Source organism: Electrona antarctica (assembly GCF_951216825.1).
Source record: "Electrona antarctica genome assembly, chromosome: 12".
Lineage (NCBI taxonomy): Eukaryota > Metazoa > Chordata > Actinopteri > Myctophiformes > Myctophidae > Electrona > Electrona antarctica.
Genome location: NC_136793.1, coordinates 41,355,495 through 41,415,117, shown reverse-complemented (window position 1 = coordinate 41,415,117; position 59,623 = coordinate 41,355,495). Strand labels below are relative to the sequence as shown.

Here is a 59,623-nt window from a genome sequence, read left to right as displayed (position 1 = left end):
TTGCCTTGTATGGCAATTGGATGATTTGAGGCATTTTGTTCCAATCAACCTGTTTTGCAAAAATCAACCTGTTGGTGGCGCTATAACAGGCCAATGTGAAAAGGGTGGGATATATTCCTCAGCCTAGTAAGAAAATGTGTGAAAGATTTCACGTAAATTGCATGCTGTGTTCATGATTTGAGGCTTTTGTTCAAAACGGGGCAATCTTGCAAACTGTGAAAGGCAATTATAGCCAATTAGGGTGGAATATGAAATATCGGACAGATCCGACTTGAGCACATGACCATAGAGATGCTGTGTAACGATTTGTGAGATTTTTGGACAGAATCTGGAGGAGTAATATCCAAAAATGTGTTTTACAAAAGTCGGCCTCCTGGTGGCGCTATAAAAGGCAGATGCGGAAAATGCAGGTCAAAGGTTTGTCCTTGGCCTCTAGGGAGTGTGCATGCAACGTTTCACGCAGATCGGTGCAGTTTTAGGTAACAAATGTGAAAAGCTGCCTCATGGTGGCGCTATAACAGGCCGTTCTGGAAAATGTGGGGCAGAGGTTCATCGTTGGCATCTAGGGAGTGTGTGTGCAAAGTTTGGCATCGACCGGGTTAACGGTGCCGGAGATTAGCTGGTAACGGACGGACGGAAGGACACACGGACGGACACACACACGGACGGAGTGGAAAACATACTCTCTCACCATGCCTTCGGCCTGGTGGAGACAATAAATACTGAAGCCATAATCATTAGGGAAGGTGTATGCATGTACTATGTGTACTATATGTAACCACTTTACAGCCATTCAGTTGCAAAAAAAACAAAAACATTTTTTATTTTTTATTTTTTAATAATTTGGGGACCCCCCAAAATAATTTGGCGACCCCTCGAGGGGTCGCGACCCACGGGTTGAGAACCCCTGGTATAGGCCTAGCTACTGTGGGAGACCGTACACCCTGCAGGCTTCGCAGTGTAATATATACTGTAAGAGCAAAATGACCCTCATCTGAGTAAGGTAAACAAGATTTATTCATTTTTGATAAAGCGGAAGATTACATTTTGTTCCACCCTTCTATAGCTAAGTATATGGCTAACCTTGACATTAGCAGCAATGCAATACAGGGAGTATGGCATGCACGCAGACCTTGCAGTTAGCTACAGTATGTAATCTAGGGCAGTAGACCACCCTTGTCATTCCACACAACACGTGTTGTGTGGAATGACTAGGGTGCGTGTGTCTGTCCGTTACCAGCTAATCTCCGGCACCGTTAACCCGGTCGATGCCAAACACTCCTAGGATGCCAACGACGAATCTCTGCCCAAAATTCTGTTATAGCACCACCATGAGGCAGATTTTCACATTTTTACTTATAATTGCACAAATCGTTATACAGTATCTCTATAGTCATGTGCTCAAGATGGATCTGTCCGATATTTCATATTCTATCCTAATTTGCTATTATTGGCTTCAAAAGTTTGCTGGATTTGGCCGTTTTGAACAAAAACCCTCAAATCATGCAATTTATGTAATTTCTTTCACGCACTTTCAAAGAGCGGTTAGATACCGCTCTTTGATGTGGAAACATTGGTATGAGTGCCTCTTATAGATTTTTTTTTTTTTAATGTGAGAGTTTTTTAGAGTTTTATGAACCCCTGTATTTATTTATACCTGTTTTGTATGTTTTTAATTGTTGTTTGTCTTCTATTGGCTACGGCTGTCAATAAAGTTTGATTGATATAGGAATAAATCCCACCCTTTTCACATTGGCCTATTATAGCGCCACCAGGAGGCCACAATAACCTTACCTAACCTGGAGGATACCTGTGCCCCGAGGGGCACTTTTTCTAGTCTGTACTCTGTGCATAAAACTGTGTACAGACTCAATGGTGTTACCAAATACGATTAGATCACAAGGATCCCCTGTTGCATTTATGAGTAATAATTATTTTAGAAAATTATCATCCACAACTCATTCTCTTAAAAGTATTTTTGTATTAATTTGTTCTAATTTATTTATGTGAGCCAGCGTGACAGACCAGCGTTCAAATGATAGTTCAGTGACAGGCCAGTGGTTATACACCACTGGTTTGAAGTCGTGGGAACTGGTAATACACTTTTTTTCATCATATCAAATATTTTGGCAAAAGCCATTATTGTCATCAGTGTGGTAAAGATGTGGTTATTTTCAGATTTTTTCGGCTGGGTGGGCCACGTACTGTACGAAGGCTCTCAAGATTTTCAAGTGGGCCCTGATCCAGAAAAAGTTGGGAGCCATGGTATAAGGCTATTATTTCAATTGGGCCATTTTCATGGTCCTCACAAGAAAATTAGCATTTGTATTTGTTTGTGTCGCACACCTAAAACAACCGCAGCGCAATGCGCTGTGAGCTTGTTAGTTATTTCTTATGTTTAAAAATGTTTTTAGATTTAGGTTTTTCATTTAGACCTACATTTGTTTGTGTCGCACACTCAAAACAGTGAGCTTGTAGATTGGCTATTTTTCTGCACACAATTAAAAGTCAGGCTTTTAGGGATAAAGAAAAAAATGCCAGAAAGTTTTTTTTTTAGAAATGGCATTTATAAAATGGCCGTTGTAAAACGTGTACGTGCATGAGTGCATACTGTGTGTGTGCGTGCGTGCGTGCGTGTGACATGTCCTCTGTGCTGTTTGTCTCGCAGACATCTGGTTGAGAGCATCATAAGGATTCCATGGACAGACAGCTTGCTACGAGGGGAAAACCCCATGCAGTTGAAAACAGCAGCCTCAGCACTGATCTGGAGCCAGCTCATGTCAGCTCCACCACACTCCCCATTAGTGGCCTATAGGGGGCGGTGGTTCCCAAAGGTTTCAGATTGACACCCAAAAGATAAAATAATTGGTGTCTCCCCGGCAGGGACTCTAGCCTCGCGGACCCAGGCGAATTGTTTTAAAAACACCGGTACTCAAACCTACAGAAATACATTAACCCTTTATAGCTGGATTTGGTTCAAGTTTCAAGTTTTTGAATTTTGGCGTGGTGATAGGCACTGTTCACACCTGAGAGACAGCTGTTTGCTCGGTGTCTCCTGTCTCTTCTGTGTGTCGCACGACTCGCAATGCATTTTCAATGGGAGTCACATGGTTTGACGAGACAAGCTTGCTCCCTGGCTGTCTTCTGCCCTCCTCCCCCCATGGAACAAGGTTGTCTCGTCAAACCACGTGACTTCCATTGAAAATGCATTGCGAGCCGTGCGACACACAGAGGAGACAGGAGACACCGAGGAGACAGCTGTCTCCCATCAGGTGCGACTGTGAACGGTACCTTAGGCCCAATCCCAATCGCCTCCCTCAAGCCCTGGGCCCTGAACCCTCATTGACTTTAGTGACGTCAGCTGTTAGTGCTTGAGGGTGAGAGGCTGCAAGGGCTCCACATTGTTGTGAAACAGTGAAAGAAATGGGACAGCCCTCAAGCCCTCGCAGACTTCACATGAACGCACAGCTAAGTCAGTGAGGGCTCATTGAGCCAGCAAGGGAGCGGATTGGGATTGGGCCTTAGGTATGCGCATAAGGTTAGATGGGTATTAGATAGATATTAGATGGGTATTAGATGGGTATTATATGGGTATGGGTATTAGATGGGTATTAGATGGGTATGGATGGGTATGGCTGGGTATTAGATGGGTATTAGATGGGTATTGTATGGGTATTGTATGGGTATTGTATGGGTATTAGTTGGGTATATATTAGATGGGTATCAGATGGGCATTAGATGGGCATTAGATGGGTATTAGATGGGAATTAGATGGGTATTATATGGGCATTAGATGGGAATTAGATGGGAATTAGATGGGTATTAGATGGGTATTAGATGGGTATTAGATGGGAATTAGATGGGTATTAGATGGGCATTAGATGGGTATTAGTTGGGTATATATTAGATGGGTATTATATGGGTATTATATGGGTATTAGATGGGTATTATATGGGTATTATATGGGTATTAGATGGGTATTATATGGGTATTAGTTGGGTATATATTAGATGGGTATTATATGGGTATTATATGGGTATTATATGGGTATTATATGGGCATTAGATGGGTATTAGATGGGCATTAGATGGGTATTAGATGGGTATTAGTTGGGTATATATTAGATGGGTATTAGATGGGTATTATATGGGTATTAGATGGGCATTAGATGGGTATTAGATGGGCATTAGATGGGTATTAGATGGGTATATATTAGATGGGTATTAGATGGGTATTAGATGGGTATTAGTTGGGTATATATTCGATGGGTATTAGATGGGTATTAGTTGGGTATATATTAGATGGGTATTAGTTGGGTATATATTAGATGGGTATTAGATGGGTATTAGATGGGTATATATTAGATGGGTATTAGATGGGTATATATTAGATGGGTATTAGATGGGTATTAGATGGGTGTTAGATGGGTATTAGTTGGGTATTAGATGGGTATCGGTATGGTTGAAAACCAAAATAATTGATGAGATTTGTCAATGGATTCTGTTGCTATTGGGTGTGATAAATAACATTAGCTATTAAGACCTGAGGCTGATTCTACACATGTCTTCTGAACCAGTAGGCCTAGTTCTCATACTTTCACGATTTCTTAAAAATGGTCATAAATAGCAGATGTGCTGGCCACGTGCGAGCTTGTACATCTGCAATTTTTTAATAGCCAACGCCAACGCCAATACAAGATGCTTTCCCGATTTTTAATGGGTTGAGAATTCGTCTTCCTAAAATAGTGAAAATAGTAGATCTACAAGCTCACAGTGTGTTGCAATGCAACGCATGTGTATATCAGGATATTTAAATGTATGAATTTGTTTGGGTTTTTTCATATTAGTTATTTGTTTTTTCTGCAAAAAATCTTGAAAGTTTAACATTTAAAAAGGGGGCGATAGTTACTCATGCGTATGACCCATTCTATGAATTTCGGTTCTCGGTAATTGTTTGGGAAACAATGCATTAGAGTTTCTACTCTGAAATGAAAATCTCGTCTCCTCTCAGGAGGAGGAATATGGGGCAGGGAGGAGGGGTCTGCCCAGTCCTCTCCCAGTTAGTGTGGATGGGGTCATTGGTGCAAGGGAGGGGCTGTGTATGTGTGTGCGTGCGTGTCTGGGAGCTCCAGTTCCAGCTGTTCTTCTTCTCTTAAGGCAATTAGCTGTAATCAGGTATCTGAGCTCCCTGGGTGTTCTGGGACGCCACTTTCACACGCTGGCACTCCACCGGATATCCCTCAGCGCCACATCACTCAGATCACACACACACACACACACACACACACACACACACACACACACACACACACACACACACACACACACACACACACACACACACACACACACACACACACACACACACACACACACACACACACACAACTTTAAAGTTGCAATTTGTTACAATATTTCTCCAATTAAGAGTTTTTATGTACTGCTATGTCACTGTGATTTATTCATTACTTTTGAGTAACTAATTATTAATGACTTTGGATCTTCTAAACACCCACATGCACATGATGCCGTTCAGGATCTGGATGTATTTTTGGGGGTCATGTCCTATCTGTTGTGGCTATATGCTAACTGTAACCATACGTTGTGTTTGTTTGTATTCGTGTCTTTGTACTAGCTAGCATTTTGCACAACATCGCGGGCTGTGTAGTGGTGTGTGTGTGTGTGTGTGTGATCTCTGTTGGTTGGTGGTTGCAGCCAGGTCTCTGTGGACCTGCAGCCTGTAGCTCTCATCTCATTCTCTCTCTGTGTGTGTGTGTGTGTGTGTGTGTGTGTGTGTGTGTGTGTGTGTGTGTGTGTGTGTGTGTGTGTGTGTGTGTGCGTGCGTGCGTGCGTGCGTGCGTGCGTGCGTGCGTGCGTGCGTGCGTGCGTGCGTGCGTGCGGCCATGTGTTGTGCACATGTTCCCCCAGCCTCGTGAATCGCTCTTTGTACAGAGCGGCATCCTTCATGGCAGTTACTGTATTTCCCCTTGTTACAAACGGTGACCTCGTCTCCCCGTTTCCCCCTGATTGAAATCACCTTCACCACTGGATACGGGACAAAGCTATCGTGCACGTGCACCGCTGTGAAGCACTGTGATGACCATCATGTATACAGTACGCATTTCAGATGTGCATTCCTGCAAACATAGACACACACACCACACGCACACGCACATGCATGCCCTCACACTCACACAAACACACTCACATGGACATACACGTACACAATACACATGAGGATATGCTCACCTATCACAGATCTACTATGACTGATCCCTGGAACCAAAAGTGGATTTCATGCAGGACAGTCCATTGAGACAGCCCCCTCCCCACCCCCACCATTCACTCGTATACCCCCACAGCAGTGTGAGGGCTGACTTGGCCCACAGGCACGACACAGGCAGGCAGAGGAGCACTGCTACACTGGGCCACAGGCAGGCAGAGGAGCACTGCTACACTGGGCCACAGGCAGGCAGAGGAGCACTGCTACACTGGGCCACAGGCAGGCAGAGGAGCACTGCTACACTGGGCAACAGGCAGGCAGAGGAGCACTGCTACACTGGGCCACAGGCAGGCAGAGGAGCACTGCTACACTGGGCAACAGGCAGGCAGAGGAGCACTGCTACACTGGGCAACAGGCAGGCAGAGGAGCACTGCTACACTGGGCAACAGCTGCTGAACAAAATGGAGCTCAAAATTCCATTCCCAGTACCCATAAACAACACGGTTCATAATGTAATGGCTTAGACCTGCATTATCACTGTTCAAATTCCAAAGAAATGTCTGATAGAGGTTGCATATTATCTACAAAACACTGAATTATAATATGTCCAATGCATACAGTATATGGCAGTCTTCTCTAGCATTATTTACAGAGTTCAAGACTTCCAAATGAATCTGCATGCCAACATGCATGCATGCACAAAGGACATCCATCGGTCATCCTAACTGGAATTGCTGTAATGCTTCCGTGTTGCAGCTCCACTTTTATAAACTTCAACTATTCTTGCATTATTTTGTATTTGGCCGTGTCTGGATATTTTCTATGCTTGCGTATATAGAAGAGGCTTATGTTATACTGTATCACCTTGTCTCTGTGTTACTGACTGTACTGTATATGGCCACATGTCCTCCTACAGTGTCAAATCCCCTCCAACTCTCCCTGTGTACAAATACGAGTTGACTCCCTCCCCAACCACACACTCACACACGCACGCCAGCATGCATCACATGCAGGCGCAGCCACATATACAACCATATGGACAAACAGACACGCACGCGCGCGCGCACGCACGCACGCGCGCGCGCGCGCGCGCGCACGCACGCACGCACGCACGCACGCACGCACGCACGCACGCACGCACGCACGCACGCACGCACGCACGCACGCACGCACGCACGCACGCACGCACGCACGCACGCACGCACGCACGCACGCACGCACGCACGCACGCACGCACGCACGCACGCACGCACGCACGCACGCACGCACGCACGCACGCACGCACGCACGCACGCACGCACGCACGCACGCACGCACACACACACACACACACACACACACACACACACACACACACACACACACACACACACACACACACACACACACACACACACACACACACACACACACACACACACACACACACACACACACACACACACGTACACGCGTAGATAGGCTGTTACTGACCCATGGCCAGAATGGAGCTCAGCACATTCCCACGGGGCATGTTGACACCCTGGCAGGATCTATGAGGAGCTTCTGGCATCAGGGGCATTTTGTTATTCCAAAGTTTCTTCTCTTGTGAGTACACACTCTCCCCCGTCTCATGCCCACGCAGCCCACCACAGACCAAATAAGAACTCAGCCAAGACTTTTTCGCTCACAGGATTTGGAGAAGTGAATAAATTGGCCAACAATATAACTCCTTCAGCCCAAATTCACCCCTCACAGTAGATTTATGCATACCCAAATATATCTGTCTGTTGTGCCAATTTCCTCCTGTGAACAGCCGAGTCTGACAAGTGACTCTTCATTACTACAGACAGAAGGACAGATGAGAGACAGGCCAGCAGTGGGCACTAGAGCTCGTTACTGTCTTCAACGTGATGCCAAAGCCCATAAATCCACCCGATGGCAAGGCCAGTGAATTCAGCCAAGTCTTGGAGGTACTCAAGGGGACATTCATCTGTACCTGCTGTACAGCAACTTGAGTCAATTTGGCTCAAGCATGCTTGCCATGTCGACCTTTACAACTGAACAACAAAGCATGTTTCAAAGTCAACATGTTAATGAGTGAGTGTGAACACTTCAAATTGCATCCCCGGTATATTTAAATCCTACTCAACATAATATTATTGATATTATTAAAGCTCCGAAGCCACGTTTCAACTCTATGAGTGTTTTCTCTCCGCCCGTGCTGTTTTGCCGCTTCCCAGCTCCATAATAAACCTGGCTAATTAGTGGCAGCTTGTTGTGACCCCGGATCTATAAATAGAGCTCCTTGCGCCTGGGGCCGGCCGTCTTCAAGCCAGGCCCTCTCCAAGGTCTTAGCATGACTTCGCCAAAGCGGGGCACAGGAAAGCTAATGTCAAACACATGTGGACTGTGGAGGGGGGGTGGGGGGTTACAGTGAAGGCGAAGCAAAGATGTTTCATCTTTTAAAGTGATAATTACTTGATTCCTACTCTGCCTCCCTCATGCCTTACCCTTTGATCTACCATATTAGTGAATGAGACAAGCAAGGAATTAGTGGAGAGTAATGAGGCTCTGTGCTTCAGTTACTGTATTTGTGGAATTGGGTAACTTTTGCCTCTGATTTCTGTTCTCTTTTTCTGTCTTCTCGTCTTTTTCTTGCTGGACCCTCTGTCTCTCGTTCATCTGTTATTTCTTTGTTTCTCTCTATCCTCTGTCACTCTCTCTGTTCTCTTTGCTCCCCTTTGTAAGTGACTTGTATGTATGAACGTGTGTGTAGGGCTGTGAATCTTCTGCTATCTCACGATTCGATTCCGATTCCGATTCTTGGGGTTAAATCGATTCAAAACTATTTAAAAAAAAAACAGTTTATTGCGACCGCACGTTGCACTTACTATAGAACGTGCAGGAAGCATGTAATGCTTGCATCCGTCACATCACGCTCTTCAAGTAATGCTGCTGCTGCACACACAACACACGGGGGCACACGCCACACACAACACACGGGGGCACACGCCACACACAAGGGCACACGCCACACACAACACACGGGGGCACACGCCACACACAACACACGGGGGCACACGCCACACACAACACACGGGGGCACACGCCACACACAACACACGGGGGCACACGCCACACACAACACACGGGGGCACACGCCACACACAACACACGGGGGCACACGCCACACACAACACACGGGGGCACACGCCACACACAACACACGGGGGCACACGCCACACACAACACACGGGGGCACACGCCACACACAACACACGGGGGCACACGCCATACACAACACACGGGGGCACACGCCACACACAACACACGGGGGCACACGCCACACACAACACACAGGTGACACGAGTTTTGCCGCACGCACGCACACACGCACACACACACACACACACACACACACGAACGAAAAATATGGTGTAAAAATGAACGCATTTAATCGCACCTTTGTTTTAACCGCAGAACGTTTCTCACTGGGCGTGCTTTGTGGAAAGGTTCCATAATCCATATGACCAACGTTAGCTTCCATGCTAGCTGCTTCAGCTTAACATGTCTCGCAGAGGACACCGGAGGCTCGCGGTGATTTCACCACAGAACGAAACTGTCAAGCTGTCCACGATGCGAAGCAGCAAGCGTGGAAGTCCGTGGTCAGACAATGGTCTGCCCCAACCCCATGTGAAATGCACTAGTTCATTCATTTTATTCCTTTGTCTTAGTGTTTTACTAGTTGTCTAGTTGTTTTATTTATTTTCTCATGCCCCCATGTAAAGCACATTTGAGTATTCCTATAGACACTGAAGACACTTCATATAGGCACTTGCTGCACTTGTTTATCTGTTGGATTTGGATATTAACTATTAAGTAGCCTTTGATTTAAAAAAAAACATAATGAAGTGACATTATTCTCAGCCCTGTGGTCGCTACTCGCCTTTAAGGCGTCTCACTGGTCTAAATTATTTCAGTCATATTGTTCTGGACTTTAACAACCAAGTCTAGCCCAGTAAAAATTATATAATACCAGAGAGGGTCGTCACGGTTGTGTAAAAAGTCTTGGCTTTGATGGTATGTTAGATTAGGTGTAGTTCTATTTGATGCAGAAACACAACATAATTTCCTTGATGCAAGCAATATTAACGAGTGTCAACTATAGGTTCAGCTGGACAGTGACACACACACCTGAAGTGACTGGAGTCACTTGAATATGACTGAAGAAGATAATGATAATGTTTACTGTAATTATAAGCTTAGCCTACATTTCATATCACAAACACGAAACACCATATAGTAAAAACTCCTGTAACTGATTTCGGATAGTTTATAATGCGAATCACGATTCTAATTTGATGTAATTTTTACACCCCTAGGTGTGCACGCGCACGCGTGCATGCATGCATTAGACATTTTCGTCTGTGTGCATGTACACATGCATACACCAACATGCACACGCATGGATACACTGACATGCAGGCTCTTGACTATGGATGCCAGTGGAGCAGGCCGAGTCTCCCTGTGCCAACTGCACATATTTTTGAAGTCAAGATTTGCAAAAAGCCTTTCAGACCGCCCCCTCACTAGTAAACAGAAACAGCGGCTGTGGGAAGGCAGGGAACCCCATTTGAGAACAATGTAGAGAGCTATTAGAATTAGAAACACTCAATAGAGCATTGTAGTTTTTCCACTATTCCTAAAGCCGGACTGGTGTGGCCAAAACCCTCTGACTTATGTCCTCCTCAAATGAAGTGGAACAAAAGCATAACATCTCTGTCCAAAAAGAAAGTGCTCAGACAGTCGCTGATGTGTGCATACTACTGTACCTTCATGAAGAGAGTACTGTGCTCTTATTGAGTTCATAGCAGAAGCGTAATTATTTCATAAAAAAAACTAGAGGTTGGCAAAATGTGACCACATATAGAAAAATAAATACAAATTCACCTGTAATGACATACCCAAAATATGGAGGCCAGTTTTAAAGTGATGAATGAATATATGGCTGGTGAAAGAAAACAAGTGCCGATCTAAAAATCTGATTAATTTGCAACATTCAGAGGTGGGGCAAATAAAATTGTAAGGGGTGGCAATTACCATCCCCTGGAACCCCAAATGACGCCCTGCAGAGGAGTCCATTCACTTCTGGGTGTATAGGGGTTAGCCTCTCTCATTCTGCCCTGGCGTGCCTCCTCCTCCCCCTTGGCCTGCCCACTGCACTCATCCCCTGACCACTTCCTTCTGCCTTTGAAGCTGGGCGCCCCTCTCTCTCCTGCCGCCAGACAGGATACCCCACATCCTGTGAGAGACAGGAAGGAGCCCCACTCTTCTTAGCCCCAGACACAAATCTGCACACCAGCAGCCTCCAGCACCATTTCAGCCTTCCCTGTGCGTTTACCGCTCCAAAAGTCCAAAACACTACCGAAGCATGAAGCAGACAATCGACAAGGCGTCTACTCTTATCATTCTATGACAACTGAGGCCCAAGCAACATGTAAAACAAAAAATCTGGAATCAGTGCACAGAGCAAGGCTTCTACTTCTTTTCTTCTTTACTTAGTTTTTTACGACTCTCTATCGGTCTGTGCGGAGGTGCACCTCCCACTCATGAGGATCTCAACAGCTGACACCAATTTGCCTGAGACTCCCTTTGGATGGGTTCTCCCATGCTTCAGTGAACGCTGGCCAGACCTCCATCTGATGCGGAGCCAGCGGTGGTTTTGGTTGCTGCATTGATAACCACATGCAGATCAGGAATTTCGGTTAGCAGCATTCACAGCTTTTCCCCAACTCATACGAAATGCACAGCGGAGGTCTGGCAGAGGGTCAGCTCAGAGTAGGAGTATGCATGCCTGTCACAATGTACTGATGGCCTGCGATAGTACTTCATCAGTCTCCCCCCTGTGTGTGCACAGAGAGGGGTTCTGTGAAGAGTAGAGCAAATTGAGTACAGTTCCACTGCAGAGGAAAAACCTATGGCAAAGGAAGATGTGAAGACTTTTCTTCCAAGATACAATATTTACGGTTTGATAGACATGAAACCCACTGCTATAAAATCACTAATACTAAAAAGGGTTTTAAGTTGTTTTTTAACCTTATCATCTCAAATTCTACTGTCTGGATTGCCATGGTTGTACTACTGTACTACTGCACTACTGTAGGATGTAGGATGAACCCTACAGATGTTGGTGACCCCATGCCATGGCCTTTCCCTTAGGCCAGTTGCACACAATTTCAAAATCAAATGGGTGGATTGCCATGAAACTTGGAGCAGCATGACCTCTACAGGTTGCTAACGGGACTTCTTTTATTATTATTATTTTTTTAAATTAACGGTATCGTAAGATCTACTGTACTTCCATAAGTTCTATTCATGCCTTCCATAAGTTCTATTCATGCTTCGACGCTGGGTCATGTCCGATGCTGATGCCTAGTACGCCGATCCGCACCCTATTGGTATGCAACCCAGATGGTGCAAACCTCAGTCACCTCGCAGGCACCCGCTCTGCTTACAGCCTCGCTTGAGGCTCAGGCCTATACTCTTATTTTCTAGGTTTTTTGCTTGTTCTCAATCGTGTCCACACTGCATTGTCAGTTTAACGTGACATCACTTGCCTGATCTGAAATAAATGTCTTGCGAGTTCGGACTACGCTGCGTGTTGAATAATGACGCTAAAGGGGTCTTAAAAAGTGACGTCAAGGGGTCCTGTCCTGACTCCTGACCAAGTGTCCATATGTGACGAGTTGGGAGTGAGAATATGTTGTTAGGAAGAAAATCATAATGCTTGACTTGATTGATTCCTTTTGCAATTAAAAAAAAGGAATGTTTTTCTTCTTCATTCTTTATTTAATTTTTTCCAGCGAAACACTAATGCATTGTCTAGCCAAGGGGCAGGGCTGTTTTGAGCACAAGCTGCATTAAGAAGAGATTTGTTTTCAAGTGTTTACGTTCATTTACATTTTTTACCACTAAACTTGATATACTGCAACCATTCTCCTCACCACAATGTCACAACCACTTGGTTAAGCTGTCCATTTAGTCCCTGATGTGGAACTCTGTGCCTGATTTCCCATCCCTCTGCAGTTTGAGGTCAATGGGAGTTAACCTCAAAACTCAGCCCCGCCAAACCTCCCTGACGTTCATATGTCACTTGTTTTTGGGACAGGCTATGTCGATTTGTCGGAATACGGCTTCTCGGTGCTATGAAAACAGCACACACACACCCAAAGGCTTGGCCTCCTCCCTTTAAAAAGGCTAGGGGGAAAGACAGACACAGAGACAGACAGACAGAACAGAATAGTTGCACTGCTTCCACATTAAAGGCCAATGAGTGTTCCCTATCCAGCAGCAGAAACCTAATGTTTGCCAACAGCAATCAGCCTCCCTGCCCTGTCTGCTTTCAGGTGTGGGAACCCCTCTCTGCCAGGCAGCCATCAAATGCAGAGCTGTAATTTAGACCATTTAAGATGTAATACAGAGAGAGATCTGAGAGTACGGGAAACTGGCACAGAGACAGGTTCACACAAACACACACCACTCCCATGCAGTCCCAGTCCCTGCATGCGCTAAACAGCCCAGTTGGGGAGATAGACGAAGGCATGAAGGTGGTGGGTAGCACTGGGCTAACAGAATGTCCGGGCCTGTAGTCAGACTTCATTCATCTATTGCAGCGGGCTGTGCTGCAAGAGGAGGTGTTTGCCAGAAGTGGCTCTGTCTGACTGGCTTTGTGGCCTAAGGCTCATAAAGCCTGCTCATAGGCCTTGAAACAGTACTCCTCCAGCCTCACAGATACACTGTAAAGTCCTGAGCGTTCATTTAATTTTGAGAGTGTACATATGTAACCAAATGGACCTGTAAGGGTCCATTTGGTTGCAGCATGTGTACATACATGTGTACAGAGAGATGGAGGGAGTGGAACAAAGGTTTGATAATTTACTATGAAAACGTGCAATTCCCTTTTGTGTATCACTCAAAATCCCCGTACATGGGAAAGCCAGAGTTCTCGCCCAGCTAGAGTTCTCGCCCAGCAGTCTGCCATCAACGAGGCGGATGTGTGCAGGCGATGCGTGCTTGCTTCACATGTATGTAGGCCCAGGGCATTAACGACTTGAGATTTTTCCAAGTCGACTTCTCAGACAGTAAAGTCGAAGTTGAGTCGATGTTTTATGACGGGGGGGAGGGGCCTTAACAGGGGCGGGTGGAGGTGCGCGCGCTCAAATACAGAGCCAGTCAAACAAAGCACTGCGCACACAGTGGCCTCTCCAATATGGCAGTGTATGTATCATCTATATGGCAAAGCGCTGATTATCAAAACATAAAACTATAATAGTAAATACTAAACAGTGTGTGCGTCGCACACTGGTACACAGACCAGAAAAGAGAACACAACAGGAGAGGCCAGGGGGCATCCTTGGCACACAGCGCCAGCAGCAGCGCGCAGCACAGCGGCCCGAGAACACAATACAAAATATAACATTAACACTAGTGGCAGTCAATATAATCAATATAGACATAGGTCTATATATTATCATCACAGCAGCCAGCAGCTGTTTGGCACATCATCAGAATACAATCTGCATTACCTTCCACGTGAACCTTCTCCTCCTCCTCCTCCTCCTCCTCCAACAACAACTCGATAACGTTCTCATGTTAGTTTGTTACTTATTTTCTGAGCCATGCAAATAAACAACAACCCGCACTGACCGGAGACGGAGAGGTTCATGTGCCCCGCGCGTAAAGCTAAACCAGAAACAGTCATCATTGCGTTAGCCTTGGAAACCCAGACATTTTATTTCCAGCACGGAGGCGAGGGGGATATCGTTTGGGGATAAAGTTTGCGCGCTTCTATCTGTTACTTCTCTGACACAGCACAGTTCAAACTTCAAATTCAGCCAGTCAATAGTGGGACACCGCGCGCTGAGAGCCACATACACAGCTGCAGTTGGTTTTTAATTAAGGGTGCGTTCTGAATGCAATGCAAACTAATAGGCGAGTGCGCTCCGGTGCATATATGCAAAGGGAAATAATGACTTCTGTCCGTGACAATAATCAATGCTACAGTTTGAATTCTGTACACACGCACACATAGAGCAAAAAATATGATATGGGGAAAAACATTTTTTTTTAACCCTAACCATTTTCTTTCAACTTTCGACTTCTCCTAATCTGAATCGATTTGTGTTAATTAAATCGATAAATCGATTTTTTTTTAGTGAATGCCTGGCCTACACATGTGGCTTTTATGTACAGTACACATGTGTACACATGGAACAGAGGCATCTTACTGGTATACAGAATTGAAATACAGTTACAGGATAAACAAATAATGTATGGAGCATGTCAGGGTCACTAGGGGAACCAAACATTTGCAACATAATGGCAAATTATTGACAATTGTCTTTCTCTTTATAGGGCACATGCAGCCCTGTTCAATTTAATTTCACGGTTCACTCATGCAGGTTCTCTACAATGATTGTGTGATGGTTTTAGACTAGAGGCTAGTGGGAGGCAATCCCATCCCTCAACTATATGTGTCCCTTTTATTTCCCATGCTCCTCCAGTTAAATATACATGCGCTGTGGGCAGGAGGGGCCTCTGAGATCTAAGCCAACCCTCAGTTGAATATCTGCTGCGTGGGAAGTGCTGTGCAGTACTGTACATGCGGTGCAGCTCTTGGTATGTGCTTCTGATATACTGTAGGCCTACTCTAGTGTGGTAACAATGTGAAACACTGGAGTGCTGTGGGAGTGTCATTGTGTATTTCTATAATGCTAAATACAGAGCAATTCCTGAAGTTCTGTGAGTGTGAATGTGTGTGTGTGTGTGTGTGTGTGTGTGTGTGTGTGTGTGTGTGTGTGTGTGTGTGTGTGTGTGTGTGTGTGTGTGTGCGTGCGTGCATGCGTGTGTGCGTGCGTGCGTGTGTGCGTGTGTATAAGCAGTGACAGGAGACATCTAGTGGCCAGCAGGATCTCAACACTGAGATGGATTTTCACTTTGGCTTTTGAAGCTTGATTTTCTTTCTCCTGTCCAAACAGACATATTAAAGGACACAGTAAAATTCTTTCACATTCCCCTACATTTTTTAGATTGACATCGCCTGCATGGTTAGCCGCAAGGCCTCCGGTTGTTGAAATGAGTGACATAAAAATGACATGTTTCTTGTACAGGCATAGGGTTGTATATTATTCCTTACATCAAGTCAAGTTATTTATCCTGGCTAGTGAATAGACAGACAGCTCTTCTAGTGTCTCCTTCTTCTCCTCCCTGTTCTGATTTAATCCTGGTATAGCCTATGCAGCTCCGCATGACGAATGACTGTATACTTCATATATGATGATGTATAGCCTATACCAGTAAGATGCCTAAGACGTCTGAGGGCGAGAAGCTACCTCGCACTAAAGGGCGAGGTCGCGTGCACGCATCCGCCTGGGTGACAGCAGACTGCTGGGCGAGCGCTGGTGCTTTGGAATGGGGGGTCAGATCAACATATGGAATGAATTCTGTACTGGCCATATATGGAGCGTGTCTTGAGTGTACAGGGTCTGATGAGGTCAGATCAACATTATGGAATGTCAGAACAGGTCAGCTCCATATATGGAGATCTAAGGGTGGCAGCGGGGGAAGTGTCTTGAGTGTAGGCCCAGGTAGGGCCGGGTCTTAAGTTTCAGGCCTGTTGAGAACTCTAGTTTTCGCCGGCTGCCGGGCCCTATAATAACTTTGGGGCAGGGCGGTCTAGAGTTTAAATGGGCAGGTATCAGTCAAAAGGGAGACATCGAAGAGGAAGGATAGATGGGGAAGGATCAATATATGGAATGTCAGAACATGTCAGCTCCATATACATATGGAGATCTAAGGGTTTGAAGTCAGATGTAGAGTTGCTTGCCAATATTGATGACATCAGGGATCTACATATACGGGCTTAGTATTGATGACATAAGGTGATGTCACAAGGCATGACCATATATGGTCATGCCTGGGGTGACTAACTAATTAACTAACTAACTAACTGATGGGAAATGCACGTTTTCATAGTAAATGCGACCTGCCGTCGCAATAAATCAGGCTTTAAACTTTATCGCAGTATACAGGGTCAGGGATGCAACGAGATCTGCTTTTTTCTGAGTGAGTGTGACACAGTCATTATGATGAAGTATTTAAATCAGGCTTTATGGAGCCAAGGATCCAGGAGCCAGGAGGTGGGGCTTATAATACACTGTATATGTCCACCATTAGGAAGGAGGTCTGCTCTCCCTCAACCAACTGCAGACCCAACCAATCAATCCCCATATTGCTGGCCTAGTTGCTATATATGTTGACATCACAGAATATTAATAATCATGTTGTATTCATTTAGATTTGTGTCAATGCCGTACGGGGGCCTCTACACTCAGACCTCCAAACGCAGTATAGCACCGAGGAGGGAAGAGGCATTGTAAGGTAGCAACACTCTGAAGAATGGAAGTGCATGGTCCCAAATGGGGACATGCCTGACTGTTGACACTCAAGCTTTTAATATGTTTGAATTGGCACATGAATTGAAGTTAGGTAAACCCCATAGTTTACATTCCTGTCAGACTATGCAGTATGCACCCCCACCTCCTCCAGGTCCACTGCCATGCCGATTGTTCCTGCCACCCATTACTCTAGCAGTGTTTTGACATTCCCCATGTCGTTAAATGCTTGGTTGGAGGTGGTGGTAGGTCACAGGTAGAGTTGGGGAATGAATTTCAACAGCAATGATTAGCACTTGCCAGTCGATAATGGCCATGACACAGTATGGAATTCATGTGCTTCCCATAAGAAGACTCTTGGTGATATATGCATTTCTGGCCTCTGTTTACGTGGATTCACGCTAGCGCATTAACAATGTGCAGTTCCAGTACATTATTTGTTTAATGTTACATAGGCGCTACTAACATCTGCACTGAGTGGTGAGCTCAGAAATGTGTGATAAGTGGTGAAAATTCAATTAATCAAAGAGCCCATAGCGAGAGGAGGGTCATTAAGACTCAGCGTGGGTCTGACTGTGACAGAGGGCCGTTTGTTAGCAGGGTCTCATGGTCTCTGTGCTCAGGACAGAGGTTGCAGTGCCACCATGCCAAACTCTGGAAGTGGGTCAGTGCTCAGTCACACAGTGGCTGAAACACATACATCACACTGTGCACCTGTACAAACACAAGGAGGGAGGGGAGAGCAGAGCTGGCATGGCGTCACCTTCCAAACCTGGATGCAAATAGTAAAGGCCACTTTTCATCCACAAAACAAAAGTGGGGAAAAAAAGCTCAGCAGCAACCAGGTTTTTGGTCTCTCAATGGTGGGTTCTGTCTCCTGCGTGGCTAGATTGGATATCACCGGGATATAAATATTCTTAAACAATAACTTATATGTCCTTTCTTCTGTGTAAAACGTGATATAATTTGGCAGGAGTGAACTTCCTGCAGTCTGCAGCAAATTGCTATTCTGATGGTTTGACTTGGAAGCAGCGCTGCCTGAAAGAACAAGGGATCTCGCCTGTAACAAAGCCAAGACCGCAGAGGCAATACATTTTTACAACCTTATTTGCATCCAAGGGTTTATGCTTTTAAGTATACCCCTTTATAGTTCCGAGCCTATAGATCTGAATGACTCAGCATTCTAACCACGCATGTAGCAGAATGCAGACAAGGGACTGAGCCAGAGGCAGTGTGGTTTTGTGTGTGTTTAGGCATGTCTAGAAGGAGCAGAGGCTTGATTCATGTCAAAGGTCACTGAGTCCAAAGAGGCCACTATTACCCCCTAATAAGTAGGAGAAACAGACTATGTTTATATATCTTCCTCCCAAAAAGGAGTGTATTACTAGAAATTTACCAGGGGAACCGGCATACGCTTGAAATGCTTAAAATGCAGAAGTACATATTATTTACCCTGCCAGCAGAAATGTGTGGCAGACAGGCATGGTATTTATTAGTCTGGCCAATATCACTGCGTAGATATTAGTGCGTATATCACTGCATACTGTAGATATTAGTCTGCATGGAACCTCTGTGTGGAAGATGTATTTCCAAGGGGCGGTTACAAAGAGATTCCAACGTCACAGTTCTTAGAACGATGCGGGAGCGCATCGTTCCACCAACGAACTGGCCAGATGTATGGAGAACCTGGATGACTGGAAGCGACGATGGAGGGCTCGTCTGAGGACGACCGAGCAAGAAAGGTCTCACTTTGAATAGTGGGCTCTGATTGGTCACCCACAACTCTGGGGTGAGCGAAATAGAATTCAAAATGAGGAGTGCCAGACCAATCTCCCCAGGGATATTTTTTCCCTGTGGCAGATTCGTCTGGTTTCAACTTTCCAGGATAGGTATTTGTAAAAGGTCCTGTCTGTCTGTTTGTGTGTATGATTGTTAGCAAGATGACTTGATTATTATTATTTTTAGCTAATTATTTTACAGCTTTTTTCTCAGATTGATTTAGTCATTATGACAATTAATTCCTCCCACTTCTAGCCACTGCTGTTCTACTAAGCCTACCTGCTAGTGAGGAGACCCCACCACCTCCATCCTACTCCTCCCGTTTAACACCCCCTGCTGACACTGTCACAGGTTCCGCCCCAGCTTGTAGGAGTACAAAGATCCAGTTAACCTCCCCTGAACAACATGGCCAATTGTGTTCGTGTAGACGCTCGGGACGTTTTGTTTTTATCACACTTGGTTGGAATAAAGGGCACGGTGGCGCAGTTGGTAGCACTGTCGGTAGCGCTGTCGCCTGCACAGCTAGAAGGACCCGGAGTTGATTCCCGCCAGGTGCGCTGTGGGTGCTAGGGAAGTGTTCTCTCCTCCACGTCATTAGCGCCAATACCCTAGGTGGGTTGTCGAAAGGGCCTTTCTGTGTGGAGTTAGCATGTTCTAGGTACCCTCGCAAAAAACATGCAGTAATCCTGGTCTATATACTCCCCCCGGTCAGCCGTGGCGCCTGATGCTGTTTATTCTCTCTTTCTCTCATTCAAAGGAGCTCTATTGGCATGAGAAAACATATGTTTACATTGCCAAAGCAAAAGTGAAACAATCAAAATAATTTATGTATACAAATAAATATTGATTGTAAAACTCTCTCTCTCTCTCTCTCTCTCTCTCTCTCTCTCTCTCTCTCTCTGCTTGTTTGCATAATGATAAATGACACAGACAAGTAGAGATGAGACAGAGAACCTGATAAATGCCAGACACCGTGAAAGAAGCATAACAAACGATGATGGCCAGTGCAGGGTATCACTGTGTCAAGTCTCTGGATCTGGAGAGGATCAAGCCAAAAGGAAGGAAGGTCACATTCATATCTGGGGTCGTTTGAGAACAGCCATCCCTCATTTTCCCTCAGGTATAAATGGAGCCAAACAACAGTGAAGGCTGTTTGTGCAAAACATACTGTCAGCTTTATGCCTGATTTATAATTGGCAGTGAGCTACTGCATGTAGTACACTGGAAAATAACTGATCTACAAGCACACAGAGTGTTGCAATGCAATGCTCCTGTGTAGATCTGCTATAAGCGACACCAGTGCGCAACAAACTAGTGTATACTGAAAATCAGGCTAGGTGGCTGCCAACTCGACACACACGTTGTGAGCACACCCCATGCTACATGATCATGCATTTTATAAAAGGTTACAAGCCGGTTAGAAGTCATAGGATGTCGAGTCTACAGTGACTGAGCTACACACCCCAAAACTGGATTTTTCCAACATGATGATTTTACATAAATCTTCTACATACACTATATAGCATTTATTTGCACCAATACAATCAAGGGCCATTTTCATTTTCTATTGGAAAATAAGGCGTATGAGCATGTCTTCATCCTGCACTTACAGCAAACATGGCAGAAACATCAAATCAATTCACGAGTCGAGTATTATGTGCCAGCTGTCTTGATTGGCATTGGTTTATTGGGGATTTAATGATTTTACCTCTGTGTGTAAATGTTTTAATGAGTGCGTGTACCCACATTGTCTGAACATCTCTGACCTCGAATACCCAAGAGGCTTAAACAGTGGCACAGGGTGTCCCGGTGTCTCCCCTAACACTCCCCTGATCCGCACGACCAGGCTGTCACACACAACCTCAAGTAAACAATCCCAGTTCAAAGTTGCTCTCCGTTTTAATGTATGAATAAATTGCTGCAGCCCTGTAAAGTTTAACAGCTGTTTCGTTGCTCATTTGCACTTTCCTGCGTGGCTGGTGTTTACAGTGGAAAATGTCCCTGACAGCTTGCCTGTTATGAATCTACTTGTTCCCATAAAACATTGCTTTATTTCTGTGGGATCTTTCCAGTGCTTCGGCGTGTACGGCCAGTCTCGACAGTCTTTCTTCTCGTCGAGGGAAGCTCGTAAAGTTCCTGTAAAGTGGTTCATTAAAGCGGTTTATGGCTACAACTTGATTAAATAGCTTTTACTGCAAAAATAGAGATTATTACGTTGCATCACAACAGTCTGGGCACGGTAGATAAAGTAAACCAATCAATACCCACAACACACAAAACAATTAAGGGTTAAATATAGGAAACCGTAGCAATAGAATACAAATTAAAAAAGAGTATAGTAAAGAATATCCTGGCAACAAATGGCAAGCTTAATTTTCTTTTCAATGTTAATTTTAGGTGGTTAAAGCTTTTAACTCTGATTCCCTGTTTTTAAAGGCGGTCAGATTTATAATGTTACCTGTAATTCTTCTGAGTAAGCAGAAAGAAAAGCCTCAATTAGGAGTGGGTCACCTGTCTAAACAGCTGCTGAACAAACAGGTTGGTGTTGGATTGGGGCCTGTTTTCTGGCCTGGTTGCTGAAGGTAGCCTATAGCCCGTACCTTGAAAGCTAAACATCCTACAACTTTCTGGGGAATTTGGCTGAACCTGAAAGGATACGAGATCTCTATACCACACCAGTCTGTCGAGACAGACTGTTGACTCACACAATTTCCAGATGCAAATTCAAAGGAAGTGTTTTTAATTTTGTTTTGCGGATGGGTTCCCAGATTGCTAACACACAAGCCTTGATCTATTCAGAGAGGCGCAGTGAGCAATTCTGTTAAATAAAATTAATGTGAGATGTTTTGCACAACACAGGTGATGGGCACACAAATGCCCATCACCCTTGACCACGACAATTCAGAATAACACACGTTCTGTACACGTCATGTCATGAGTAGTAAGTAGTACAGAGCCAAGCTCCACCATGCACCATTTACAGTAAGTTGAAAACAAAAATGGTGAAAAGTTTGGCCCAATCAATCCCAGAATGCACTCTTCCTACAAGGAAGGAGGAGTGAAATCGCCTCATGCGCTTTTGAGCAACTTAATGCAAGTGGATGGGAGGAGAACTCGGGTGACGTCTCTATTCATATATACTATATACTATACACACGCACACACATACCTGTACCTGTGTTTGTTTACAAAGTGACAGAGAGACGTGCATTAAAGCTCATGGCTTAGTTTAGCCCCAATACGTTCCCTCAGTCCCTACACTCCGAGATGAGGTCACAAATCCAAGCCCTCCCATCGCGTTTCAAGAAAATCCAAGTCTCGGCATGAAACGAGAAAAACAAGGAAGAGGCTGACTAAACAAGCGATTTAAACGCTCGTTTCATGCCAAGACTTGGATTTTGTTGACCGAGAATAAATGAAATTTAGTTTAGCTCGTTCACGGACCTTCACTTTTTGGATACAATCTGCAGAAAAGGGTAAGCAGCGTAAATTGTGGAAACCATGCACCGCAATGGGAGGGCTTGGATTTGTGACCTCATCTCGGAGCTACAGAATGAGCGTCCGGGACTGAGGGAACGTATTGGGGCTAGGCTTAGTTCTACCCTATAATGTTTTCAGATACATATTTTAGCGTGATGATTACGTTTAAAATGAGTAATACACTGTCTGGATGTCATCTTGAATGGGATTTAAAACGGAGTAGTTTGTAATCAAAAGCACCTGTGTTTGGAGGACGATGCAGCAATGGGAATCAAACGGGTGAGCTTCATTTTTATGGACTTTTTATATAAAAATACACAAAAAAAATCCCTTTTTTGGCATCCATTGTTAGGTATGCCCAATTGCCCATATAATGACCACGGATGGTCTAAACGTGCGAAAAACGTATTTTTCATTTCACTAGGTCTTTAAAGGTGTTGAAACCCAGCATGTTATTATAGCATGTTGTGTCTGTTGTTAACCACCACGCCCCCCCCTCATTTCCAGTGTGGTAATAAGCAAGTTTACAGCAATAATCATCCGCTGTGTGTGTCTTCATCCCTGCAGCAGATGTGTTTTATCTGCTTCACACAGTCAAATCCTCAGCTTTTACTCTATGTATGGCTAAGGGGGTTCACTGTGGGAAGCAAGTCTTTATAATAGAATTTTGTATTGGCCCATTTAAAGGTTTGAAGGACTACTTTACAAAATGAGAAAATGAGATAATATCCCTTCCATATTCTGACACAAACAATAAAAACAAAACAAATAAAATGTATAGGCCTACTGCATGTGATCATTTTTTTGCCCCTGTTATTTATTTTTTATTATTATTTTTCTTTTGAGGGGCGCTAGCTTTGAGGGTCCATGTAAACACAAACATAGAAGACAAAAGTGTGTAAACACAAACATTGAAGACAAATTAAAGTGAGGACGCAAATTGTGATTGGCCAGAATGAGATGATGTATGATAAGAGCGCCCCTCACTTCACAGTTCACACAGGTGTGATTTTATCTATCTTGAATGGTATCCATTTTAACATTTAGAATAATAATGTAGTGGTTGAATAAAAATGTGAAAACGTAAATAAGCAAACTTCTGCTTATCAATCTCAGTACAACACCAATAGCAGCAAAATATATATTTTATACAGAAAAAGAGGGGTGGGGGCAGAGGATGCCACACCCACAGGGTTAAAAAATAGATGCCTCATTGGCCGCTGCAGTTCGCTGGAGCGATGTGTGTGCAAAAGGGGGGAAGTGCGCAGGAAGTGCTGAAGGCACGCTGCGTCGCTGCCCGAATGACGTCACTCATGCGACTCCTCCATGTCTCTCGCTGCCACTCAAATGACTACCGGCCAATCACAGAGCGTCTTTTCCGGGACTTCTATGATACTCCGCTCATGCTTCCGCTATGCTTCGCAAGGAATCTCGGGAAAACATTGCCCCCTCTCGAGAACACACGCCCCAGAGCTGGAAGAGGCCTTTATATGTCTATGGACAGAAGACAGGCAGGTGTAGTACTGGACAGCATCCGGTGGTGGAAGAAGTATACTGACATTTTAACTTTTAACAGTAAAAGTATCGATACTACAATGTAGAAATACTCTGTTACTCTGTAAGTCCTGGTGTTCAAAATTTACTTACAAAAATATTGGCATCAAAATATACCAAAAGTACCAAAAGTAAAAGTACTCAACATTATGCAGTATATCACATTTCACAAGTTCGTCATGTATTGAATGAATGAAAATAGCAGATCTACAAGCTCACAACAGTATTTCGCTAATATAGTGGTAGAAAACAGTCCAGTACAAAAGTACAAAATGTGACCAAGTATATTTCCTCTCAGAGCTACAAATGGATGAATTGACACCGATGATTTTGCTGTACACACCATTTAAATTGGTTCACTATACTATTAGACTACAACGTTAGCTTGAAGTCAGCTTGAAGTCAGGCTGTGTGTGACATATCAGATCTCTGTGTGGCTTGGTCTCCACATTGCGGTGTGTAGTTTACACCTACCCTGCCATGGCACAGCCTGGCTGTGGGGTTTCTGTTTATTGATGTATGAAATACTCAGGAAGATATACGGGCTGGATTAGAGACAGAGAGACACCCATGTAGACCCACTCGGAGCCCACCGGCAGCAGGACCAACTTGGCAGCTGAAACCTTCCTTTATGCCACAGCTGTATTTTTAGCCAACATTCTTCAACCTAACAAAGGAGTATTCAAGTTAATCCAAAGCTAAACGTTTCTTGAGTGAGTCCATTGAGGAAATATATCTGAGGTAATTTATTTAGTATTCTAGAGTCAAGAATCAGATCCAGGGTGAGTTTACTCATGGAGTAGCCTACAATAGGCGTACAGGAAATATTTGTTTTGGGGACTTTATTGTGCAGGGACAGATGGGCATTGTACGGTGACGCAACCGTATATTATTGTGACACAATGATGGAGACAACAGGACACTCTCAGTGCTGCATTACTAAAGTCCTACGTTAGACCTGCGCCAATGTGAGGACATCACGTAACTCAAGGTCAAAACCAATATCCTCACATTAGGGCCAGTCATTGTCAATGGAATGAGAAGAAGCGAGGGAGGGAGGGAGGGAGGGGGGTTTGCTGAGCACAGCACCAGCAGTAGCTCTTTTCACTGAGCCCTCCCTGGTATCAGGTGAAAGAAAAACAGCCACGCTGCTCGTTGGATACGGCCGCACCGCTACTTCAACAACATTAGAACATTCTTCAGTGGCATTAGAAAATATTTAGAAAGAGAGGGAGGGAGGGAGGGAGAGGGGGGGCAGAGAGAGAGAGAGAGAGAGACAGAGAGACAGAGAGAGAGAGAGAGAGAGAGAAACCCAAGACATAAACAGTGGACCTGGGAGGGCTAACAGGCACTGCAGGACAACTTGCCAACAGGAGCTGCTTCTGTGGCTTCCAGGAATGTGCACAAGCATGGTCAGCACCACTCCGTTGGCCTCGCAGCCCTCTGTCATTTATTTGCGCTCTTTCTTTCTTTCTTTCTTTCTTTTTCTTTCTCTCTTTTATGCCATCTCCCTCATCTTCTTTCTTCTCTCTGACACACATAGCACATAGTTTAAGTTATATACTGTCTTTGTGGGGACATAAAATTACTTTACCTGCTGCTGGCCCAACCTGATCCTAAACCTCATAATCCATATATGCCTATCCCTAACCCTAATCTAAAACACGCACATGAACCCTATATTAAAGTGCCTATGCCCCAGATTTTAAGCTACTCTGTCCTCCGGCCATGAAGTAGAGTTTAAGTGGTTAACTCCTAACCCTTCTTTTACTAATTGTAACGCCAACTCTACAAATCTTTCTTAACCATAAAAATGACAGTTTCCACATGGGGACCTGAAAAAGGTTGTTTTATTATCCTTGTGGGGATTTTTGGTGCCCACAAAGATAGTATAACATAACACACGCACGCATGCACACACGCACACGCACTCACGCACACGCACACGCACACGCACACACACACACACACACACACACACACGCGTATGCACGCACAAATGCCCACGCACACCAATCTCCTCTGTGTTAAGTAATTGGTATTTATACAGTTAGACAAGAAATGGTAATTGTAATTATATACAACATACTTGATGGTAGTAGCTGTTTCTGCCCTGCAGTTTGACCAGCCCTCTCAGCAGACAGGCAGAGCAAGTCAGTTTTACCACCTTTTTAACTTTTTCCCTCTCTGTCAAGGTGTTAAATTATTTTTTCATGCATCTCCCCTCTATTCAGTAGAACGTCTTCGGGTACACTGGCCCAGTGCACTGTTGGTTACTGATATGCTCTAAAAAGTAAGGTCGATTTTTAAAAAGGATACCCATGGAGAAAATGTGTACCCTGGTAATAAATGCCATGAAACTCCAGAACCAAATACTCAGCATTGAATTTCAATGGATTTGTTTCAGGTTGTAAACAGGACCCCGTGGCTGGGTCCTTTAATTTATAGAGACCAGTGGTTCTCAAATGCTGTCATTTCAAGGACCCCCAGACTGGTGTAGATATTAGACCACCAACTCCCATAACTTTAAGAGTGTACAATTGGTTCCATTTGTATGCTTTCAATGTTACAGACATCTGTAATCCATTCATTCATAATCCATTTGGTAATCCATTTGGTGCCTATAGTAGTCTGTTGCCTCCCACAATTTTCGAACGCTTCCGTCATACTAGTCTGGCGCAACGGAAGCTCAGAAAACAATCAAGCGATAAATCGCATGTGATGCCTCCTCCCCACTTCCATTTTGTCTTTAAGTTATGCAAATGTATCCTAATCTGAATCAAAAGCATAGAAGCATAATAGCTTGCTGTTTAGCAGAAATTGAAATTAAATAATTAAATGTAAAGATATTTTAAGATATATTTTGAATGGAAATGACAAACAGATGACAGCTTCCTGACGTGGATTTCGGGAGGTGTAGTTCCAGACTCTATAGCGTTTGGAGATTGTGGAATAGTTGTCTGGCTACGCAAATTTGTCATTATTCCGACCTCTCAATATTCCGACCTCCCTCAAAAAAGATTTGTTAGACTGGCAACCTTCTCGGTTCGATTCGAACCATCTGCTCCTCTTTTCAAGAAGCTAAATTTTTTTTTTAAGATATCCTTTTGGCAAGTAGACTGACAGGAAACGGGAAGAGAGATGGGGGGAAGACACGCGGCAAAGACCGTCAGGATCAGGAGTCGAACTCGCGGCACGCCGTCAGGCTGGCTCAGCAGCCTATAGGGTATTTTCAGTACCTACATCAGTCTAGTTTTACATCAACCCAAGGTGTTTGGAGAGGCATGTGTCCAGATCACACAGAATCCTGACCATGCTAGAACTGGCATCAGGTCCTTTGTTTCTCACCGTGTCCACGACAACACGTGCCTTTTCATTTCTCATCTTCATCCCGGCGGCCGTCTCCCGCTCGCCGTCCGTTAACACGTCCTCCTCAAACAGTCTGTCCAGGAGGATGTTGAGAGTGGCGTCTGAAATGCTGCTGATGAAGCCGCTTCGTACAGAACACAGTCTGTCTTCTGCTGTGTGAAAACACAGCAGAAGTGTGAAACAAACAAACAAACAAACACACATTGGTAACACATGATTGATAAGTGTAGAAGACATGAGGTCTGATATTGTTCTATGACTGTACATGAATATCACTGTAATGTTTTACGTAGCTTTAGTCATAGTCTTTTGAATAAATACATTTATTTTTTGTCATCTGAATAAACTATTCAATCAATCAATCAATCAATTAGGCTGAATAAACTGCAAATAATAGCCCCAGCGTTTGCACGGACCGGGGCATTTATTTGGAATAATTGCGTATGAATTATGAATACGCAATATGGTGTCAGACCAGTCAGATCCAAGGCTGCTATTAGGTAGTGGGCAGCTATTTGCAGTAGAGCTACTATTTGGAAATACTTAGCTGTTGTGATCAAGTAAAGAGTTTAAGTGGTTTAATGTGTGCGTGCTTTGTGTGTGTGTGTGTTACACAGAGGTGATGACCCATACTGATCCACCACTGAGGTGGGAACCTTACCCTTACTGATCCACCTCTCCTTCTTCAGTTCAGAGAGCTTATCATTCACCAGCTGTTTGTATTCCTCCTGTAATTTAACACACAATGAGAGAGTCAAGTGACAGCCGGCTGTTAACTTCCTGTATTTCCAAAAGAAAATACAGGAAGTTAATTTGGTCACCTTTTGCCACTTCCTCCTGGGAGGTAGTGGCTTCAGATCTCATTTGACACAAACTAGAAGTTTCTATTGAAACTTGTTGGCTAGACCACAGTAACTCTTCCACCACTTGCTGCACCTTTCTCTCCTGAAAAACCGGCTGGCATGCATATTTATGCATATATGGTACTGTCACTGCATATTTTCTGCTTCCTATGCAAAACTAGACAAGGATTACTTGGCAGTGGCACATGTTCAAAGACAAAGTATTCATAAAAAAACACAATTAAAATAGAACTCCGTAGGCTACACATACAGTACTATGTTACTACTGCACAATTATCCCCTTCTAAACCTGTTTCAAAATGAATGCATGATCCAGGTGGCTTCCCCCTCTAAATCTGGTGTTGTGTGTACCAGTGTTACCAAGACCAGCTGAATGGTTTGCTGATGAAACCCAAACCCACATTTAGGGCAATGCATGTCTTTGAGCTGATGGCAGCACATTGATCTGTTCTACTGCTTTGATTGTTGTCCTGTGGCTGATTATAGAAGCCGGATAGGATGGGTGTGAGTGTAGCACCCAGCCAAGACCTGGCCCACAACAGCCCTGCCAATCGGGCTCAGCCCTATTGGCTCGACCGGTTGTGTGTCGGTCTGGAGAGTCCGAGACTGGGGTTTAATCCAGGCTCCTGCGCATCACTACATGAGCATGACCACATGCATTTTAGAAGACAACTGTCTGTGCTTTGTTCGACTATGTAAACCGAGTGTCATAAGGAAGTAGCCTATGGAGCCTACGGGCTGAATAACTTGAATTCCTGACAAAAGATAAGACGCTCCAACCTTCGCTAAAAAGCTTAAAAGCTATCGCCATATAGTATTTATGTATATGTATGTCCATAACTGGAATCATACTTGGTACCTCTGTGGCCATCTCCTTGGATGGAGGCGTCATGATCACTTCAAACTCCACTTCAAAGCTTGCAATGGCCTGGCCTGACACACGGACGATCAGCACCTCGTAGTCCAAGAACTGGATCAGGGCTTTGTCTGGGAGATCCTTCCTCTCCAGGTAGTGCAACACAGACCCATCGATAGTCACCCGTCCCTTCTGGCTCAGGTTCTGGAGGGAGAAGCGCATCTCGTAATCGTTCGGTTTGCGGTAAGCCTGGAAAGCCAGCAGTTTTCGGGATACATATTTGTCATCCAGGGTGAAGGTGCACGCCTGCCCATCACGGCCAATCCTCAGCGGGTCTTCAGCCTGGTGCTTGTGTCTGCAATCCATCGGGAGGAGGCGATAAAGTCCTTTTGAACTCTGCTGGGGGTGGTACAGTTTAATGTGCAGACAAGTTGGGAGATATTCTTCGGTGTCTATTGTCTCAGATGCCATCCTCCACTGAGCAAAAAAAGTGAAACAAATGCATAGTCACATAATATTTAATAATAGGCATTTGGGCCTATTTAATTAATTACCTTAATAATAAAGGTGCTTATGGCGCCCCTGATGTTTAATCGACCAGCCACAAACAAAAGAGGTAGGAGCGCACACCAATAGTAGGGAGGTGCTGACCACGGGAGACAAAACGTGTAAAGGAAGGAGAGGTCTCAGGTCGCACAGCTCGTAGTCACGATGCAAAAAACCTTTATTAAAGATCAACGTTTCGGCACCTGAGTGCCTTCTTCAGGGTATGGCAGTGATGGTAAGACTGCCCACATATATAGAGATAGGGACAAAGGTGCACTCATCAGGGAGTGTCCTCAATCTGGCCAACACCCAAAGTGGGTGATTGGTTGCTGACAAAATCATTATGAGCTTATTTATACAGCAAATATAGAAAGAACATGTAAAAGGACCAACCAAACAGAAACAGGGCCAAATACATAACCAACGAGCAAAGTATGAGAAAGTAACAGTGTGCTGTCCGACCATCACTGTTTAAAAGGCAAAGTAGGAAACTATGCTCTTTCGTAATCAGAGCTCACAAGACAGGAGAGGGTTGGGGAGGGGGAGGGGACGGAACATTTCGGTGCTTTCTCAGATCTGCAAAGTCTAAATACTAGCCTAAATTAGCTCTCAAGGTCAATAGAGCGTCGCAGTCCCGCCTCCTACCCTGGACCAGGAAATGAAACCCAATGCATTATTCTCATAGACATTTCTTAAAGTATTTATTTAAAGACGGTTACGCCGCGGACAAAGCCAACTCAACACAAACAATATTTTGGACCAAACAAATAATTAGAAAGAAGAAGAAAACGGCAGGTTACAACACTTTTTTTGTTGTTTTTCTTCTTTGTAATTATTTGTTTGGTCCAAAATATTGTTTGTGTTGTCATGAGTTGTCACGACTCGAGTTGGCTTTGTCCGCGGCGTAACCGTCTTTAAATAAATACTTTAAGAAATGTCTATGAGAATAATGCATTGGGTTTCATTTCCTGGTCCAGGGTAGGAGGTGGGACTGCGACCCTCTATAACCTTGATAACTTTATGGCACATGTAAATAGCCTTGACAACTAGAGAGCCCCCCCCCCCCACACCAAACAGACACATTAGCTGCCTGTACACAACACAAATAGTATTGTTGTTGTTACTTGTTGATGCATTAGATTAGCCTACTTAATTTACAAATCTACACAATTAGAGAATGTAGAACCATTGTTATTTTGATCGTTTGCCTGTTATCTCTCCTTTAAAAAAAATTGGCTACTGTATTTATTTGGCATTTTGTATAAAAATGAGTACAAATAAAAACACTATATACATGATGAGTGATTAGATAATGGGAATTCAATTCAAAGAGTCAAATTGCTGAAAGAGTATATTAATATTTTGAAATCTCATTTGAAAGCCTCATCTTACGTGTTATGAGCTTTTCTTTTTGTCATAGTGGTGTGTTACATATACAGGTTAGGTTTAGGTTGTACAGGGAAAACCATACTTTTTTCATTCCAGGAGCAGCTAGCTACAGTGCACAGTTACGTCTCTTTCTGATTAATATAAACTGTAAGAGTTTCTGGCATGGTGTCGTTCACAGTAATGAGCGTGAGTGAGTGGCAGATAAAGGCGCTTTTCATTACACTCTCTGGGGCAGTGAGTGTACTGCGCCTGTGTTGCTGCTGCAAGGCAGAGCCGTGCCCTTGCCTGAATGAAAATACAGCATGGAAAGAATTTCCTGAAATGAAACTCAATCTCATTTGCCACTGAACAGCAGAATATACACTGCTGGGATCATCAGCAACGATCTGGTTCTGAGTGGTTTGTAGAGGCAATCCTTAAGTGTTGTTGTATGGTGGGCTTGGTGGCCCAACAATCAAAATCAGACAAAAGAAAGCCATGCCACAGCTGCAATGAAAGGGAAGTTCTGTGGATGGAACAATAACAACATTATGTGTAATTCAAAAAACACCCAGAATATTGGTTAAAGATTTCCCCCCCTGTACAATTCAATTCTTTCCATCTGAGATGTCGAAATGTTTCTGACCATCGCAGGGCCCCTTTGTTGCTGAGGAGCCTTCCTTCAGAAGAGATGACAGGCAGCCAAGGACGACAGTGGCGTCACTGAAGATGGTGTGGCGGTGAGGGCCATAATCCATGGCTTTCCTGTGCCGGCTGGTCTCACAGAGCCCAAGCCGGTGTTGAATTTCCCTGCAGGCAGCTGGGCTAGAGGTTTTTGTGGTCTCGTTCACTCCTCTTTGAAAGAAGATAGCGGAGTTGAGTCCCTCCATGAGGCCCTGTGGACCCTGCCACTGCATATACACTGTGGAGTCCCTGCAGCCAACAGCAAAGGGACAACAGGTCTACAATGCGCAGCTGGAGCGCTCTGGACATTGACGACAGGTGAATACAATGCCAGCCTAAGGAGCCTATCAAGTGACTCAGAAGACATTGAGCCAAAGTGGTAAACCAGAATGTTGATATATACAGTAGGTGAAAGGCGTGGAACCGAGCCAGTGTGTCAAAATTGAAAACAAATAGATTAGAAACATGGTTAGAAAAGGGTTGCACTGACAGGGTGGGGCACACAGCCTGCAGGGACAGGTACAAGACAAGCCCACACTTTTCACTTATTCTGCAGAGGAAGTGGACAACTTTAGGAAAGGCCTTGACAGTGTGTTGACTGGACCTTTTCGTCAATCTCACTGATCTACTGTTTCTCAATCTGGGAAAGCTTCAGGGTTGAAACGGTTTCCTTGTATTTTGCCTGGCCACACAGATGGTGGAAAATACCTCTGAAGCTGGTTTTGCTTGGCCAGGCATTGCTGTTTTACTTGGAGTCCGCTGCTAAAGGATGAGTAGCCCAGTTCAACTGGAGCAGGTCCAAGGCCTTTGGAGATCACACAGGCACTAAAATCCATATGTGAGATGTATAAACAGCAGCCAGTGTTTATTTACAGCATATGATCCTCCGGCATGTACAGTACCTCATGCTTACTTGCTCAATGCTCTGGAAGGGGAGTGGAGCTGTGCTGGGACCTGGCAAGCACTGCAAACTGTGTGGCACATCTGTCCAGTCCAGTCTACCCTACGTAATCCATTTCTAATTGTAGTATGAAAATAATATAAGTTATTTTTAATGATTTATCTAAAAGTATCAATGCTATTCCACAGCAGATGTTACTACGGGGATCAATGAAGCTGCCTTCGGGGGGCTAATAGCCCCTTCCCTACATCAATGTTCCTATAGACTAATACCTACAAATAAACAAATGACATGGTGTGTATGGGGTATGTGGTAACAGGGTCCCCGGTGAGCCTTCAAAACCTTTCTCACCACGTGCTGCGCAAGTGGGAGAGTTTAATGATGTGTGCTTTAGAGGCTTCCATCACTCACAGGGTTAAATTGAGCCTGCTAGGATCTCCAAGAGAAATGGAGCCTAAATATGCCAGACCCAATGACAAAAACTCATTTTCAAGCTAAAAATGTGACATCTTAGCTTGACAATTGAGAATAAAGTGTAAATTACAGAGTTTAAATTAGGGTTAACTCTCAATTGAGTTCTGCAGCATATGCACAGCAGGGGTCCGGAATTGCAGAGAGGGGTTTAAGGGCATTCTCTCTGCCAAGAGCCGCAGTGTGGCATCTCACAAGAGTAGCTGCTCCTGATGCAGTTCTATAGCCTGGTTAACCACCCCCCACTAGCAGTTCTCATGTACAGATCTATATTTTATTTTTAGGACATACATAACCACAAGGACAGATTTAAGCAACTGTGGGTTGTTTTGTCAGAATATTTTATGTTAGATACAGTGGCTAGTTTCATTGGAGCACATTGGTGCATTTATATAATATATAATTGCACCATTTATATAAATATAAATGCACCATTTGGTACATACAGTAGGTGCTCACCTACCGGTATTAAATGTATTTGTTTTAAATAAAAGTAATAACAGACAGTAGTAATAAGTATAATAACACATAGTTACGCATAGGAGTGGCTAGCATCACTCAAAAACATAAGAGGCATTCCAAAAATAATTCAAGATGCTACACTGGACCTTCAAATTAAATGAAATCAAATGAAATCAAATGAAATCAAATGAAATCAAATCAAATCAAATCAAATCAAATCAAATCAAATCAAATCAAATCAAATCAAATCAAATCAAATCAAATCAAACTAGAAAAAGTGCCCTTCTGGGCACAGGTCTCCACCAGGAGGATAGGACTGTGGGAGATGTTTGGCAAAATGTTTAGGAGTAATATAAACATGTTTGTTTGTTTTTTGCAAACAGCCTTAGGCTGAGCTCAGACCTTTACTGCGCTTGTTGGATGAATGTTGTGTAGTGTCATGGCCGCCCCAATGCATTTTCAATGGAGGTCACATGGTTTGACACAACATTGTGTTGTGTGAGGGGGAGGGGGGCAGTCGAAACACCGCTGAAAGCCATACAACAGACCATGTGACCTCCATTGGAAATGCATTGGGACGGCCATGACACTCACAACAGCAATGCAGTGCAGCGACCGTGTGAGTGAGGCCTTACACTTAAGTAACTAGTAACTAAAGTTTTCAAGTAATTGTAGTGTAGAGTAAAAGTACAATATTTACCTCTGAGATGTAGTGGAGTAGAAGTAACAGTATTGGAAAATGGAAACACTCAAGTAAAGTACAAATATCGCAAAATTGTACAGTACAGTATACTCAAGTAAATGTTACTTTCCACCACTGGGAACCAAATGCATCCTTACAGGTTGTGAGTGGCACAAATGCAATGTGAAGAAATTTAAGGGAACTTGGAAAGACAAGTTCATTTCAGATTTATTTTTCCTAGATGAGAAAATGAAAGAAGGAACTGAAACCTCAGCCAATTAGCTGACCATGCATATACGGCCCCAGGAAGAGTAGACTTCACTGCGGCCGTGAGGGCTAAATGGGGAACCACAATAAACCGTAAACGCATGAAACTGGATCACAAGCATGGATGGCATCAATGTTTTACTGTACGTTTTGTCGCATCGACAACTGTGATGGTGGGAAAGTGGAAATTGGACAAAGACACACCACACATGACTGGCAGTGAAGTGGCAAGAAAGACAGAACTGAAATCTTCAGTCATATGACTGAGATTTTGGTTCTTTCTTCCAGTATCGTGTGTGTGTGTGTGTGTGTGTGTGTGTGTGTGTGTGTGTGTGTGTGTGTGTGTGTGTGTGTGTGTGTGTGTGTGTGTGTGTGTGCGTGCGTGCGCGCGCATGTGCGTGCGTGTGATTTATTCATGCCTTTATTCATATTAAACTAGTGTTAGTTTACTGTTAGTTTCAAATTATTTAATTATTCCGTTTGCATTATTCAAATTAGCAGCCTATAAAACATAAAAGTAGCAGTGATTTTCTCTGGTGATTTTATTATGTTTTAATCTATAACTAATTGTGTTGTGGTTTATTTAATTTAACGCTAGTACCGTATGTCCATTGAAACCAAATATCTAGTTTAATCGGTTTAGGTTCAAAACATATATTTTCTACCAGCATTAATGGTATAAGTGTACAATTGTTTTATTACAATTTGTCATATAGCTGTAGCTCCTCATACCCACTTACGCAGGGTCTGTACCCCAAAGATAAAGATTTTATCATAATGTATGTTTTGTAGTGACTTAAAAGTGAGGTTAAAAGCATAAAAGGTTAGTTTATCACACTGATATAAAATAATCTTCTATTACGACCAGTAAGACGCCTGACTGCGAGAAGCCACCTTGGTGGTGAGGTCGCGTGCACGCATCTGCCTGGGTGACGGCTGAATGCCGCTGGTGCTTTGGCATGGGGGGGTCAGATCAACATGGAATGAATTCTGTACTGGCCATATATGGAGCGTGTCTTGAGTGTACAGGGTTTGATGAGGCCAGATCAACATACGGAATGTCAGAACAGGAAGGACTGGTGGGGAAGGGTCAACATATGCAATGTCAGTGCAGGTCAGCATGCAAATATGGAGATCTAAGGGTTTGAGGTCAGATGTAGAGTTGCTGGCCGCAGTGGCCGGCTCCATATAGAGAGATCTAGATCTGATGATCCAGTCATCTCCATGTATGGTTATCCAGGGTTAGATGAGGTCAGTGTCGTGATCTTCATATATGGAGATTGGAGATAGCCATATATGGTGGCGTGATGTTTCACAAGGCGTGAGAGGCGTGACCATATATGGATGTCACAGTGATGTCACGAGGCGTGACCATATATGGATGTCACAGTGATGTCACGAGGCGTGACCATATATGGATGTCACAGTGATGTCACAAGGCGTGACCATATATGGATGTCACAGTGATGTCACGAGGTTTAAAACAGCCTTTTTCAAAGTCAATTACATTCAGTTTGAGTCTCTTTGTACAGTATATTCTCAATGTCTTTTTTTGTATGTCGAACAGTGTCTTACCTGTAAAGCTACTTTTGGTTTCCCAAAAAGACCCAATAGTGTCTGGCTGCAGTCAGTAAAGGTGCTAGTGGCCCTAGTTTTGTGACTATTATTTATATCCAGTTGATAAATGGGTACGCCCTATTTTTTTAAGTAGTTTCACCAACCAGAGAGAAGTTCTTATGTGGCAGCGGTGGCCGAACGGATAGCAGAGCGGTCTTGATACCGGAAGGTCGCCAGTTCGAATCAGCGGTCCTACACGTTAAAATTACCACCGCTGAAGTGCCCTTGAACAAGGCATTGAACCACTACGATGAAATGTGTTCTATGAGCAGGGCCTGGCTGGAAACAAGTTCTTGTTTCCAAGTTCTTGAGCTTAGCCCAAGAACTTAGCCCTGGGTAAATATAGTAATCATTTCATTTCATTTATCTATCTCAAAGCTGGTAAACATTTACTTGATCATTGGCGGGACAGCGAGTGCAGATGCTGCTGCTGCCCGGAAATGCACTTGCTCCTCCTGATAAATATTGTGAATATTTCAGGCATTTAGCTGACCTTATCCATATAGTTATACTATACTACAGCAATACAATAATTCATAGAGACTCTGATGAAAGGTGCTGTATAAATAAAGTTGAACTATTGCCTTACAGTCTGTGATTTGTACACAGGCTTGTATTTTCTGCCTCTTTGGATATTACTTTTTTATTCTTGGTAACACATGATTTATATACAGTACCTCTACTCAGGTTAAAGGCTAGCCGCTTAAAAGGGTTAGTTGTGTTAATTTTGCTTGGATCTGGATTTTGGAACCCCATCAAAGACCCCTGGTGGTCCCCATATTGACCACTTATGTGGACTTAACTTTTAAATAATATAAAGTTGCCTAGGGATTCCCTAATGTGTCTAAATATGAACTGTACAGACTTCTGGAAAGAGGTCAGGGTCATGAATAACTCTAAAACCACTGTCTGTGGCCAAGACAAGATTGCTAAAGTGTGGCGAGAAAATTATATATTTTTAACTGTGTCAAAAGCAATAAAGTGGTAATTGATAATGTGGACCTGTGTGCAAATATGGTAGTCAAATCAGCTGATGTTTCTGCTGCCATCAGGGTGCTTGACAATAGGGTGCTTGTTATTACAAGGCTTGTGGCCTGGACTGTATTACCACGCAGAACACCTAAAGTATGCCAACTATAGGCTCTGCCTACTGCTTGCTATGTGCTTCACAGGTCTCATGGTTCATGGGGTCCTCCCTGAATCCATTATGTCTGTAATGTTGGTACCTGTCCTGAAAGACAAGGCTGGGAAGCTATAAAATAGCCCTATTGCTCTTGCCAGTGTCTTGTCTAAAATAGAAAGAATCCTACTAACTAGACTGGAGCTGTGTATCTTCACAACTGATAATCAGTTTGGGTTTAAAAGAAAGCATATAGCACTGATCTATGTATTTATGCCTATATATTGCCTATGTATTCATTAGGAGATTGTTGACAAATACAAGAACCAGAATACCACTGTATTTGTATGCTTTATTGACGTGTTGAGAGCTTTTGATAGGGTCAGTCATGGCAAGTTATTTATGAAATTGATTGATAGTATACCAAAAATACAAAATACCATGGGCTTCAACAATTATTGAAGATCTGCACTCAGTATGGTAACGATTTTGATAAAATATAATGCCAAAAAAGTAACATTGTGATTGTGAGAAGCAGAGAAGACAGGAATGTATCTTTCAATTGTGTGATTGTCCTCTCATAATATACAAGGAAGTAAAATACCTTGGTCATGTCCTCACTTATGATTGGATGGATGACAGAGATACATTTTTTTTCTTACCATGGCCACTCAGGGGCTCCGTACGATTCACTTGGTCTTGCTCCAAAATAAGATCGTCCAGTGTCCCTCCGTCCTCTGTCTAACATGTCCAGTGTCCCTCCATCCTCTGTCCAACATGTCCAGTGTCCCTCCGTCCTCTGTCTAACATGTCCAGTGTCCCTCCGTCCTCTGTCTAACATGTCCAGTGTCCCTCCGTCCTCTGTCTAACATGTCCAGTGTCCCTCCGCACCGGGTCTACAGTACAGTACACAGGAGGGCTTCTGTTGCGGTACGTGTCTTGGACACACATGTTTTTGGCACTGGCAGAATTGGGGATCAGCCAACAAACCTCCAACTACTACACTGCCTATGGGATGAGCATACCACCCTGCCATCCTGAAGGCGTGGGCAACAGAGCCTTTCTCTCGTCAAAATGTTCACACCACCAAGCTCTCATCTTTTGATACTGTAACTGTGGTTTGAAGTGTGGGTGAAAGCAGGAAGCTGAAATCAAAGGCGTCAGCAGAATTCCCCTCATTATTATGACTAAACACGCGTATAAAATATTTCTATTGAAAACTACATCCAAAATCTAAAGCCAATCTCCTATTTCTCTGGAAAAATAGCGGTTATTTTAGGTCTATCTGTGAGCATGATTATGGTTGTGCAGAGAGGTCGTGGAAATAGGAGACAGTGAGGATTTCTATGGCAGCTCTGAATACAGGAAAGCCATGTCTGCAGAGGCAAGGAAGCAACCAGGTGCTCAACGGAGACGTGCAGGTATACGAAATATAAAAATCACACCTGTGTGAAGTGAGGGGCGCTCTTATCATCTTACATCAATTACAATGTTTGTTTGAGCAAGGGGTGCTAATGCTTGTTTTAGTCCTCAAAACAAACATTACATTTCTCTTTATTGTCTATGACGTTTTCTTAAACAAGCATCGTTGAAAAACAAACATTAAAGCTGTATATAGGAGGGGCCCTCAAAAATAGTAAAAAGGTGCTCCTGGGATCAATCATGGTAAAACATCTATAGGAAAAAGGTGGAGATCCGGGCAAACTTAATAGTTAAAATGGAGGAAAACTTTATTAAACCAACATGTTTCGACCTATACCGGTCTTCATCAGGGCGGGCCTTGCCTTGTCTGCTTTTGCTTCTCTGTTGGTATCGGACCCACTTCTCATGATGTGAAAGGATTGTGTCACAAACAAAAGCTTTTGCATCTTGACCCTCCACATGAGTTACCCTGAGGCAAGGGTAGAATGCTTGTGTTATATAATGCAAATGAAACCATATTTGAGAGACCACTTTATGGTATGTAAAACAATGTGTAGCAATAATAACTTCCCGATGTGGATTGTCTGATCTAAAGCTTAGCAAGTGTATGGAGTTCTCAGGGCAGGGGCAATATATTGTAGGCCTATATCGTGATATGAGACTATAGATATCGTCTGAGACTTTGGATATCATAGCCTAATATCATTAAGATATGGCATAAGTGTTTTCCTTTCATGGTTTAATCAATTTATAGAGAGACAATTAGAGTTTGACACAATATCGATATCGCAGTATTTGGTCAAAAATATTGTGATTTTATCCATAGCTCTATAGTCCCAGTTATTTCTTTCCTTTTGCATAGTAGCTAAAGCCCGGGACATAATGGATAAATAAGTGCTAGCAACTCCATGGCATTGTATCAGTAACATAGCATTAAGAGACCACCAAACTTCAATTTGATTTGCACTTCAATTTGATTGATTTACCGGTATCTATGATTTACTATGTCATAATTTCATTTGAGCAGGGTTATGGGTATTATAGCGTACCGTACACCAGTATGTGTAGGGGATTCATTATACACACATTACAATTCTCAATAATTAACTTTGTACAAATGGGTTCATTTGGCTACATGTGTACATACTCAGAGATAAACGAACACTCAGACGTTTACAGTATAGTACCAATCCATCCATACCCCACATTTGTCCCCCTGGGGCTGGCCTGTGTGGGCACCTTGACTTACGGTACAGCCACTTCAAAGTTAGCGGTCCATTAACCACTAGTAATTAAAGTGTCACTTTAAATGGCATTGGCTGCACTGCTCTCTCTGGACTGTAAAAACGAGTTGCGTAGAAAACTTGCTTTCTTTTAGCAGTCCACCCTCATTACCAGAATAAAGGGAAAGAGGTCTGGCAAATGGTGGTGTAATGAATAAATAATAAAGCTTTTCCATGTACGACCCAAGGACTGTAATATGTTGATCATAATTTCCTGTCCCTAGTTCCCCATGTTATGTCAGGCAGTAAAATTTGCCACAAATTAATTGGAGGAGACAAAACAGTGTCAGAAAAAACAATGTTCTGTTGAAATAACATTTGCTTTCACAGCTGCACACATTTCACACATGCAAGCATGCTCATTCTTCCAATACATGTCCACATATTACGTCTGTTGTGCTTCCCAGATGCTAGTGTACAATGTGTACAAGAAAATAGAGAAATATTTCCGTGTGAGCAGCAAGTAATTGCAACAACTGTCTGTGTCCCTTTTACAATTTCAGAGAAAGGAGATTCAAAAGTCTATACGTTGACTCAACATCTGGTGAAAATATGAGTAGTCATACCAGAAGGGCTGTCCCCTGTGGTGTGTGTGTGTGTGTGTGTGCGTGTGTGCGTGCGTGCGTGCGTGCGTGCGTGCGTGCGTGCGTGCGTGCGTGCGTGCGTGCGTGCGTGCGTGCGTGCGTGCGTGCGTGCGTGCGTGCGTGCGTGCGTTGATGAGAGTTGGCCATCATATGAGCACAGGGATTGCATGGAAGAGCACAAGTGTATACTGTATATCACAGCATAATGCAGTACATGGACTGCAGGGAAGCTGTTAGATGATAATGTCCATTTCTGATGGTAATTGATTATAAAGGCTATTTTTCTGCTAATTTGTAATGGTACATATAAAGTTAATCTGTTCTGATGTGCTCAGAATCAAAAATACAGTTATGGACTTTACGTAAATTATTGTCAAGGTACTGTCAGTCATGCTAGTAGACCTTCTTTGAAGTGATCACATAGCCTAAATGACACATTTAGCTCAACAGTGGAGTGATTATGAAAAAAGAAAAAAAAGATCTTGGAAAATTAAATTAGGTTTTCAGAGTTTTAGGGTGTTCCGCTTTGCCAACCTCAATATAATAACTGTTAAACTATTACAACCTGAGAAGTGTTGATATTGGCAGCGTGACCATGCAGGCAGTAAAACTGTGCCACATTCACATTGAGCTGCCATACTATATGATCATATTCCATTTGCAATTCATTGTGTATATGACACAGACCAGAGTAGTGCTGCAGTCAATATTTAACTAACTAGTAACCTTGACATTCAGCATTGTTTAGTTCCATTTAAAATGTAACTTTCAGATTATTGAATGATGGTCTGCAGTTACAACAAAAGCACAATAGTTTGCTCTTCTTATTATACAACTTCTAGCAGTATGAGGAACTGGGCCTAAGTCCAACAGCATTGAAAGAATGTATTTCCTAGCCTATTTAATAACAAAATAAAAAATAATAATATCAATCTACAGACCTCGTAAATCACAGACATGTTTACGAGTCCTGCTAGCTTGTTAAAGTAAATCCCACTGTGGACACCTCAGGTGTGAGAGTACTGTAGGTTACACTTTTGAGGTACTTTTACTACTGGAGTATTTCAAATATTCAATACTTTTACTTCTATACCCTCAGAGGCCAACAATTATTTGAAAATGTTAGTTACCAGTTACTTTTTAGATTTTGATTATTATTACAATACATACATTAATTACTTCAGCCCTATATACATTTCGGCCATTTGAAAATAACCGATCTACAAGCTCACAATGTGTCGCAACTCGCAATGCAACACATTGTGAGCTTGTAGATATTTGTAGATATTTTCAATAATATTGTACATTTGATAACCTTAAATGGGACATTTTGCACAATTTTACTTTTACTTTTGGTACTTTAAGTACATTTTTATACCAATACTTTTGTACTTTTACTCAAGTACATTTTGAATTCCAGACTTCTACTTGTAACAGTATTTATATATTACAGTATTGATACTTTTATTTAAGTAACAAATGTGAATACTTTTTCCACCACTGCATATTGGGCAGCTTGTGGGAAGGACGTTTCTGGATCCAGTCCAGTGCCGGATCACCGATAGTCAAAGGTCAAGAAAACACTGACTGTCAGCTGGGTAGAAAACAGCGGAGTTTGAGGACCAATTCTGCTTGTTTTGCTTGGTTAGACTCTCTGCTCTCATTGAGCTATTTTACTACCAGTTATTATATGAATGGGCAGAACTCTTGCAGCCTATAGCTATAAGTAGAACAAATCACACGTATACGGTGCTGTATGTACATGTCTCTGTTGGGGAATTATTTTCACCTCCAAGAGGTGTAGGCTACAGAAATTATGCAGAGGCAAGGATCTATTACAGTGCCTCCGGTTGGTTGGTTGGTCCCCCATCACCACCACCACCACCACCAAAACACGCACGCACGCACGCACGCACGCACGCACGCACGCACGCACGCACGCACGCACGCACGCACGCACGCACGCACGCACGCACGCACGCACGCACGCACGCACGCACGCACGCACACACACACACACACACACACACACACACACACACACACACACACACACACACACACACACACACACACACACACACACACACACACACACACACACACACACACACACACACACACACACACACACACACACACACACACACAATATGAGGACCCGGGAAGTGTGCCAAAACCACTAAAAAAATAAAGAAATAAGACGAATTTAATCCCTGTCAAGAACATGCCAAAGCCAGGGCAATAGATTAAAGGCTGCTTCCAAAAAACAACATTTGAGGAGGGGGACAATAATCCCATTTATTCCATGAGATGCTTTTCTTTTTTATACATATATACAAGACTCTTTCTTTGGCTGGGTATGAAAATTGATTCTTTTGTTTTTGGTTCATATCATTTTACGCAGTAGCTCTGCCACTGTGGACTTACTCTTGCCAGGGATAATTTAAGGCAGTTTTGTCTGAATGTGCGATTGAGTGCATACTGCAGAGGGTGAAATATAGGCTACTGTAATGCAGATGAAAAGTCTACTGTTCTCAGAGTTTATATACCTGTCATAAGCAGAGGTACCTCATAACCAATGCTGTTATCAATTCAAGGGGTGACACTATAAAGCAACATTATTAAAGCACACTGCAGCTTTAAGATCATGACGTAATTAATTGTGTAGAAGCCAAGGTATACAATCAGTGGAAGAAGTCCATGAGTATAGTTGACCAACATGTAGGCTACTATTATTGTACATGTGCATTTGTGTGGTGAGCACACACACACACACACACACACACACTCACTCACTCACTCACTCACTCTCTCACTCTCTCACTCTCTCACTCTCTCACTCTCTCACTCTCTCACTCTCTCACTCACTCACTCACTCACTGTCTGTCTGTCTGTCTGTCTCACTGTCTGTCTCACTGTCTGTCTCACTCACTCACTCACTGTCTCACGCACGCGCACACACACACACACACACACACACACACACACACACACACACACACACACACACACACACACACACACACACACACACACACACACACACACACACACACACACACACACACACACACACACACACAGGGTAAAGAATGCTGTCATTGAAAGACAACACTTCCCTCTACTGGGGGCATTACTGACTCACACAACAGTATAAGTAAAAGTTAAAGAAAAAACCTAAAACGCGCACGCGCACGCACACACACACACACACACACACACACACACACACACACACACACACACACACACACACACACACACACACACACACACACACACACACACACACACACACACACACACACACACACACACACACACACACACACACACACACACACACACACACGTATTGGCAATATGCTATGCAGTGCACTGTGCACGTGCTGTATTTGTGTGATTCCGCTAGATGGGGCAAATGTATCACTGGTGAGCAGGTGCCTGAATCTGTTGCTATGGTGATGACACTGATCACAACCTGGACACACACATACACACTCACACAGTCAATGCACGACGCCCTGACAGCAGTGTACTATGTCATATCTCATAGGACTACAATAAAACCCAGTGGCTAGAAATACGCGACTTTAAATTGAATATGTAGCTTTCAGTCTACACCATCAAACAAACAAAAAAGTATTCCAACACCAACTGAACGTGGGGAAAAGATTCTCTCACTTCCCATGATGCATCGCTTTATTTTGTAGTAGCTCTGGGAGATGAGAGAGATACTGACACACAGCCGCCCTCTATAGTCTGTATCATCATCCGACCAACACCAAAATCATCTGACAGCATTAACGACATGCCACGCAACATAAGACGCACATAGCCGGCGTGGCTTGCCTATCCAGCCTCACTTTACAATCATTTACAAAACAGTCGGTCGTCGTGCTTTCGACAATAAGGTAAGTTAATTTCACGCGTAGGGTATAGGGTAAGGTGCCATTGTAGCCGAGTAAGCTATTCAGCTAGCTTTGCTTGATGCCACTGACATTGGATTGGACAGCTCCTCCTCTCTATTAGCAGCAATCCTAGAATAAATTGTTAGCTACCCTAGCTAATGTAGCACCGTGTGATGATGATGATGATGATAACCCCACGACGTCTTGCAGTGATCATGGCATGACCTATAAAGGCCACTGTCTGTATCGACGACAACAAAAGTAGAGGAGTAGCCGACATCGACAGTAAGGTTCATATGGCTGGCCGCGGATGAAGTGACGGCACGCCAGGCCCCGATTGTTTACAAAAACAAATGTGTCATTTTCAAAAATGTATTGATTTTGTATTTCCTGAAATAGCCCGTTGGCTGAAGCTTTACCAATAAATGTGGTACTCAGTGATTTACGGATCGCCAACGTTCGATTCATGTTGTGAATAGTGGATGGGGTGCTGTCCGCAATGCAGGTGCTGAAATTGTAAGTGCCGTGAAAAGTCGGTATGCTATGAAGCGTCTCTGCAGCTCTTTGCATGCTATTACTTAAACTGCAGCCAATGGCAATTAATGTCGGTTGTGTTTAATTTCACCATTATACTTTATTTACGTTTGATAATTGTGCGATTTGTTTGTTGTAATTTCACTGTATACTTGCATTTTTAAAAGGCTCTGTTATTATTAGCCTAAATCAACTTAAAATAAAACGTGTTGACAGAAACATTTTGGTAGTGTGATCTTATACAATTTAATTGGATAACCCCCCTGGTATAGTAAGTCTAGTTTGAGTTTGGGAGATTGCATTAAGTAAACTAAAGTAATTAAATTAAATATATTAATGAATACAATGCTGCCCTCAAGCAGCATAATATGTAGCCCGAATTTGACTAAAAAGTTTGCATATCATGAGAACCTCCCTCTGCCTATACTTGTACACAGGAGGAACATCAACCACGAGATGTCTTGTAGATGCTGTGGGTTGCTAGCTACTAGTCTGTTACACTGCTGCAGTTCATTGATTATTTATACACACTCTATGGGGAAATGCTGCCTTGTTGTGTGTTATGAAAAGGAAGACACAGCATTGCAAGCATGTGGCCAGTTTCCTAATAAGATGTGCCTGGGCAGGGGGCACTGCCAAAAACCTGCTAGTGCTACTACAGGAAACTGTAGTATTTGTTTTAATATTGTATGTACTGTATACTATAGTAGCGTTGTCGCCAGGTCTATGGCTATCTGTTTCCACGTGGAACGCTAGCCTATTCTTGGAAAGGAGCAGGATGAGAGATATGCTTGCCATGCAGGGTTTACCGGAAGGACTCTGGATTACTCATCTATTATAGATGATCTCTCCACCCTTTATGACACACCATTGACTGTGTCTGTGATTACGTGGCTGTGCTGTGCTGAGGAGGTCAAGTCGATCCACGCTGTCCCCTTTACTTTTGTAACCAGTAATAAAAAAGGGGAGTGGGTTCATGTCCAGAGAGGTGACACAGGATGCATAATTCATGTCAGTGTGCGATGATGTAATCGAGAGAAGCACCGAGATGTTTTATTGAAGAACGTTAATGTATGCAGGGGAAGTGCTTTCTCTGCACTAGCCGTGGGGGGGGGGGGGGGGGGGGGGGGGGACACACACCATGGAACTGAGTGATGATGGTCTCTGTGTCTGGCATTGCTCTGGAGGTAAGGGCATCCAATGAGGCATGGAGAAAGAGGGAGAGTGTGTGTGTGTGTGTGTGTGTGTGTGTGTGGGCGGAGTGTTGGAGTGACGAGGAGGGGGGGGGGGGGGTTGCCATCATGCCACACCCTGTGTCACTCTGTTGTCTCCCCCCCCCCCCCCCTTTATTGTGTTGGCTGCTGCACAATTCTTAAAGGCTGTGTTTCTGTCATGTTTTTCTTGAGAGTAGCCTACCTGTTGTGCTACAGGATGTTAACAGTGACATTTGCTAAATCCAGGTTACCGTTATGTTCTGCCTGAATCATATTTCCTTTCCCTAGACATTTATGCGTGCTTAGAGATTTTAAGTTAATGTCTTTCTTACGGTAATTTTTATATTCAGTGCTGAAGAGGACTATTTCTCAACCCAACAGCATTACGGTAAATTCAAGCGATATATTACAGTGTTATACCCTTGAGACATGTCTCCTCTGAAGGTTCATATTACAGTGTTATACCCTTGAGACATGTCTCCTCTGAAGGTTCAGATATATTACAGTGTTATACCCTTGAGACATGTCTCCTCTGAAGGTTTAGATATATTACAGTGTTATACCCTTGAGACATGTCTCCTCTGAAGGTTCATATTACAGTGTTATACCCTTGAGACATGTCTCCTCTGAAGGTTCAGACAGCCCACTTTCTCTGATGGTACGATCAATAGCTCAACATCAGCAGTTTGTTGGCCAATTACAGTGAGCTACAAAGTCATACAGGGCCTATTTATGGCCCCTCTCCTTTTCTCTGCACAAAGCCTTGTTTTAGCGTTGGTCTACCCTGATTAATGATGACATGATGATATTATTTATATGAGTGCACCTCTTCCGCTGATCAATAGATGAAGCTATAATGTTAACTTTAACTACACATTTTTTTTATTACCACACACAAACACATTTAAAAAATGTATTTATGTCCACACAAAGGAAATTTCATACACGGACATACATATTTCAGGTGCAGCAAAGTTACATCCACAAAATCAAGGCATTATATCCTCAGTCATGATACAACAAGCATGATATGAAAGAGCAGCAGCGTCTTCGCCATACATGGCGGTGGCCAATCATAGCAGAGACAGCACAACACTCTGCCAGCCCGCCTGCCTCGTTTCTGGGCATCCCAAGTTGTGGAAACCCAACCCACCCCCAAACAATGTCAGGCAATACTAAAACAACCCCTATACTTATTATACTATATCATACACAATATGACATAATTTGCCAAGATGAGAACTAAAGTCCTAAAAGATAGCTAAAATACCTTCATGGCATCATACAATTTATTTATGCTGAAAATATGATTCAGTTTACTCAGTTAGTTTATTTGATGCTACTGTATGTATGCAATTCAACTAATTTGGTGCTGGATGTGTGGATGTCATAGTGACATACAGGTGTAGAACGTGCAGCTCGTTATAGGAGTGTGCATTCATGCACACACCATACTGTACTTCTTGCCTTGCTTTTTTCTTTTAGTTTTCTTTTTATACTATACAAGAGATCATCAATACTAGTTAGGCGCAGTAAAAGTATATTGAAATAAAAACATTTCTGTAAATATACTTTACAGAAATGTCTTTTGGCATGGTAGAAGACTTGTTAGGTCCAGTTGCAAATAGCAGATTATTTTATGACGTTTTTGAGGGAGGGTAGGGAGTCACAATGGTCCGGGAAGCACTCGGTAGAGCACTCGCCTTTCAAGTTCAACCGCAAGGTCATGGGTTCGATCCTGGGCACCGCCAACTCGGTGTACGAGTAGCACGGCTTGATGTTGTGCCGTTAATTACTGGGATCTGATGGTAGGTGTTGCGCTCCACCTCAGCATTCCATCTCCCAGAGGTCTAGCGCATTGAAACCGGGATAGACGCCCGCACCCTGGCTGATACCGACAATAAACCTCTCTGACTTACTTCCTAACTTAGGGAGTCAAACTTTTTGATGGCTGTTGCTAGGGCATTCCACATTTTGGTGGCATTATAGTAGAATGAATTCATCCCTATGTTTGTGTCGAATCTGGGGGGAATGAGATCAGTAGACTAGAGCTCCCTGTGGTGTTGTGCCTGAGGGCGTCACTCACTTTTTTGTGCTGAGTTTGAAGTCGGCCGGTCAAACAGTTCAGACAGATGTGAACTACGAACAGACGAACAACGGACACAGAGATTTATAATTAGATACTGCTTCTTTCCTGATGACAATGCTGTCTGTGTATCTGGTGGGCTTTTCTTATGAGAAATAAATGATTCTTAAATGTGGTGACAGTCTTGTGTAAAACAGTGTTTAAATGGTCATTTACATAAGGTTCTGGATGGATGTTGTGGTACGGTTGTGTGGAGCAGCCATCTTGGCTCAGTCAATCATATTTTATTTTCAACAATAATGTTTAACTGTTACGACCTTATATGGAGTCTCGAGGCTAAGGAGTAACACATATAACTAAAAAGTGACACAAACCAGAGTAACCAAAAAAGTGAACATTTATTAATAATCTTGAGGTTACAGAAGTTGATAGAGAATGTCAATAGGGAAAGCATATCATCGGGGAGGCCAAGGCTAAAACAACAAACAAAACTCCACCCTACCTGAAAAGGAAAAGATAAGATACGGCACTCCAAACAAAAATGACAATCTAAGCTCCCTAACTAAATATAAACAAAGTCAAACAAATTAAATGGCAGCACCCCCCTACCAAGCTACCCTTGTCTTTACTTTAAACACTCAGTATTAAAGTTACCTTATCAAGCACTCGGCAGCATAAGGCATATGGCACACAGCCTACAGACTTGGAACACAGGATTGAAATGCTAGCTACAAACAAAGGGTTCAGCACATGGAGGTGAGGGATGGCAAATGGGCTGAAGTGGTGTTCATCACAGGTTTTTATAATGACTGGCTGATGAGATGAGGCCCAGGTGTGCCTCCAAACAAGCCACTCCTCCAATCTCCACTCGACTCCACCCTCCAAACACCATGTAGGGCACAGAAATCACTCAGGAGGGTTTACACACAATATGAGGCCACATAGGGCCGTAACAATAACAAAATAACAAAACTTACTTAAATACATTCCAACATACCTCTCCCTCCCCCCTCCCCCAACAGATATTCAAATACAGTACAAAACAAAGAAAGGAAAAAAACACGTACGTACAAAAACATAACAAAAATGACTAAGATAATACAACAGTACAGTCAATCCTATCTTAACATGTTTGATTTAGTCATTCAAAGTGGCAAGTGGCTTTCATTGTGGATGGATTTGATGGTATTGTCCAATAGCAATCATTTCAGTCACTCATCCAAAGCAGATTATCTTGGCCAGTTTCACTCACAGGCAAAGTAGAAGCTGGAGCACATCCCAAACCAACTGTTTATGGTGAAAGGGTGAGAATTAACGGCTTGATCTCCAGATGGGACAGCAGTTATTTAACCACCCCCCCCCCCCTCTCTCTCTCTCTCTCTCTCGCTCTGTATCTCCATCTCGGTCATGCTTTTCCCTCCGTTGTTTCACCATCTCCCCTCCTGTCATCCAGGTTTGCATGTCATAGCGGCTGTGGTGTCCATTTGAGTGTAGTCGTCAGCCATGGCATCAGCCAATGTCACCCTGGAGAATCAGCTGCACAGTGCCCAGAAGAACCTGCTGTTCCTCCAGCAGGACCATGCCAGCACATTGAAGGGGCTCCACACAGAGATCCGCAAGTTACAACAACACTGCTCAGGTAAACCCATCACACACCCCCTCATCTCATCTCTCCATGATGATGTAGACTAGACAGGCTCAGCAAGAGGGATTTATCTGAATTATACTTTGTCGAACGACAGAGTCATGCACTGTGATTATTCATTGCGTTCTGAGCTTGTAGATCGTCGTTATACGACAGAGTATAAATTAAGCATAAGCAGAGCAGCATCTATATAGACAACCTAGTAGAGAGTTGCTGGTGCAAAGTGCGTAGGTTCTTTCAACTGTTGCACTTTCATTCATACTGATGGAGAGAAGCAGCCATGATGGATATTTACCTATAGATATTCTCAACCACACAAGATCACTAGCCGTGTCTGTGACGAAGCCATGATTTATCTAGCCCATCATATTAAGCTGACCTGGAACTCTCACTAATCCTGGTTAGACAGTAGTGGGCCATATGGAGCACAGGGCACTGCTGTCATTGATTTCCCTAAACAAGTCGGGCTCCTGCTAGGTGCCTACTGATCAGTCTGAGGAGCATGCTCTTGGATAGCTTAGCACACAGGTCACTGCCTGATTGCTTGCTGACATATGACCCTCTTCTCTTTTCACAGAGCTGACATATGAGCTGACCGTGAGAAGCTCCGATCCCTCAGGTAAGAACTTTCGCAGGCCTTGCCACAGCACAGGGCATTAGTTTCATATTTGGCAATTACTGTCTAGTCCACGCCGGTGCTGCTAAGCGCATAACACTGCTAATCCATGATAGAGATTGAATTAACGAAATCGAGTACAACTAGTCGTGTATAGTATATCTTTGGTCCGTCCAACACTTTACTTCCAAACAAGATCTCTTGAAAACTACAGGCTGGATTGCAGTTGGGTTAGCGGTGCACTTTCATGTAGAGAATGAACCCTGCTGATTTGAGTGACCCCATGGCCTTTCCTAGTATAGTGCCATCTTTACAGTATCAAAAATCTAGCAAAATCTAATCGAATTACCATGAAACAGACTCTCAACATGTTGTGGTGAAGTCGGATGGATTTTGATTGCAAGCAGTGTGCTCGTGTTGGGTCTATATAGGTCAATCTACTATCAAATGAGCTCTTTAAATACTAGAGAAATACTGTGCTGGAGGACTGCACTAGATTTTAGACCGGGTCAGAGTTGGTCGAAAGCGTAGGGCTCTATGTTGTGTTTCTCTATGTCTGCATTTGGAAATTGTTTCTGTGAAGTGCAGAGATTCTTTTAAACAAAATGTCCTTACACCGTTTTTAAAGACATTATGCTGCAGAAAATTAGATCAGATTGGTAAATGCGTCACTCATGCCTCAGTCCTGAAAGATTGAATGCTTTCTTAAATTGTGCTTAGAATAAGGTTTGGCCTGGATCTCAAACGTGCCGTGAAAGTGCCCAAGACCAGTTAAAATCCATAAAGCAGCCAAGGGCTATAAATATAAGAGTTCTCTGCTATACACAAACGACGGCTGTGTCTGCCCAAGACGTAATGTAGAGCAAGAGGGTCTGACAGTAGCCTGTAACACATGACTTCTTCTGGTCCGTGTGTGCGTGCGTGGGGGGGGGGGCATTGACATTGCAACCAATGTTTGTTTCAAGCACTGTTTCATAGTTGCTCCATTCAGTATTTTAGCTGTGACGTGAGCGCGAGCACGTGAGATACTTCCGGGTCCTACTTTTGTGTCCCCATAGAGTTATACTGTGACGCTCCGTCGGACTAAATCTGAGACGAAAACAACCACGAAAGTCTCATTTTACCGCTTTCCTCGCAACAACAAAGCTGCGCTGCTCTCCCAAATCTGGCTGTGACAGGCCGTCTGCCCCACACGGAATACTATCGCCATTTTATTTCATTGTGTCAACTAAATCCTCATTAATGCAAACTAGATTCAACATACTCAAGCCTGCAAACATTCTAAATATGCCCCCGAAATATTTTACTGAGCAAATGGACTGTTACCACCTTCAATAATAATGATAATAGTCTTTATTGTCTCCACATCCTATTTTTTTTTGTCATGGAAACTTGTACAAAACATTAATAATTCTACTCGAGTTGGAAGCATTAAGACCCATTTTAACCCTCAATGGCTTCCTTTCTGAAAAATAACGTCATTGTAAAAAGATTCACGCGTTTAGATATTCTATTTACAATGAGATGCGGACGGGAGCTGGTGCCACTTGGACCCGGACGTAACGTAGCACTACAAAATGACGTCGGACTTAAATACTGAATTGTCCCTGACCTGGCTCGAAGAAGATCCAGACAAGGCTAGACTATCTTTCTAATTTTTTAACCAGACTTAACCTTCTGCACCTATGCAGATAAGTCTGGTTGAAAACGTAGAAACATGGTCTAGCCTTGTCTGGATCTTCTATAACTGAAGAAATGTTCCTTTATAACAGGATGTCGGAAGGGTATATCGGTTCCATGCTCCCCCCCCCAATACTGATGCAGTTCTGAGCAATATGGTTATGGGGCTGCTGTCAGACGCTCTATCTGGTTAACTGTGGGACAACACAGAGATTGCAGTGCAGGAAATGAGATTATGTGTCATAGTGCTAATGCACAGACTCCACCCTGCTTAGTGCAGCAGGGCTTGGCTGTGCCAGTTGGGGGAGAAAACGCACGCACGCACGCACGCACGCACGCACGCACGCACGCACGCACGCACGCACGCACGCACGCACGCACGCACGCACGCACACACACACACACACACACACACACACACACACACACGCACAGGCGGCAATCCCCCCGAGCTAGTATGAAAACAATAACCATGTCCTTCATCAGCCATTTCTGTGATAGGGAAGAATGACCAGACCAGAAAACTATACTATTGAGCAGCCAAGGTCGACAATATAGAGCGTCGCAGTCCCGCCCCTACCAGGGCCCAGGAAATTATTCCCCGTTCATTTTCCTCATAGACATTTCAAAAAGTATTTATTTAAAGACCTTTTAAGACTCGTACAAAGCCAACTCTAGTTGTGAGAAATCATGACAACAAACACAATTTTTCGGGCAGAACAAATAATTAGAAAGAAAAAGAAAACGTTGTGTTTGTTGTCATGATTTGTTACAACTCGAGTTGGCTTAGTTTGTCCGCGGTGTAAACGTCTTTAAATAAATACTTTTTGAAAAGCCTATGGAGAAAATTCACTTCTGGGTCTCACGTCATCATGAAAGGGGGCGGGACTGCGACGCTCTCTAGGACTCACACAGCAGCAGGAAGCCCAACACCTAAGCATTTAAACACTTGTTGTTTTTGTTGTTTATTTTTATTTATACAGAGGGAACGATTCAGGAAATAAACACATTTTATGCCATAATATAAAACTAGTGCCGTACCCGGTACTATGAGGTCAGTACCCATTGGGCCTCATGCGCCAATAAGTTCCTAACTTTTCCTCTTACATTTCTTCCTAAGTGAATTCCTAAGAGAAGTCCAGTCAGATTCATGAAACGTTCTTAAGTAGGCAGAATTGTTCGTAAGCATGTTCTTATGATGATGAATCCAAATCCTCGTAACTTGAAGGGGTGTGCCAGTTCATTCAAATAATCATAGGTAGACGCCCCACATATCCTAATTAACATCCTAATTACCATAGGGAACCGCCCCACCAATCCCATATAAGGCATTGGGAATTCACTTTTCTACCTGTGTTCACCCAGGTGGGTGTGGTTTTGCATGACTCCATGGCCTTGCCTGCAGTCACACCTGTGTGTGATTGCAGCACACAGAAATCACAGGACCTCACACATAGAAATAAAGTTGAGTGAAGTCAAGAATACCTAAACTAAAGTCTAAATATGGTGGAACACCAGACTCCAATAATACTGTGGAGGTACTGAAGTGAACAGAATTTCAATATTTCAATATTTTCAATAATCATGAATGTATTTCATTATTTATCTCACAATAGTCAACTTGGGGGGGGGGGGGGGGGGGGGTGATGGTGGGTGCATGGGGTGGGGGTTATGTGGTGGGTATGGTGCGTTGGGTTGGGTTGTGAACTCTAAACCAGTGGTTCTCAAACATTTTCATGTCAAGGACCCCCAAATTGACATGCATTCTGCAGACCCCCATATGAAAATATTTTCTGCTAGGGAAATGTTTTGAAGATTTATCAAAATGTTTCGAAAATAGCCGATCTACAAGCTCAAAATGGGCAGTAATGGGACACGTTTGTGAGCTTGTAGATTGGCTATTTTCAAAGTATAAAATGGGATTAAAGTGGTAAATGTTCCATATTTTGCTGTGGACTGCCTGGAACTTCCTCAAGGACCCCTTGAGGTCCTCAGACCAAACTTTGAGCATCATGCAGATGGCGCTGTTTTTCCTTTATGTTTTCAGATTGCACTTAAGAACGAAAAAGGCACCCTAAGAGTGCTCCACAGTGTGCGTAGATTCTGTTCTTACCTACGAACAAATCACAGCTAAGAAAAGATTGAGGGATCCCAAAACCTTCTTAAAAACTTCCTAAGTGGGTCTAAGAACAAATTTCCTCTTAAGAACTTCTTAAGAACGGTTGGCGCATGAGGCCCAGTGTCCTTATAATGCAAATAAAAAATACACAAACCCGTGGAATAGCGCCCTCTAGCAACATTTAAGTCAGACTTTGGTGCTCTATACAGTCCAAGTTAAACTCTTGAGTCTTTGTCTGCAGAGGAGGGTGAGGTGATTCAGGGTGAGGGCTGCACTAAGAGACAGCAATGAAGGTCGGAGGACGGCAGTGGCCTTTCTATCTACCAGAGCTGTAATATGAGACTGGCGCTCTCTTCTCACTGCTGATGATTTACCATAGGCTCGCACTGTCCCCCCACCCCCCCCTCCCAACATCACCTGACAGACTGTGTGGTCAATGTCTGCACTTACATAATGTACTAATGTTGTGTGTGTGTGTGTGTGTGTGTGTGTGTGTGTGTGTGTGTGTGTGTGTGTGTGTGTGTGTGTGTGTGTGTGTGTGTGTGTGTGTGTGTGTGTGTGTGTGTGTGTGTGTGTGTGTGTGTGTGTGTGCACAGACAGCAGCGAGGCACGCTGCAAGGAGCTGCAGAGGAGGTGTGAAGAGCTAGAGGCCCAGCTGAAGGAGAAAGAGGAGGAGAACACGGAGCTGCTGAGGGACCTGGAGCAGAAGAACGCCATGATCTCCGTCCTGGAGAACACCATCAAGGAGCGGGAGAAGAAGTACATGGAGGAGCTGAAGATGAAGAGCCACAAGCTGGCCATCCTGTCCGGCGAGCTGGAGCAGAGGGCCAGCACCATTGCCTATCTCACCTCCCAGCTCCACGCCACCAAGAAGAAGCTTTTGGCCGGGAGCTCCTCCGAGGGCAGCCCCAACGTCAGCCCCATAGCCTCCTCCTACAAGCCCACCCCGCCGCCCGCCAAGGACAGGCAGCCGGAAACCCCCCGCCGCCGCATGAAGAAGAGCCTCTCCCAGCCCCTACACCCGGAGCTGACCGAGGTGTACCGGCTCAGCCCAGACGGAAGTCGGCGAATGGTCCTCCGCGAGGCGGTGGACGCCATGCCCGACCCCACGCCCTTCCTGCAGGCAGGTAGAGAGACGCCCGAACCGCAGATGATGCGGCGACCTGCCGTTATCCCCCCCATTGCCCCTGACCGCTCCCCCGTCGTCACTCCCCTGGGTGCCTCGTCCAGTCCCCGCCACAGCCCCGCACGGGACCGGCAGCATCGGGCACATGTGGGTGTGGCCCACCGCATTCCCCACGAAACCCCTCCCCTTGCCCCTCCCCAAGCAGAGCTGGAGACACTTGCCGTGGATCAGGTGAATGGAGGCAAGGTGGTGGGGAAGCGCTCTGGGGCAGACAGAACAGTTTAACTGGCTTCATGCATAAACATACATACACATACACACACACACACATGTAAACATACATGTACTGCACACATACACACTGTACACAACACGTGCACATTAAGCTGCAAGAGCAGGAAGGAGCCTCACCCACTGTGTAACCTGCTTTTTATGCAAAACTGCTATTCAAAAAGAAGAAAAACAAAACATTAATCACTTTGTTTATTGATCTTCCTTAAAAAAGAAACAAAACATTTCCATGGACTACAACTGTATTTCATGATGTGGAAAAGGACTACAACTGTACTTCATGGTGTAGAAAAGGACTACGACTGTACTTCACAGCATGCCAAATGTATTCCTTTAGATGCCCCCATGTGACTTACTCAACCATACATGTATTTTTGCTTTAACCTTCAACTCACTCCGTCGTACAGTATGTGGTGCATACTGTACTGTACAACACAATTCTCGGCCAAATACCTGCATCAGTGCCTGTCGGATTGGTTTATTCATTCACATACTGTATAGTCATCGCTATTGCTTAACTATCTCTGTCTGTTATACATTTTCTCTGCAGCACATGTCAAGAGCCTATTATCAACATGTTCGCAGCTACAGGCATAATGTAGATGATTAAAGTACTATTCCCTGAATGTCTTTCATCTTAATGTGATGTCAGTATATGAATATTACGGTAGTAAAGCGTTATTTGCTATTTTAACTGGCTGGTCCAAAAGGTGAAAAGCAAACATTCCACTGGCTTTTGCTAACTGGAAAAAAAGCATTGATTTAAATGCAGTACGATATAATGTTGATAAGGGAGCTGTTTGTGTGTGTGCGTGTGTGCGTGCGTGCGTGCGTGCGTGCGTGCGTGCGTGCGTGCGTGCGTGCGTGCGTGCGTGCGTGCGACTGAGAGATTGAGTATTTCAAGGCAGATGCATGAGGTTGGTTCTGTACTGTAGGAGAAGTGACGTTTTTGGCTTAAATAATGTCTTAATTGTCTCGATAATATTTGTGATAAGGGCATTTGACAAACATAGAGTAGTTGACAACACTGCTCTCACAGAACTTTGTGATATTATTACTTGTTCTTTATAAAAGACTACATTTGTAATGGATTCTTTTTTTATTTACTGTTTAATATAGAATGTGGGAAAAAAGAAACCCACCTCAGATATTGACAATAGTAATAGACCTCAAATGCTGAACATACTCACGTAATGCCCTGCTTTTCACTGTAGATGCACTGGTCCTTGAAAACTACAGTATATCGATCAACACAATAAAGCAAGCTTTCTTTTGTTTTTTGTTAATTCTGTCATTTGTCAAGATGAGCTATAGACTACACTAAACTATCTCTGCACTTCAGAACCACATCAATCTAACTGGAATTATTAATTGCTGGTCTGCATTATATAATATTGACACCCAACACATTTTTGAGTAGCGCTAGGGCCTCTAACGTCTGGCTTTCAGACATGACATCATGTGGCAGCCAAGTCTATTGACATTCAAGTTTTCTATAAGCAGCTGGAATTGGAACAGGAAATGGGTATGCCACCACATACATACATACATACATACATACATACAGGTACATACATAAAAAGGTGAAAATCACAGAAAAGGCTATAGTCCATTGTGACGGAAAAGCGTGACGGAAAAGCGTGACGGCTGGTCAGGCTCCTATTTGGCCTCACCCCCCGAACCCACCTCATCCCTGCCCAATTTGACAGGCTGGAATGGTTTAGGGTCGACGACAGAGTACAGCATCTTGCAATGGGTCTGGTCCACAAGATTCGATACACCACCAAGATACCCATGTACCTGTCTAAATACTTCTTTAATGTTAACGAAGTCCACACCCACAACACCAGAGGGAGTGCAACGAACCATGTACAACCCAGATTCGGCACAAACAAGGGACTAAATTATTTTCGCTCCTATGCCACCAAAATGTGGAACGCCCTACCAACAGTCATTAAGACATGCAAATCCCTTGACTCCTTCAAAACCGCTCTCAAAGGGCACCTACGGACGGCTGCAATTCGAAACTGGCCATCGTAAAATCTGAATCCCCCCCCACCCTTTTTTGTTTCTTTTCCCTTTTTACCGCCTTTATGATGAATTCCTGTTCTGTTCTTTGACTATATAGAAGTGTCTATTTGTACGTCTCTAAATGTTTTGATGAATTGAACAAGGTGGACCCTCTTGTAAACAAGTGTAATGCTTAATTGGGTCGTCCACTCACAGTTAACAGTCTTTGTATAGAGTTTGTGCTTGAAATGTACTGTAATTCTGCAAACTGTTAATACATATTCCAATCAATCAATCAATCAATACATACATACATACATGACAATCAGACACATGAATGTGCAAGCCAGCTACGACATCGCTTTGGGAAACAGTAATACACTTCAGAGGTCAGGGCTGCAGCCCTTATTAGTCATTAACTTTAGTAATACGCATACTTGGCTTCTTCGCATTATAGTGGAGCTTTTTTGTTTTATCCTTTAGACAGAATATATACAGTGAAGTATATGTTAATATAAATGGATAAAGAGGTCAGTCAGTCAATCAGTTGTAGCAGTTTCCAGTTGAAAATGAGTGTGGACTGGTGCCAGTTGTTCTGCAAAATATAGTATTTGAGGGAGGAGAATCCTTCAGCTTTATCTCTCCGAGTCTGAATAGAGGTGCTTTCGCTTTCAATGGAAAATGAACTGTGACATCCTAGCAGGTCATTGTTTTAGCCTGGCCCCAGCCCTGAATGACTGCAGTTCCTAAATATTGCCACTAGATGTCCACCTTGGACTAGTGGACTACATATCTTCCAGGCATCACATGGAAATCACAAATCCGGTATTGTAGAAGCACTAGATTCAGTAGTAGATGTAGTAGTATCTTATTGGTCCTCACTACTATTTTAAATGGCACCATTTCCTTCTACTGACTGCATTTCAGAGGTAGGCTGTGAACAGTTCAGAAGCCTAATACCAATGACCTCATGGGGGATTCCTAGTGCCAAATGGCTCTGTTCTGACTTGTGTCACAAGAAAAGTGATATACAAATAAAGTTTGTTATTACAAGTAAGACGCGCGAACGCGGGAAGCGAACGCAGCTCGTAAATTGCAAAAACAACAATTAGAATAAATTACGTAATTTTTTAAGGTTTTTTTTAAGTTCTCTTTTTTGTGTTTTTTAAGTTTTTTTTTTAAGTTACTTTTTTTTTAATTTAAGTTTTTTTAAAGTTTTTCCTTTTAAAGTTTTTCCCTTTTAAGTTTTTTTTTGAAGTTAAGTTTTTTTGAAGTTAAGTTTTGTTTGTGTGTGTGTGTGTGTGCGTGAGTTTTTCCTTTTTAAGTTTTTTTTTAAGCTAAGTTTTTTTTTAAGTTAAGTTTTTTTAAGCTAAGTTGTGTGTGTGTGTGTGCGTGCGTTTTTCCTTTTTAAGTTTTGTTTTTA

At 43.5% G+C, this 59,623-nt stretch overlaps 2 protein-coding genes across 2 annotated transcripts; one reads left to right on the top strand and one right to left on the bottom strand.

Moving 5' to 3' along the window:
• Nucleotides 1–27,620: 27,620 nt before the first annotated feature.
• On the bottom strand, nt 27,621–30,029 carry LOC306933807 (TRAF-interacting protein with FHA domain-containing protein A-like; the record flags this gene model as incomplete). Its single annotated transcript, XM_079516130.1, has 3 exons — nt 27,621–27,988; nt 28,501–28,567; nt 29,562–30,029. The coding sequence occupies 3 exons, from the start codon at nt 30,027–30,029 to the stop codon at nt 27,726–27,728; spliced, it is 798 nt and encodes a 265-aa protein (XP_079372256.1). The 3' UTR covers nt 27,621–27,725.
• Nucleotides 30,030–44,707: 14,678 nt separating this feature from the next.
• ccdc92 (coiled-coil domain containing 92) lies at nt 44,708–57,465 on the top strand. The gene is made up of 4 exons (XM_079517254.1): nt 44,708–44,882; nt 50,167–50,352; nt 50,936–50,977; nt 55,370–57,465. The coding sequence occupies exons 2-4, from the start codon at nt 50,217–50,219 to the stop codon at nt 56,182–56,184; spliced, it is 993 nt and encodes a 330-aa protein (XP_079373380.1). The 5' UTR covers nt 44,708–44,882; nt 50,167–50,216; the 3' UTR covers nt 56,185–57,465.
• Nucleotides 57,466–59,623: the final 2,158 nt, after the last annotated feature.

Bases quoted from the DNA above. Each gene is read 5' to 3' on its own strand.
- ccdc92 (XM_079517254.1), top strand. From the start codon at position 50,217: ATGGCATCAGCCAATGTCACCCTGGAGAATCAGCTGCACAGTGCCCAG. The intron at 50,353-50,935 runs GTAAACCCATCA...CTCTTTTCACAG, and splicing joins GTTACAACAACACTGCTCAG to AGCTGACATATGAGCTGACC. The intron at 50,978-55,369 runs GTAAGAACTTTC...GTGTGTGCACAG, and splicing joins GAGAAGCTCCGATCCCTCAG to ACAGCAGCGAGGCACGCTGC.